Raw genomic sequence first — 71,067 nt, forward strand, 5'->3', positions numbered from 1 at the left:
TCATTAAAATTGTTGCATGGACGGGTGACTTAATCCTAAATTTTTCCTCCTAAAGAAAAAAATGAAATTTGCACGTCACTTTTGATAGTTTCCCTACCATTCGAGAGCCCCTTTCAACCATTTGTTAGTTGAATTGAAAGAACATATGTACTAATTAATGTCTATCAATAATGGGGCTGAGAGCAATATCCTATGTGGGTCTAGCTCTCGTAATGTGTCCCTTATGTTTACATTTAGTGGCCGAACTGAAAGAGATTTTATAGTGGTCATTACTTTTCGTGATGATAAGGATACGTTTATTTACCAAGAATTAGTACGAGGTGAAATTGAGGTATTTTAATTTTTACCTTTCCCATGTTTATTGATGCATAAGGTCTTCTACAATGCTTCAGGCGAGTTTCATATTTTTATATATAATGTTGAGTTTGATTTCTATAACACAATTGTTGAAGACTAATGAAGTGTTTACGTGTTAGTAATTGAAATTAATTTACAGAGTTAGATTCTAATTATAAGATACTTCTTTGTTTACCTAACTTTGGAGAATCAAGATGTACATTCACCGCACAGACCTCAACAGACTTTGAATTCTGTAAAGTTTTCAACCAATCTAGAATATAAATATACGAATTTGAAATTTCATGAAAAGGATTATCAGGAGCTAGGCACCAGACATCTTTAGCATACTTGCAACTAAGGAAATGATTTTGTTCTTCTTCAATCACACCACGGAAAGGACACTTGTTATCTATATCCTTGATGAATCTACTTAAACATTTTCTTGTTTGAAGTCTGCTTTTAATTAAAAGCCAAATAAACATTTTAACTTCAGGAGGAATGGTAGTTTCCGCTCCTTATTTTGTCTTACTAAATTTTGCTAAATATCATGCTGGATCCAGGTTGTAGACTTAAGTGAGAACATACCATTAGTATTAGCACCCAGACAAATATGTCTTGAGTTCTCTGTAAAAGAATAGGGATGCTGCAAATCTTCCTAGTAACATCAAAGTCTACAACCTGATTTAGTTTGTTTTTATCCCAGCAGTTATTTAAAAACCAATTTAGAGGTCCTAATTTAGAGAAGACCTATGGTTTCCAGGGATCAAGTAAAAAAGTGGGTAAGGAAAAACTCATTGATGGGTCCGGAACAAAATGTCACTACTGCCATCACCCACAATCCATCTCATCTGAAAGGCCTAATATCTTCGTTGCCCGCACCATTAGCTGGTGGCACAACTTCCAATCTGTCTTTATCACGGTACGTCATGCCTAGCAATCTGGGGCTGTCTCCAAGTGGTTCAGAATCGCCAATGGGTTTCCTCAAGATTAACGTGGATGGGGCTTGGAGTGAATCTCACAGAGTTGGGGGCAAGGTTATTATCCAGGATGGGGATGGGTGTTTTGTTGTTGCCTTCTCCAAGTCATTTAAGCATGTCTCGTCACCCATTCACATTGAAGCTCTTGCAGCTCGCGAAGAGTTATTGTTGGCTTTGCATTTGGGACTTCAAAATTTGATACTTGAGAGTGATTCCCTCCAGATCGCAATTGCCTTGCAATCGAGTTCTCCCAATTCGCCCTTTATTGGTCACATCGGGGAAGACTCGAAGGCTTTGCTTCATGAGATCACTGGAGCTACTGATGCCCACACGCGTCGCCACGCCAACGAGGTTGCTTATCGCCTTGCTCAATATGCCATTTTCCTCCCCATGTGAGTGTGAAATTAGTACCAGATGAAATATTTACAAATAAAAATTTAACTTTGCACAGTAGACTAGTCAATTGAGCTAGTCAACTAGTTACAGTTTATCAATGATAGAAAGTGCAGTTGCAAGAACAAATCCTAATTGACTAGTATGTCCAACTATTCAATGTATGCCCATATCAACAACAAATCTTAAACTTGAACACATTCACATATCAGTTCATTATGCAAACAACAATGACAAAGCAATTATGAAGTAAGGTATTCAAGCTCATCATTCAACTAAGTATAGATTAGTTAGTTAATCAAACGCAAATCTATGAATCAAAATTAGTTCACTACAAGTTATCCTAGTCAACGACAGTTCAATTCATTGCTCATAAGGTAAACTTAGTCGCAAACACATATCAAATAACAACTCATAGGATGCATGAAATATATGTTAGTAAATAAGATATGCAAACAAGTTTAAGAGACAAAGAACATAAGAAGTTTTTGGCTGGAAAACAAAATCCACCTAGACCGGATATTCTGTACTGAGTCTAATTCACTAGTGTAAACAAGATTCATACAAATATCCACAAAAGCTCAATTCGTAGATCTTAATCTACAGAGAAGCTTATACCTTTGTGCCACATTGCCTTATACAAGAAGAGGATTCCTTCGGTCTTCACAAAGTGGCAGCTCCTCTTGAGCTCTTCACCTTATGGCACCAAAATGGAGTCGCCTCTAGTCTTCATAAGATGGCAACTCCTCCTGAACTCTTCACCTTGTGGCACTGAGACCAACACCAATAAATGCATATGATATGATAATGATGATAATGTGCAATTTGGATTCAATGACTAGTGTGTTTCTTAACAGTTGAAAGAAGAAATTGACAAGAATAAAAAAAAACTAGTCAATAAGCAGATTTGAAACTTGAAAACTTGACCACAATTTTAATGCAAAACCATGATGAACTATGCAACCCTATTACGCAATGATTGAGTATTTAATGCATGAACATGGTTTTATGGTTAAGGTTTCTAATGAGGAACACAAGAGGCAACCCACCAAAACAATTGAGCATATCAGAAGATTTAAACAAGCATTTTCAGAGATAGATTTATAAACATTTAAAGAAGAGTATTACCCAGAAAAATGCTTTGATGCTCCTAGAGAGATCTGAGATTGAAAGAAAAAGAAAAAAAAAAAACCCTCTGAAAATATTATAAACTTTCTCTCCAAGAAGGAAATGAAATCATCTAACCCCATTAAAAGAAAACCTTTGATTACTGCAAACAAATTACAAAGAGACACTTGTCAAATGTAAAAGCAATCTGAGTATGTCAATGGTGAAAAGCTCAATCCCGTATAAAAGGTGTCAGTCAACCCATGTGGGTTGTCTTAAATTGCATGCCCAGCTAGTTGGACAACAGTGAGAAATTCTGACAAGACAAGGTCACTAGTTGAAGTGCATCAGTAAGTTAAACTTGAAATGCATATGCATGAACATACCCTTGAGGTGATGTGCCACAACTTGAACACTTATTCCCAGCAGCAAAAGTCCATAAGGAAATATTCTAAAAGCTAAATGGAACATGTGTGGTACAATTACAATATTGACAAGCAAAGCCAAACACAAAATTCTAGACTTCACAATCTCCTCCTTTGGCTTTCCTTGACAAAATACCCCAAGTCTAAAACTAATTTCACTCGCCCCACACTCAAGAGAAGAACCAAGGAACAAATCCTGCACAACAACTCTTGACAAGAACAAGTGAAATTTATCGTGGGTAAAAAGCTTGTAAGGTATGTAACACAACTAGAATTTCCCCCCCCTTTTTGTCATGGTAAGACAAAAACAAGGTAGAATATCGCACACAAGATCCAAATTTGCAACAAATACACAATACAAGGATAGCAAAAGCATAGCAGATAACAAATAGTAATATATCATATGAGTACGCCCAAGCAAAGTGTAGTAACGATTAGACTAAAAATAAGTAAGCACAAATCATACAAATAATCTCAATTAAAGCACAAGTTATGCAACTTAGCACGAAGTCCTAAAAGAAGAACCACTCCTCCAAAATTAGTGCTCTCATAAGGCAACATGACTCCACCGTAATACCCAGATGTGAAGATGGATCAACACAAAGTGATAGAATGATACATATGTGCAACTACAAGAAAATGAATTATTAGAGGCAATTTTATTTGCCTCTATTTGCTATTATTAGGGGCATTTATTATCAAATTCTGCCTCTTAAAACAAGGAGGGGCGGATAAATGATTCGCCCCTAAAAAATGTGTAATACCCCGTATTTAAAAAAAATGATTATATATGTGTGGGTGTGTGGATGGTTATTTTAAGTAATGATTTTATTAGATTTTTTTTTTTACAAGAATCTTCTTTCAATATATAAAATAGTCTCAACGTAAAATCCTTTATGCTACAAAATTATTTCAAAAACTAGCTAGCATCACTACAACAAAAATGGACTATGGATACAAAATTGAGGACACAGATGAGCAGTTTGTGTCCCTTTGAACACTAATAGGGTGGAACAATGCACATTTTATAAAGGGCACCAAGTATTGTGCCCAAATGTAAAAAAAGTTGACACAAACACATTATTGGGCACGAAAACCGAGACTTTTGTGCCCAAATGTCCTCCAACTTTCACGTGACCCTTTAATGTTAGAAATGAAAATTTAATATTAATTTACAAAGACACGATAGCAGTTTTCGTGCCCTCTAATTTAATATATTTAAATAAAAAGTATGTTCTTTGTGTCCTCTACATATTTACTTTTTCCTATTCCACAATAATAAGATTGTTTATTAATTTCAAACTGACACAATAATACTTTCGTGCTCTCTTTAGACCAAAAAAAAAATACCACACTCTCTCTCTTGTCAGTCTTCACTCCTCACTCTTCTCAATTCCTTCCTTCCGCCTCTCCTCTCTCTTTCCCTTCCTTTTCAACCCCAGCATTTCCTTTCAATTCCTCTCGCCTCTCCTCTGTCTCTCACTTTCCCAATCAACCCAAGCCTCTCACCAACCCTGGGCTCTCCTCGTCAACCACAGCCTCACTTAAACTATCCTCCATTTCCTCCTTAATCATCTTCCTCCCTCTCGTATCCTCTCTCTTCCTCTTCTCTTTCACACAACAACGTCGCCATCCACTAGTGACCAACGGCCGCCAAATTATACCTCCAGAATTATCTTCCAGTCCTCTTTCCAACCCCTAAGTTTGTTTCTACAAATTTGTAACCGATTTTTCTCAATTTCAGATCTAAGAAACGGTGGCCGTGGGTTTTCCGGCCAATTTCTGGCCAAGCCTGCAGGAATTGGACCTCGACCTAAGAGGTAAAAATGATCCTCTCCTCGTGGGCTATCCTCTAATGTAAGTGCTTTTCCAAAATAGAAATTTCAGTTTTGGGATCAATTCTAGATTTCAAATTTTAATTCCATTATAGATGTCAATTAGTATTGTATCCCATATCTAAAATGTTGTAAATTGCTTCTGTTGATCCCAGATTCAATAATCTGTGATTTTTTTTTAATAAGATATATGTATAAGATTTGCTAGTGTGAACAAGAAACTTAAAGTCCGTTTAAAAAAAAAAAAACAAAGCACGAGAATAACGAATGGAGTATTGGTAGTCCATCCTGAGGGAATGGTTTTGCATTCAACTATATTTGTCTTGGTTTCTGATGAGTGATGGCAATATAATCCATGTGTACCGATGAATATTGTAGTCTGTTAGCCGAGTGGGTCTTTTAGTCACTAAGATCAAGCATGAAATGATTGATTGCGTTTGAAAATTTGTATGAAATGAATGGTGGGTTTTGGAATTGTTGATGGAATAAGTCATGGGTTTATGAATTTGGGGTTTATATGTTGTCAATCTCTGGTGTATTTTGATTTTGTATGCATTGGTATTAATGGTGGGAACTGGAATACCCATTTCTCCAGTCCAGATGAGCTACTAGACAATAACAGAGTTGCAAGGAGGACAACTTCTCACTCCTCTCTTCCTCTTAGACTTAGATATAGTGGCAAGGCTCTTCATTTTTTCATTATAATCACCCATTCCACTTCCAAATAAGTCATATTTTTGGGTATTGTGTTTATTCATCGGATTATTTATTAGCTTTTAGCTCATTTGTTTCTAATATAGGAACTGGGATATAGTTGGACTTAATTTCAAGTCTATTTTGTTTTAAATTTCGAGGTTGAATTTGGGGCTTGTGTTTAAGAACTGTGATTTAATATGTTGTCAAATTAGATTTGGGAGTTTATGTTGTGGCTTCGAAGTTCAAAGTTCTTCTTGGAGATGTATTAGTAACTGTTAAAAACTGAGACTTTTCATTAAAAAAGAAAAGGTTGTGATCTGTTATTTGGGTGTTTTAACTTTCTCTTTGCTGGTGGGGAATTGTTCAGCTGATGGAAAAAGTGCAAAATGCTTTGTGTTATGTTTTTTATGAAAATGGGATTTTTTATTTATTTATTTTATTCTGGATTTGATGGGCTCTTTTCTTGCTTTGGTTTTCAGTGGGAATAGTTGTGGTTCACGTTTGTCTTTTAGCAACAATGGAATTTTCATTTTTGTTGTTGATTATTTTCTTTCAACCAGTTCTGTTGATGTTCCTTGATCTAGTTTTTTTTTTTTTTTTTTTTTTTTTTAGTACTTTACCAATTTTCAGACCGTTAGTGGTCTGGCTCTTTGTTTAATTATGCTAGATTTTATGATTGTTAGTGAGTCAAGGAGTGAAGCTGAGATGCTGAGAAAGATCAATGCACTATTTGAGTATTTTTTTGTGGAAACTTGGAGAATTTACTTCGAAACATATGAACTTTTTGTAGATCAGATCATACATGTGGTAATGTAAAGTCAAAATGAAGATGATAAGATTTATCTATGACGAATTTGAACCTTGAGCAATTAGCCATGTAACCTTATGCAAGGTCTTATGGGACTGAACAACGTAGTAATGCATTTTTAAGTTTTTTGTTTGAAAGTTTTGGTCGTTGAACATCACTGGAAATATGTGGTAGTTTCCCCTCTTGTTAGTTGTGTGAGCTGCTTTATTTGTTTGTTTTTTTTATCTTGAACACTCGTAAACTAATTTTTTTATGAGGAGCGCTTATATACTTTCATTATTAATCTTCCGCTTCCTTTGTTGGCTGTTTTGGAGGGTTGAGTTGTGATATAAGAATCATCTTTAAGCAAGTGGTGGAAAGGCCCCTGAAGCAAATAAGAGTCCTCCCATAGGTATTTCTTTCTTTATCCCTTCATTTTCTTTGCTCTTGTAAATTGTGTGGTTTTTCTTTATCTTTGAATTTGATATTTATTCATGACTTTTGTGAGAGGTTCAAATATTGCACATGTTATCTTCATTAATTCGTTTCTGGAGCAACAAAGGTTTGATGAAGTGCAAGGCTTGTTGGGGAAGATGCATCTTTCCGAAAATGTTTGTTTTCAATTCTTTTTGTATTAGAGATAAAATATGTAACATTATAATATATGTTTGTGAGATTGGAAAGTGAAAGTTGGTTTCATGGTTGTAGGCTGTTTTCATTTTATGAAAATTTAATTTTTTGCATTTCCTCAATTCAGTTTGAGTTTTTTAAAATTTGATTTTTTTTTTTTTGGTATTTAATTCCTGTTGGCACAATTATAATATAAGTGTCAATATGGCTGGAAAAAGTCTTCTGATAAAGTTGTCAAAAACAGGCACAAATAGTGGTCCATTTGTGCCTGCCTTTTTCAGCACCAAACGGTGTATTGTGCCCTTTTGGAAATGGTGACGCCCATAGAGGGCACAGACACAAAGATAGCAGCTGCATTGTTGCTATTGGTCTATGAGCACAATTGTTGGTGCTTTTTGGCCTCAAAGGGCACATATAATTTATTGTGTGCATATTTGTTGTAGTGTATTATTTTATGTTCATATGTAATTAGAGATATTATTTAGTTTGAATTGGAGAAGGGAATTATAATGAGTTTGGCTTGATTTTGCTCACAAGGGCAAGGTGTCATTTTGACAATCATTAGAGACTAAAGAGTAGGTATTATTCATCACTCTAAAATAAGAGGTGGAAGTCAACATAAGGGTGAGTTAGGCAAAGTTGATAATCAGGAGGATGATATTCACCATTCTAAATAGAGGAAGATGACAACTTATTGTGGTTAGAACATTTCACGTGGCCTTTGATGCAAGAAACATCTTGCATGATATTCATTAGTTCATGATTAACTTAACACTTCTTGTTTTTCCATTGGAACACATATCATTCTTAATTATTAGGTTAACATTTGGTGTGTTTCTATTGGAACACGTATTAGGGCTAATGATTAGCTTAACATTTGTTGTTTTTCTTTTGGACCACATTTCATTCTTAATGATTAGGACAACAATTGTTGCTTTGTTATTGGAACACATTGTATGGTAATGATTGGCATCACACTTGGTTTCTTTCTATTGGCACACTTGGAAGATTTTTTTTTTTTGGAGATGAAGATGTCATGCAATCTTTATAAAGGAATGAGCAATAAACAACAGAAGGGACATGGAGAAAAAGAGAGAGGAAGAAGAAGAAAAAAAAAATGAAGAAAGAACCACTCCAAAAAGAAAGCCATTCTCCCTTTCATATTACCTCCTTATCTTTCTTTTACATGTTCTTAGGGCTTTAAGCCATCTTTCATTGTATTTGTAAGTCCCTTATATATATAGTGAAATACAATGAAAGCGAACCCTAGTGGATGTAGTCGATTTGGCGAACCACTTAAATCTTGTGTTGCTTATGCATTTACATTTGGAGATCATTGCCATAAGATGCACTTCCAACAAACTATTGAAAATCTCTATTTATTTCCCTTGAGAATGATGTACAAAAAGTGTGAGACAAATCCCAGAAAAATATATGAGACCTTACCCAACAAATCTCCACCAAACTCACCGTCATTTTCATCTGTCAAAAGAAAGATATCTAAAAAACTATAAATTTGTCCAACCTATTTAATAGACCAAAACACCATCATCCATAGATTATATCATAGTACTTTCTTCATGAGAGTTGTTTGTCTGTCTCTCTACCGTGATATATCCAAATTTCAGGAAAATCCAACGATGCAATCGTCCAATATGTTTAAAATACCAACTCAGTCTCTAATCCTGCAGAAAACTGGACAGCCATGTTATGAGCACCGAAACCCCATTTTTTATAGCTCTGATCAAAACGCCTCCTTCACATTGTTCCCTATCATCTCATCTTTAATATATCCAAAAACCACAACAATCCAATCTATGTGCTGACTTGTACCCCAGTTCGAACAGCTGATGTTCGGTTGAGTTAGCCTTCTTTGCCAACCTCTTTGCATGGCCAACATCTCCAGTTTCTTCCTCTCGCTTTCATGGAAGTTTTTCAACAATCCGACTCCTATTACATATGTAGAATTTCAGCTATATTAAAGAAGAGGAAGGGAAAGTGGTGAAGGAAGAAAGAGAACAAGAGGGAGGAAATGAAATTGAAACAATAAAAAAAGGAGGAAATGGTAACATATTGCTTATCATTTACATTAAAGAGTATTATTTTGTTAATATTATGATTATATTACTCTTGTTACTAATCAATGTTGAAGCTTGCAAGCTTGTTAGATAAAATGTGAGTATTGATATCTATGTGCACATGACATATACATATGCATTGCAAAGCAAGAAAAAGAGTTGTGTTGTGTCTAGTACTCACTTGTGTAAAGTGTTTGAGTTGTGAGAATATTCAAAGGATGAAGTTTGCCTTGAATATAAAAATAATGAACCTTATATATGTCACGCGTAGGGTGCAGGGCTTGAGTATACAAATTGATGGATTATAAAAATAATGAATCTTGTATATGCCAAGTATCAAGGGAAGGGCTTGAATATACAATTGGGCGTCGGGGGAAGTGCCTGTATAATAAAGTGGAAACTGAGAATTTAATTACAAAAACTGGGTTTAAGGGATGAACGGGAGTTAATTCATATTCTAAGGTATTCAGAGCCAAGTGGTACAAGCATGGTATAGGATGTGCAAGCTTGGGTGTTTTAGGTATGTGTTGACGGGATTAGAAGGGAGTGAATATATTCATGCATCTCACTTAGGGGTGGGTTCAAAAAACCGAAAACCGAAAAAAACCGAAAACCAAACCGAACCGAGGCCGAAAAAAACGAACCAAAAAAAAAACCGAATCGAAACTACAAAACCGAACCGAACCGAATTTGGTTGGTTCGGTTTCGGTTTTTGAGGTTTGGAAACCGAACCGAATTGAACCGAACCGAAAAAAAAATCATATATAAATACTAAAAAATACATGTTGCCATCGGGGTTTGAACCCTTTCCCTACGGGTTGGGGTTGGTTGTTGCAAGCCAACTTGACTGTAGGCTTTATGTTGTTATAATTGTACCAGTAATTTATTTATAGGTTTCTTATGTTTAATGCTTTATAAAATTTCTTAACTTTACAAACCCTAACTGTCTCACTCCCATTTCATTTCAGATCTCAAACACCTCTCTGTTCCGTCCGCTGCTTCCTCTTTGCCTTTGCTTCCTCTCTTTCTCTCTCTCTCTCTCCCTCCCTCTCCCTCTCCTTCCTCTCTTCCTCCAAATCACTCTCTCTCCAATCTTCTCCTGTCCTCCTCACGGATTCCTTCTTCCAAACCATGATTTTCCCTCGCCCTTTTCGAGATCCGACAAAAAGAGGAATTGAAAGAGCTTGTGACGATCATGGCTATATCGCTGCAACAAAGGTTGTGGTTTTATTTATTTGTCAGTTCATAGGTTTTTAATTGTATGGTTACCCATTTGAAATTTATGTAATTTAAGGTGAAAAAGTTTGTATTTTTCCCTAAATATGTTTTGGAATTTTCTAGATTTATTGTGGACTTGACTATGAATTTGAATGTGGGCACTGGGCATGCGCTATTGAAGTCCGATTATGGTATTTAGAAGAACCCAATTGAAAAGTGGAAAATCAAACAAAGGTGCTACGTTGCCGCCTAGGCCGCCTAAGCATTGAGCTTGAGGACTTGGAAGATTTTATTTGTCCCAAGACATGAAATGATGAAACGTTGAAGGTTTATTTGACTTGTGTGATGTTTATTTTAAATTTGGACTTTTTGAAGACTTAAACTTTGATGTTTATTGAAGTTTGGACTTTGGAAATTGGAAGACTTGATTGATGATTCTAGTTGGAACTTAGAAGACTTAAACTTTGGATTCTCATTGTGGTTTTGTTGTTGAATATGGTCTCTAAGGTTATGATAGTCGTAACCACTTCTCAAATGGCATATCTTTCCTTTTATGTCAAATGTAGATGTGTAAAATTGATTTCATACTTGTAGGTTTTCATGTGGATGACTTTGAAGAAGTGGCTTTGAATGTGAACTTTCATATTTCCTTTTTTTTTTTTTTTAATAATTTTGGAGGGAGAAAAAAAAAAAAAAAAAAAAAACCGAAAAAAACCGAAACCGAACCGAACTGAAATTTCGGTTCGGTTTCGGTTTTGAGAAAAAACCGAACCCAGCCCTAATCTCACTTGCATATATTTTATGCATTTGAAAGAATTGTTAAAATTTAATTATTTTTAATTGGTAATTCTTTTTGTGAATTAATTTGTGCACCATAGTTATTCCGCTACGTATTTGATAAATTGTATGTAAGATTTTGTTACACGATGTATTGTGTAATCGTTATAATTTAATTTAATTTTTTCATCATATCTTGGTTGTAGAATTTATTTCTATAGCTAAAATATGAATCACACCTTAATTCGTGAATAGTCTTTATTCGCGGGTCACGGCGTGACAAAAGGCGTTGCTAATAGAATTAGAGGCAAATATTTTCTTAAATCCGCCCCTATTGTTTTTACATAGGCATATAATGTTTTTCATGACACGCTGGAAATTAGCACTTTAAAGGCAGAATGTTCCGTCCCTACTTAATATTTTATAATTATAATATAAAAGTACCATTTATTAGCCAATATTGCATTTTGAGAAATTGTTTCAATCGGAAAAGGTTTTCTTTCCACAATTAATAACCTACAAGAACTTGATAAACAAAACCCAGAAGAAGCTATTGCCAGCAAATATGGGGAAAAAAATTCCGATTTCATTTCATTAGATACAAAACATACATGAACATGATAGATTGATATTTGAACTACAAATCCAGTAGTGTACATAAGGCTTTGAACAAAATTTAAAACTAAATCTAATGAAGACACATTCTCTAATCCGAACACAAAACTGATGTAGATTAAATGTCTGTCTTTCATCATCCCGAGTCAAAGCACAAAAAGTTACAAATTTTCAATACATTTTGGAGAGATGTTATTCATATTATGTTTTTATACCATATTTCTATATCATCTTAGGTGGCATCTGATGTGGACAACCACATCATTTGAAAAATTTGCAAAACCTACCACAATCATTATTTAATTTACTTTTTTTTATTAGGTTAATAAATAACGAACTAAATTTAAAAATCTAATTAATTCAAATGATGTAATATTAAATAACAATATGTAAAGTACTCACCAATATGAAATGAGCAACCACTCTTAGTACTGGTTTGGTACTGCTTTTATAAAAAGTGGGCATAAAAAAAGTTGAACTTTGGTAAATACTTAAAAATAGCTTATTTTCACAGTTTTAGGTGAAAAAAAACTGAAAACATGAAGCAGCCAAAAAAAGCTTATTCAACCTGGGTTTGATCGTTTTCATTAGTAACAAACAAAATATATACAAATATAAGTTTTATAAAATAATAACAAATAAATAAAGGAAAATAATGGGAATTGTTACCTTCATGAACACGAGGAAAGAAACAGGGAACTCAGAAAATAAAATATCAAATTTTTAGAAACCCTGAATCATCTCCTAGTCTTCGATTCGATCAAGTAGCTTGGACCAGGAAAAAAAGAATTAAGGAAGAAAGAAGGAAGAACGAAAGGAAAGTTGGTGAGAAGAAAGAAAGTGGTGGAGAAAGTGAAGGAACGTGGTTGAGAAAGTGAAGAAATGGGAATGTAAACGGCGATTTAGGGTTTTTAAAAGTTAGAAGTTGGATTACGTGCTAACTCTACATTTAATAATATAAAATTTTGAATTACAACAGAAAATAAACATTTTTTTTCAATAAAAACACAAAAATAAATAGTTGTGGCCAATATTTTCGGATTTGGATTCTCTCCGGATCTCCTTTCTGGGATCTCGGGGATCAAGATACAAGTATCATTCATTAAAGATCGTGCAGTCATAATTAAATGTTTTTACTCAAAATGAGATTGTTTTACTTTTAAACATATAAAAAACATTTAATTATGGCCGCACGATTTTTGATGAACAATCCTTGTGCCTTGATTCCCGAAATCCCCAGGAAAGGGATCCAGAGAGGATCCAAATCCAATATTTTCACCCCTAATGTCCCTAAATTAATGCAGGCAATTTAATTCGCCTCAAGTTTGCATGTAATCCGCCCCTAATGCATTTTCACTAAATCCGCATCTAATGTTAATTAATAGGGGCAATTATTTTTTTCCGCCCCTAGTATTCTGCCCCTAATATTCACTTTTCGTGTAGTGATTTAATGGTGTCAGCATAAGTGATGATAATGTAGTCATATGGTAAAAACCCGAGAGATGTGACTGAGATGATTTCATATCAAAAACAGATAAGAGCATTTCTTGCAAATTGACAATCTCAAATGACCTAAGGAGCCTAAAAATTTTCACTTTTGACAAAAACCAATTACTCGACAGACAAGAAAACATGTCCGTTTAAAAATCATTTTGTGCAAGAGCACACAACAATTTTAAATACTTACAATTGAACTTGTATTCAATCAGGATTTTAAGATAGTTTATTAAAATCCTTAGAAATCCGGGTGGTGGGATTTTAAAGAAGTTTATAACATTCTAGATGTATTCAATTAGAATTTGTTTTAAAGAATTTAAAACATTGAGGAATTTGAGGGAATTAAAGAGATTTTGGAGTGTATTTTAAGTATTCACAAATCTCACATCTTCTTTTGAGATTTCTAAAGAATTGAATTAAAATTTTACATAGAATCTTTACAAATCAATTAAAGTCTATCAAAATCTATGAATTTATAAACCCATTAAAATCCCTTAAAGGCTCCATTGAATACGCAAAAGTTGAGGAAGTTGATGGAGTTAAAGGAATTGAAGAAATTTTGTAGTGTATTTTAAGGATTCACAAATCTCACGTCTTCTCTTGAGATTTTAAGAAAATATAAATCCATTAAAATCCCTTAAAATCTCAATTTACACGCTTAAAATCTCAATCGAATACATCCTAAATTTTCCAATTGCTTTGCTTCTCTCATTTCCTTACCTGCTAAGTGTACATACCAAGTAGACCTGGCAATTTCTGACACGACCCGATAACCCGACACGACACGACACGAAATTAACAGGTGTTTGGGTCGACACGATAACGAATCGGGTCTTATCGGGTAACCCGATAAGCACCTGTTAAGATAACGGGTTGGGTCGGGTATACACGTGGGTAAACACGATACACGATAAGCAGAATATTATTTTTATAATTTTATAACCCTCAAAAAATACTGTAATAATTATATACATTAATTTTACAATTTTATACCCCTAAAAATTATAATAAATATATATATATATATATATTAAATTAACTATAAAATTTATAATAATTATAATAATTATATATACTATAATAATTATACCCCCAAAATATTAAGTCTATCTATACTAATTATATATATATATATATATATATTAAATTTTATAAAAACTATAATAATTATTAATTAATAATTTAATATGCATGATCATGCATTGCATATTTGCATGATTTTGCATCCATTGAAATTTGATGCGTCAGGACTCATATGTGATTTGTTTCCATTCTCAAATTTCAATAATCAATTTCTTGCCATTGCCATTTGCCAACTTGCCGCCCTTTTTGAAAAAAAAAATAGAGGGAAAATGAAAATGTTAAGAAAAGTTGAAAATAAAACAAAAAAGTGAGGGAATTCAATTAGGGAAAGATGTTGGAGGGAAAAGTGAAAATGATAAGAAAAAGTTGAAAAGGAAACAAAAAAGAGAGGGAAAAATGAAAATTAATAGAAGTGGTGAATCTAAGTATAAATAAACTCTAAGTATTAGTCAATCTATCGTTTTACGAATTCTCCAAAACTAATTTCAACGATCCAAACCGTCAAAATTGTTTGTATATGCTTGGAGATCACATCAGCAAAAAATCACAAAAAAAAAACATTCAGAGATCAAGTAACGGGACAAAGCTTTTCAACGGTTATAAATGAAAAATCACGATTTAACGGTTATTTTAACTCCGATTTTGATGATTTTTTATAACTACACTCCTTGACCCTATATGAATACAATGAATGAATTCGATCTTCAATTTAAAATACTTACACAAGTGGATACCACAAAATCTTATGTTATACTTAATAAAAGTATAAATAAACTCTAAGTGTTAGTCAATCTATCGTTTTACGAATTCTCCAAAACTAATTTCAACGATCCAAACCGTCAAAATTGTTTGTATATGCTTGGAGATCACATCAGCAAAAAATCACAAAAAAAAAACATTCAGAGATCAAGTAACGGGACAAAGCTTTTCAACGGTTATAAATGAAAAATCACGATTTAACGGTTATTTTAACTCCGATTTTGATGATTTTTTATAACTACACTCCTTGACCCTATATGAATACAATGAATGAATTCGATCTTCAATTTAAAATATTTACACAAGTGGATACCACAAAATCTTATGTTATACTTAATAAAAGTATAAATAAACTCTAAGTGTTAGTCAATCTATCGTTTTACGAATTCTCCAAAACTAATTTCAACGATCCAAACCGTCAAAATTGTTTGTATATGCTTGGAGATCACATCAGCAAAAAATCACAAAAAAAAAACATTCAGAGATCAAGTAACGGGACAAAGCTTTTCAACGGTTATAAATGAAAAATCACGATTTAACGGTTATTTTAACTCCGATTTTGATGATTTTTTATAACTACACTCCTTGACCCTATATGAATACAATGAATGAATTCGATCTTCAATTTAAAATATTTACACAAGTGGATACCACAAAATCTTAAGTTATACTTAATAAAAGTATAAATAAACTCTAAGTGTTAGTCAATCTATCGTTTTACGAATTCTCCAAAACTAATTTCAACGATCCAAACCGTCAAAATTGTTTGTATATGCTTGGAGATCACATCAGCAAAAAAACACAAAAAAAAAACATTCAGAGATCAAGTAACGGGACAAAGCTTTTCAACGGTTATAAATGAAAAATCACGATTTAACGGTTATTTTAACTCCGATTTTGATGATTTTTTATAACTACACTCCTTGACCCTATATGAATACAATGAATGAATTTGATCTTCAATTTAAAATATTTACACAAGTGGATACCACAAAATCTTATGTTATACTTAATAAAAGTATAAATAAACTCTAAGTGTTAGTCAATCTATCGTTTTACGAATTCTCCAAAACTAATTTCAACGATCCAAACCGTCAAAATTGTTTGTATAGCTTGGAGATCACATCACCAAAAAATCACAAAAAAAAAACATTCAGAGATCAAGTAACGGGACAAAGCTTTTCAACGGTTATAAACGAAAAATCACGATTTAACGGTTATTTTAACTCCGATTTTGATGATTTTTTATAACTACACTCCTTGACCCTATATGAATACAATGAATGAATTCGATCTTCAATTTAAAATATTTACACAAGTGGATACCACAAAATCTTATGTTATACTTAATAAAAGTATAAATAAACTCTAAGCGTTAGTCAATCTATCGTTTTACGAATTCTCCAAAACTAATTTCAACGATCCAAACCGTCAAAATTGTTTGTATATGCTTGGAGATCACATCAGCAAAAAAATCACAAAAAAAAAACATTCAGAGATCAAGCAACGGGACAAAGCTTTTCAACGGTTATAAACGAAAAATCACGATTTAACGGTTATTTTAACTCCGATTTTGATGATTTTTTATAACTACACTCCTTGACCCTATATGAATACAATGAATGAATTCGATCTTCAATTTAAAATATTTACACAAGTGGATACCACAAAATCTTATGTTATACTTAATAAAAGTATAAATAAACTCTAAGTGTTAGTCAATCTATCGTTTTACGAATTCTCCAAAACTAATTTCAACGATCCAAACCGTCAAAATTGTTTGTATATGCTTGGAGATCACATCAGCAAAAAATCACAAAAAAAAAACATTCAGAGATCAAGTAACGGGACAAAGCTTTTCAACGGTTATAAACGAAAAATCACGATTTAACGGTTATTTTAACTCCGATTTTGATGATTTTTTATAACTACACTCCTTGACCCTATATGAATACAATGAATGAATTTGATCTTCAATTTAAAATATTTACACAAGTGGATACCACAAAATCTTATGTTATACTTAATAAAAGTATAAATAAACTCTAAGCGTTAGTCAATCTATCGTTTTACGAATTCTCCAAAACTAATTTCAACGATCCAAACCGTCAAAATTGTTTGTATATGCTTGGAGATCACATCAGCAAAAAATCACAAAAAAAAAACATTCAGAGATCAAGTAACGGGACAAAGCTTTTCAACGGTTATAAATGAAAAATCACGATTTAACGGTTATTTTAACTCCGATTTTAATGATTTTTTTATAACTACACTCCTTGACCCTATATGAATACAATGAATGAATTCGATCTTCAATTTAAAATATTTACACAAGTGGATACCACAAAATCTTATGTTATACTTAATAAAAGCATAAATAAACTCTAAGTGTTAGTCAATCTATCGTTTTACGAATTCTCCAAAACTAATTTCAACGATCCAAACCGTCAAAATTGTTTGTATATACTTGGAGATCACATCACCAAAAAATCACAAAAAAAAAACATTCAGAGATCAAGTAACGGGACAAAGCTTTTCAACGGTTATAAACGAAAAATCACGATTTAACGGTTATTTTAACTCCGATTTTGATGATTTTTTATAACTACACTCCTTGACCCTATATGAATACAATGAATGAATTCGATCTTCAATTTAAAATATTTACACAAGTGGATACCACAAAATCTTATGTTATACTTAATAAAAGTATAAATAAACTCTAAGTGTTAGTCAATCTTAAAAACAAAAACTCTTTATCCTTGCACATTTAATATTTGTAATAGATTAGTAGTGTATGTATTATTTTTTTTATTAGGCTTTCATTTTCGAGTGTAGATATAGTACTTGAACGAGAAATGTTTTAATGCTTTCAAGTAATATTTATGTCGCAATGTGTGGTATGTGCAAATTTAAAAAAAAAAATATATTTTTCTTAACGGGTCATAACGGGTCATAACGGGTCGGGTCACTTTACCCGTTGGGTAAAGTGACACGACCTGTTAAGGACCCGTTAAGATAACGGGTGTGACACGACACGACCCGTTAAGATAACAGGTGTTACACGAAAACGACACGAACACGACAGACACGACCCGTTTGCCAGGTCTAATACCAAGTCTCACTTTCTGTCCGTCCAAACACTTTTGATTGCAATTTGATCATGTTATTGGAAAAGATGAAAGCACACGTTACCCATTCATCAAAGTGCAGTTATTTCCATCGTTCATTAAAAATAGGGAAGGGTGTAGAGTGGTGTTGGTATACGGGAAGTTGCAGAACTACAGGCAGGATGCATGTGAAGTTACTTCTAACCATTAATTCATCCATCACCCCTCCCATCTTACTCACCTACTTGACGAGGCGAAAGTGTTATCAAAGAAAATGATTTTCGTTTTTTTAATTTCTCACACGATTTTCTTATTTTTGTCCGGAATAAATAATACAAAAAGCATTTGCTTCTTTTAATATAAATAATACCGTTTGTTAAAAAAAAAATCAAATAAAAAAAATTGTCATAATTAAACAAGATTATTTAGTCAATCAATTGTAGCAAATAAATAGACGTTTCATAATATTTTTATCGAATTCGTCCATCTGTTTTTATAAAGAATGATGACGACATAGGTGAATAAAATTGAAGTTTCACCATACAACCAATTGACAATATAAAAAATAATCCTACTACTTATAAGCCCAAACAATATACCTTATTACCTGATGTTGTACTCTCAACAATCGAAATCATCTGCTAGGCAGTACAGATCCGATCGAAACTCTGTTAGCAAAATGTATCTGTTTTATTAAAGAAGATCCTGAATTTAAATTTTACGGACGAAAATAGATACATGCATAAACATTAAATACTTGTCAAATTCTTTGATGGGCAAGACAAAGAAATGAACCGTACATTCACTGTCAAGCGTTGCTATAGCTGTCTGTACACATTTAAGATGCCACCATTGACACTGACTTCCAGTCCTTTGAGGGTCAGTAAAAGTCCATATGGGATTGGACCTGCAAAACAGATTAAACAACAGTGACTGCTATAAATGTATAGAGAATGACTGATAATTTGTCACTATTAGTTGCCCATACCCAAACGGTGAGGAGAAGCACTTGGATGTCGCACAAACACAATAGGAAACCAACATTAATTAGGGTTCGTCTAGTGTATTTTTCTTCACTTATAATTGAATGATATTAGTTTCGAATTTCGTAAATAGAAAGTTTGAAATTAATTTATTCATTCATCCTTTAATGTAAATATATCGTTTGTTACTCTTTCTTCTTCTAAAACCATGAGTTTTCAAGTGCAGTTTTATTATCCAAAAATGTATTTGGTATGTAATTTGAAACTTGAATTTTAATAAAATAAAAATTGGATTCGCACAAACACAATAGGAAACCACAATGAACGACTGCAACCTCTCTTCTCGATTGGTATAATTGCACCTCCACATTTGAAGTCAAATATAACTTTGTAACTTTTAACTTTGTTTTTTAGATTGGAGATAGCTTAAGTAAAATTATTTGAACTCATAACCTCATCTTACATTTAAAATTTCTCTTTATACCCATATTACTTTCTCTTCAAACCCAAATTCAATGTATAAATGTACCATTACACCCTTCCAAAATATAAAATATAAAAACCAAAAATTAGTGTTTTGCAACTCATATATATTCTAATTACTCACTTGTCTGCTGATTTTTCTTAATCACATATAGATGAATAAAAAAGTTAAAACATTAAAAATTATATATGTTTCTGCTAGTAACTATGCTTTGGAAAAAGCACTGCTTTTGTTACTAAACCTTAAAAGATTGAAATCCAACAGAAAAAAAACTTTCATAGAGCAATTTATGCTTAAGTTGGAGGATTCAAAACTTCAAAAGCATCATCCGTTGGTCATAAAGAACTTGTTTTTCTTTATGAAAGCGTCTTATAATTTTAGCTAGATGAACATAAGATAAAAATTGCATGATGATAGAGTTTGATGTGATAATATGGTTTGATTATTGGGTTTAGATTTATTGATAAATTTTAATTTTATTATTAATTACGTCGTATACTAATTAGTAATTATACAATAGGATAAAAACGATAATCCACTTGAACGTAAAGAACGTTATATGGAGTCGCATAAAATTTCTCTCAATATTGCGTAGTTTTAGAAGATCATTTTTGTTTCTGATTGTCTCGTTTTGTACTTGGATAGCTTTTTGTGCTATCATATGTACTGTTAACTAGTTTTTGAATAAAATATTTTTCCTACAAAAAAAAAAACGTATTAAATATTTTTATTATATTACAATACGACAAGAGAGGCAATTGGTTCGGTCTTGTAGGCAACGAAAGTTAACTGAGTTGATAAGAATTATTCTCTTTACTAAACTAAAGTCTAAGTTTGAGTCTCATTATCGATAATCCATTTTAATAGGTGATCTATTTAAAAAATAAAAAAATAAAATAAAAAAAATAAAAAAAAATAAAAAAAAGGGGGCTAAAACCTCCTTTGCAAGTCCTCAAAGAGGTTTGTTGTCTGTCCTATCAATAGCATTGGGGGTAGCCTCCCCTCCCCTAAATTTCTAGAATTAAAATAAAAATTAAAAAAAAAAAAACATAAGTACACCATTTTATAAGGTATTTGGTATATTCTGTATGGGTTAATTCAGTTAAATTAACGACTTAAAAAAATTTGGATTGGTTTTGATTGCACTGATTCAGTTACAAAACCAACTAAAGGTATTCAGTTAGCGATTATAGAACGAACCGAGTTGTTCGATTCGTCAAAATTTCGGTAATAATTTCCAAATGAAATCATAGTTGTTGAAATTTGTTTTTGCCTAAAAAATAAAAATATCATCATAAATACAAGACACATGTGATGCTACATTAATTTTGACAACAAAATCATTGAATGTTGAATGAAATGATGATGACTATTTCATCGATTTACCTTAGGTGAAAATCAAATTTACCTATTCATCATGATTTCTTTGGATAGCGATAGTTGCTTTGAATTATTTGAAGAGCGGTCTGATTAATCTTAGGTGAAAATCAAGCTCATCGATTCGTCATGATTTCTTTGATTAGTGATAGTTGCTTTGAATTATTTGAAGAGCGGTCTGATTTAATCATTCACTTGCACCATGGATTAGAAGAAAGAAAAATAAAAAATCGAACTCACACAAAGTACGTTAAGCAACCAATTGGGTAACTCGACAAAAACAAAAAACCAATTCAGTAACTTTTGTTGTTGAAGACAAATTTGGTAAAGTTCTTTATTTCTAAATTCATTAAAAATAAATAAATAAAACAGAAAGTAAAACAAATTCACCGCACGTGCCACCCTTGCGATATGATGGAGATCCGTGTGTCAAACTGTAACACACAGAGAGACAGGAGCGGTGGAGTCTGTTAGTTTTTAATCTTCCCTTTTTATTATAAAATGAAAACTAACGAAAAATTCTAAAACTTTTAGATTTTAATAAAAAGAATAAAATAAAAATGTAAATAAATAGTATTATAAGTGATTTTTTAAGTAAAAAATATCCTTAACCATAAAAATAAACTGTAACAAAAGTGTTTCATTAAGGTTACTATAAAAACGTGTGACGTTGTCGGTGAGATTCCCTAAAAACGGGAAGTATCGTTAACTCGGTTAAAACTTCTGTCTAAATCAATCACGTGCGTATCACGTGGGACTGATTTAAAGGGCATAGCAATTTTTTGATCCGAATTTTCGTACACTCCGATTAGATCGGACTTAGAGAAAAAATGGCGGCGTCTCGTCGGCTCCGGGACCTGCAATCGCAGCCGGGGAACAAGATCTGCGTGGACTGCTCCCAGAAGAACCCGCAATGGGCCTCGGTATCCTACGGTGTCTTCATGTGCTTAGAGTGCTCCGGCAAACACCGCGGGCTCGGCGTCCACATCTCGTTCGTCCGATCCGTGACAATGGACTCGTGGTCCGAGATCCAGATCAAGAAGATGGAGGCCGGCGGCAACGAGCAGCTCAACGCCTTCCTAGCCAGCTACGGCGTTCCTAAGGAGACGGATATCGTCAACAAGTACAATACCAACGCTGCCAGCGTGTACCGGGATCGGATTCAAGCCCTAGCCGAGGGGCGTCCCTGGAGGGACCCACCTGTTGTGCAGGAGACCATAGGGTTTGGGAAAAAGAAGCCACCTTTGGCCCAAGGCGGCGGCGGTGGAAGTGGCAGGGGAGGTGGTTCTGGGAACAATGGTGGGTGGGATAGTTGGGATGACGACGGTTTTACATCGTCGACCGATTTGAGGAGGAATCAGTCGACCGGTAACTTTAGAGGCGGTGGTGCTCATGGTGGTAGTGGTGCTGGTGGATATGGAGGTGGGATGCCGGCCAAGTCGAGGTCTACGGAGGACATCACGAGATCACAATTGGAGGCTTCTGCGGCGAACAAGGAGAGCTTTTTCGCCAGGAAAATGGCGGAGAATGATTCGCGGCCTGACGGGCTACCGCCCTCACAGGGCGGGAAGTATGTCGGGTTTGGATCGAGCCCCGCCCCTTCGCAGAATCATAATGTGAATGCGCAAGGCGATGTGTTGTCCGTTGTATCTCAGGTTGCATTATTTTTTACTTATTATTATGTTTATCGTTGATTCGTGATTGTAGATGGAAATGCTGATAGTTTTCCGTTTATTTAATTTGAATAGGGTTTTGGAAAGTTATCTTTGGTTGCTGCATCGGCTGCTCAGTCGGCTGCAAGTGTAGTACAGGCAGGCACTAAAGATATCACTACTAAGGTATTTCTCTATTCATTCTTAATATTGTCAGATGCTAGACGATCGCTCTGCTACTGGCAGGCATTTGTATTTGGAAATTATTGAAATGCCATGTACTGAACAGCATGTTTAATACTTCCCTTGAATGCCGTCAATGGCATCACTTTGTATGCGTACTGTGTTTCTTTTGGCTATGGTGGTATATGTTTGGCACCCTTTGTTCTATTACTTGTGTTTTTTTCCTTTTCAAAATTCTCACATTCAATATTGTACAACTTCATGATTCTTGACTGTAATGTGTGCTTTTACTGGTATTCTTGGTTTCTGACCGTTTTGGTACCTGACATTTGGGGCGATGTTGTTTAACTGTGATATAATTTGTGCAATCATCACTTTTGAGTTAGGAAACTCTAGCTTAACTCATCACCATCACCGCCGCCACCACTACCACACTCATCACCATTCATCACCCCAATTAACACATAGCCAACACTCACAGTGCTGAAATGGATTCCCATTGGCCATCCCTATTTCCATTGTAATTGGTCAAGCGACCACTAAACATCACTTAAAAGCTCCGTTCCAGACATGTTTTATCAAAGTTTCCATGAAATTGTTCTAGTTGCATCTGTGTTATGTGATACACAACATTTTCACATAGATTAATATTGACCATTATTTTTACAATAGACAGATAGACTGAAAGCTATATTTCTTCAATCACTGGTAATAATTTATATAGACCTAAAGGTTAGCTAAATTTCTGAAATTTGACAATGAAGTTGTATGATCAAACTTTTATAACAGGTGAAAGAAGGCGGCTATGATTACAATGTGAATGAAACTGTTAATGTTGTCACTGCAAAGACTTCAGAGATTGGACAAAGGACTTGGGGGATTATGAAAGGGGTCATGGCATTAGCATCACAGAAGGTTGAAGAGTACACTAAAGATGGAACAAACGGGAAAGCTGAGAATAACTGGCAACGAAATGGTAGTGAGCAGAATGGATACTATCAAGAGTTTAAAAAGGAGAACAAAGAATGGAATTCTTCTTCCGTAGGGGGGCAATCATCAAGTGGGAATCTTAATTCTTACGGCTCTAGTTCTTGGGATGATTGGGACCAAAAAGACACAAGGAAGCAAGAGACTACTAAAGGAACGGGATCCAACAGCAATGATGGTTGGGCTGGATGGGATGATGGCAAAGATGATGGATATGATAATGCTTACCGGAGTGCATCTATTTCAAAGGCTGGTCACAATGGGAAATCTGACTCAGCGTGGACTGGGGGAGGCTTTAACTAAGGTTAGTGTAATACGGGGAACTTATTTTCTGGTTATCTATAAGACTAGAACCTTTTCCATATCTTACCTTTTTACCATGTTCCACCAGTATAAGAAGGTGCGTGTTATTTGTGTCTTGAATTGAATTTGGCTGAGATAGGTACCAATTTAGTTCGGGGTTCTTATACCTGTTTTGCGTTGTGTATATCATCCAAGTAGGAATCTCACGTGGTCTCAGCAAATACTGGTTGACTCATGTCGGACACAAATTAGAACTCAAACGGATGGATGCCAAGGGTGATACCTAGGACCTAGCTGATGGATATGGAATTTGATGGAGGCGGAAATTGTTAGCAGCTGGTGCTGACTGATTGATTGGTGATATATTGGAATTTAGATCCATTTCCATGGAAAAGACACTTGTTGAGGTTAGTTTATTTGCAGAAATTTTTTCTTCTCTTTTTCTTTCATCTTGAAAAGATTTTTATGTAACTTATTTGGGATTTTCGTTGTTTTCCAAAAGTTGTTTATATATGTACAACTATCAACAAGGAGGGTTATTTACCCGATTCAAATGAGGTTCAAATTTGTTTGTGAGATTTGAGGAATGAAAATTTCCATTTGATTTGCATCTGTTTTTGTTTGTTATCCTTCTTTCGTGTTCTGATATGTGCTCGCCTTTTGAAATATCAGTCATTAGCAATCATCTGAACAATATTTTTTTTCTGGTTAAATTATTGGTCGGGTAAAATTCTCACTCCATTAATGTCTGGTTTACACGAGTAATCTACCTCTACGAAAAGCACCATGCTGATCCCCACACTGCTCGATTCTGTTCGTTCTGTTCTACCGCTTATTTAACCATTTAACTCGAACACTACTTATCGCATGAATTTACGACCCCGAACCCTACTTATTCAAGGCTAATGACAAACTAAATTACATAGCGACAGTAAAACACCCTAGAACCCAGATTATTATTTCCAAATAGCTGATTCATCGTTTTTGGTCGTTGAATCCCGCCGTTGTCCAACTGCTTTTTACACAGTACAACAGCATCCTTCATGTGCGGGTTCTTGGTGTTTGTATCACAAGAACAGAGGACGAAATCCCAGGTGATGATGCTAATGTGTCTCCAATTTGTCCCAGTTCAGCATGCTCCAGCTGATGGCCGGCCAATTCAGAATTCTGCTGCTCCTTCCCCACGATAACCAGGTCGTATTCCCCACTCAGCCCTATGCTCAGCGCTGTCCCCGCGATGCCGCCTGTCACCACCTTCTCTATGTATTCCACTGATTCATTACACCTCCTCAACTCTGCAACTGCTGCCTCATCTAGTTCCTTCTCATGATTTTGCTCCAAGCTGTCCCTAATGCATTTTACAACTGTTAACATAACGCTTGAATGTGCCAATCTTCCACCAAATTCCAGAGCCTCGCGGTCGTCAGGTCCACCCAAGAACAAAATGCACACCCTCTTGGGAGTGGCGGCACCCCTCTCACGTCTGCTGCCAAATCCACGATCCACGAACAATGCCACTGAGCAATTTGCAGTGCTTAAGACCCTCTGATTGACCCTTTTCCAGTCATCCCCCAGATCCTCCATTTCCTTCTCTTCCTCTCTTCTCCATTGTTTGTTAAAAGGCAAGATGACGAGGGAAACCGTCTTCGCCTCTGCAACATGGAGAATATCCTCTTGCATTGTGGACAACGCGGAGATGGCCGTCGTGTGGCGGATGGTGACTTGACCGACTTGACCATAGGCCTCAAACGCCGCAGGGATTTGGTCCTGTGAGACCCCTCGACATAAGCGGTTGATGAAGGGAAAACCATTTTTCCGAGCTCGATGTACCATCATAATGGATGATGAACGGTCAGTGAGCTCAACAAGATGCATCACGTAAACTTTGAGCGGCGATGAGTGTTGTGAGGCAGGTGCGACTGACTCGATGAGGTTGATGAGGGAAGGTACACTTCCAGGTCCATGAACGCAAGCAAGGATTCGAAGGTCCTTTCGTCTGTGGGCGGGTTTGGTCGGAGAATGTTGTCCCTGTAAGAGACGGGGAGTTTGAGAAGCAATGACATCCCATGAGGGTTTGTAAATGGCCATCACTGCTGGAGTTGTCATGAAGGTGGTAAAAACTGCCATCAGGGTCAAAATAGCAAACATCTCATCGTTTAGAATCTGCAAAGCAAAACCAAAAGTTAATCCACCAAAGTCGAGTTTTCATTAAACAGTTAATCACACTTAGGAAGTGGATCTTATATCATATATAGTGGGTTGGTATAGATTCTGTGCACCAATACTCCATGTCTATTAAAACGCCTGAAATCTGTACGAAGGGATGACCTTTTTTTTCTAAAGAGGAAAGTCTTTCTTCCTCGTAATCGGAACATCATTTTACTTTACAAATATTATAATTAGAATAATTTAATATTTTTATCAATTATCTAAAGATTATTTCTAAAAGAATTCTTGTGATTTGGATATTATTAAGTCATTCATATGAAAAGAAGAAATTGATTGTTTGTCGTAAGGTTGTTATTTGTTACCATAATCGTCGATTTGTTCTGAACATAAGAATTACTAAACGGCCTCCAACTCGAATGGATGTTTCTAGAGACGATGTTATAAATTGTAGATTAATAATATCACGTAACGGTGTTACAATCACACTCAAAATTACCTTTTTTTCCTTCCCAATGTTGAGAACAATGAGCTCCACCAAGCCTTTAGTATTCATGAGGACTCCCAGTGCTAATGACTCTCTTACTGGTATCATAAATAACATGGCCACCAGAAAAGTACCCAAAATCTTGCCAGTGCAGGACACAGATATGACCAAAGCCACCAACCCCCATGCCCTGAGCCCTTGAATTTTAGCAACATCAGTTTTTAAACCACTTGAAGCAAAATATAGAGGAAGAAGCAAGCCAGACACAAAATCCTCTATCCTTTTGGTCAGTCTGGCTGCAAACTCTCCCCCCTTTGGAATCGTTAACCCGAAAACAAAAGCGCCGAATATGGCATGGATGCCGATCATGTCTGTCATAAACCCGGATAACAGTACCCCGGCTAGGGTTAAGCAGATGTATGCCTCATCCACTAGGTCATGATCGGATGAGCACCGTTTGGCAACCCAGTTCATGAAAGGTCGGACCAAAGTTAGCTGAAAAACAACAAAACCAACGCCGGAAATGAGAACCCAAATGGACACTAAGGGGCTTTTGTGGCTCCCGCCGGCTAAGGCCACCGCCAATGCCAGCAGGATCCATGCAGCTATATCGTTGACGGCTGCTGCTGCCATCGCAGTTTCACCGACACGAGTTGTGAGAAGTTTGAGCTCCGCTAAGATGCGAGCGAGGACAGGGAAAGCGGTGATGGAGAGGGCTACCCCTGTGAACACGAGAAGCTGAGGGTAACCGACCTTGTTCTCTCCGTGGATGACTTTTCGGGTAAAGAATGCGAGACCAGCTCCGAAGAAGAAAGGGAGGGAAATGCCTGAGATCAAAGTACTAAATATTGGTGTTAGTTTTACACACTTTTTTTAACTTCTCACACATTTTTCTTTATTTATGATCATCAAAATGAATAAATCAAACGAAAACAGTTGACATGATTAAATATGGGTGTGTAAGACGAGAAAATATTGAAAAAGTTAAACCATGCCTGCGAGTGCTATGCTGATGGCTCTTCTGCCACTGCGGCGAATGGAGATCAGATCAAGCTCGAGGCCGACGAGAAATAGGTAAAAGAGAAGGCCAATGCTTGCAACGGATTCTAGTATGGGAGAGCTCCATGAAGGGAATAAGATCTCCAAGAAATCTTTATTCCTGCCAAGTGCGGATGGTCCCAACAAAATCCCACCCTGAAATACACAAACAAATTGAAAGTATAGCGCACACTCATCTCAGTTATATACAAATGACGTAGTTTTAGACATAAACACAGATGGGTGCACGACAACCAATGGATCGAGGATATGAACGTACTAATATCTCAGCAATGACTTTAGGTTGGCGGAGTGGCTTGAGAAGGAAGGCGAGGAAGCGGCTAACGAAGAGGATGAGAAGGGTTTGAACTATTAATAATGGGAAGGCATGGTGAAGAGGATTATCACCTTGCCAAGCTCCATCAGATGAAGTTCTCATGTTGGTAAAATTGAGTACCATTTTGGTGGTGGCAATGTGAGACAATGTTGAAGTGAAGTGAACTGAAATGAGCAGCTATGATTTTATAGAGAATATAAGAAAGTAGTAAGTGCTCTTAAGTCAAACCCACCACCTGATCACTAAATATAAATAAAATTGGCTCCAATGAGAAAAATGACAATTGGTTCTCCCACTAGTTAATCCAGATTTGTTTGTTTATTGAGTTTATCCAAAAAGAGGGAATGCAAGAACCCTCCGGTAGTGGTGGTGCCCCAAAAATAAAAGGAGGGAATATGATCTGCAAATAGGCAAGGGAATGTGATCTGTGGGGCAATGGAATTGAGCATGTTTCAATTGAAATTATTCGCAACGAATATGATTTGCAAATAGGCAAGGGATACAGAAAGTTTTATTTTCTCTGGAGGTATCACGGTACTTTAACTAGATGTTTTCGAATGGTTTACATCAACTTTTGTAAGGCATACGGGAATTAGTTGTGGCAAATGGCCCGTTTTGCCGTATTTGTGTCAAATCCATTATTTTAACAAGTTGTGTCACAACACCTTAATTATTTTAACGGATATATACTTTACTAAATAATCAAATATAAATTTCCTACAAATTACTCAATATTAACATCTGAATTAAAATTTTTTTTTTGCTTATTTATAGTATACCGCTGTATTTTCAATTTTATGAACTATAATAACTGTTGTTGCTTTATTTTTTGCCCAAAATGCCAATTTTATAAGGGAGTTTTAATGAAACACTCCCGATAGTGTTCACTTTTAACGAAAATGGCATTTTTACTCTAAAAAATCACTTCTGGTACTATTCATTTACAACACCTTTTTGTCATTTTAATTAAAACTTACCCTTTTCATTAGTTTATAAACTATAATTACTACTGTTGCTTTATTTATAGTATGCTGCGGTATTTTCAATTTTATGAACTATTTATATCTTTTTGTATTTCTTTTAGTAAAAAAATTCAGAGCTTGAAATATGCACTAAATTAATTGAGATTTTAAAAATCTATGGACCGACCCTGCTCATGTTCGAAGAGAATAACAAAGTAGCTTCGTATAATTTCATACACTGATTCTTAACTATGTGGCTCTGCCGATGAATTCAGAGAATGAAGAAATCCTCGTAAGATAGTTTTCTTGAGCTACAAATCTCAGGAAACCCACTCTCATTCAAAAGGAAACTTATTCGACCAAAAAAAAAAAAAAAAAGAAAAGGAAACTTGTAACCACTTATTTGTACTTGTTAATCAGTGAATTAGGTCACACAGATTCCTTAGACATCTCAAGCACAGTACTGGAGGACTCATCTGCGACGAACCTTTGGTAATCACCATGCACTACCTTTAACACCGGAGCCTCCACGGAATGAGCTACGTCATGTTGTTGAATCACAAGCACTGATGAGACCACATCATGGCCTGATGAAGCCAATATGTCTCCAATGGGGCCTAACTCTGCATGCTCTGCATGGCGGTCGGCCAGTTCTGCTATCATGCGTGACGGGAATCGTCCTTTGCCTACAATTAACAGATCATGATCTCCACTACTTCCCATTGCCAAAACCCCCTCCACAATATTATTGGCTGCCACCTTCTCTACGCACTCTACTTTCCCATCCCACTTGCTTCTGAACTCAGCCACTGCTTCCTCATCCAGTTCCTGATTAGAAAAATTTACAAATGATTAATACATACTTAAATAGTGTAACATACTATACTTGTGTGTTGTGTGCTCCCAGTCTTGTAAATTGTACGGACTTGTGTTGATTTGACTGATCTTTTAGGGTATCACACCCATGCAACAAGGGTGAATTATTGTGAATAATCAAATGGACTAGGATTCAAATAGATCTCTGCAACTGTTTGATACCCCTCAGAGCTCAGACTACTATCTCGCACGTCACGTCGTAGAAAGGGTATTGAACTGACGAGAGGTAAAGTATTTTCAAATTGTTGGAACATCATGCAATATGCATACCTTTTCTTTCTTTCGGTCCATTTTAGCTGTGGAGAAACTATAGCTATTCTCGGTAGACTCGGAGGGAGAAGGCTTTAACATGAGACCATTACTCTCCAAACCCTCTTTCTCAACAAATTTCACAACCGTCACTTTAACTGTCGGGTGTTCGGCCATCCTACCGCCTAACTCCAAGGCCTCCCGATCATCGGGCCCACCAAAAAACACAATGCAAATCCGCTGGGTTCCGGTGTTACCAAATCCACGATCCACGAGCACTGCAACTGAGCACGGTGCAGTTTGAAGCACCCTCTGGTTGACCCCTCGCCTGGCCTGGCTCACAATCTCCGTCACTTCATGATTATCGCCGTCACGCCTCCATTGTTTGTGGAATGGCAAGATGATCATCGCAACCATCTGGTCTTCCGCCGTATGGCAAACATCCTCGTACATTGTGGACATGGGTGATATTGCAGTTGTGGGTCGGACCGAGACTCGCCCCAGTTGGCTATAGGACTGGAAGGCGGAAACAACGCCGTCGCTCCAGGCGCCTCGGCCGAATCTATTAAAGAAGGGAAAGCCGTTCTTTCGAGCCTGTTGGACCATGATGATGGAAGAAGATCGCTCAGTGAGCTCCACAAGGTGCATGAGGAAGAGTTTGAGTTGCGCTTTCTTGGCACTTCGGATGGACTCAATGAGGCTAATGAGTGAGGGCACATTGGCAGGCCCATGCACACACGCCAGGACTCGAAGTTCGTCCTTGAAGGATACAGTGGTTGACAGATCACGGAGCCTGCGATGAGTGCGAACTGAGATGCCACGTGCAGGCTTGTAAATGGCCATCACTAGTGGACTTGTGATAAAGGTGGTGAAGAGTGCCATCAGGACTAGAATAGCAAATGTCTCATCGTTAAGCACCTGAGATTAAATTTAAAATAATTCATTAACAGAAGGTTGCAAAAGGTACCCTTTTTGTAGAAAATTTCATATTAATTCTTGGTATAGATGACTTTTAGAGTAAAATCATGAATAAGATCAAAATCTAATTTTAGTCCCTTGATACATTAATAACCTCATTTATTAATTACATTTTGATTTTTTAATTATTCCTCTTTTTCTTCCTAATTTTCATTTTCATTTCATTTATCGTAATATATTTTGTTGTAAACATTTAAATAAACTAATTTTTTTTTTATACAATACATTTCGATGTACTTTGTCTTCTTCATTTAGGTACATTAAAGTCATTATAATACATTTCAATGCATAGATTTAGGCACACACATTTTGGTACATACATTTCGATACAAACATTTAGGTACATTAATTCAATATAATACATTTCGGTTCATACATTTTGATACACACATTTAGGTACATTAATTTAATATAATACATTTCGGTGCATGTATTTCAGTACTAACATTTAAATACATTAGTTCAATATAATACATTTCTATACACGCATTTAGGTTCATTAATTGAGTCTTTCAAGTTTGAAGAATGTTAAATAAAATTAATAAATTAAAAAACTCTTTTTTGGTCAAAAAATAAATTAAATTTTTATATTAATAAATTTAAATATTGGGTAAATCTCTGTTTACTACTCTCATGTTTCGTGGTTTTCAACATTTAGTACATCAAGTTTTTTTCGTCCTAGAGTTATACCTAAAGTGTAAATTTTGGGACAGTCTCATACATCCGTTAGTCAAACTGTTAAGTCTCCCGTTAACTGTAACGTGGCACCCATGTGGACAATAACTAGGCGCCGCATGTCATCCATGTGAAAATTAAAAATAAATTATTTATAAAATAAATAAATAAATATAATAAAATAAAAATAAAAATAAAAAATAAAAAACCTTCATCACTCACCTGTTCGTCTCCCCCCTCACCCCCTGCAACCTCACCCCCTCACCCCCTGTTCGTCTCCCCCTTCATCTTCACCAAATCCCACACGTGCCCACCCTTCAATCACCCACCTATTCGTCTCCCTCCCCACCCCCTGCAACCTCACCCCCTCACCCCCTGTTCGTCTCCCCCTTCATCTTCACCAAATCCCACATGTGCCCACCCTTCAATCACCCACCTATTCGTCTCCCTCCCCACCCCCTGCAACCCAAGGAGGAAAACAAAAAACAAAAAAAACCCCCAACTTCGTCTCCCCCCCCCCACCCCCATCGGGAGACCCGATCTGAACCGAAGTCGTGACAGAAGCCGTCGAAGAGGATCCATCGGCGTCGTTAAGGGTGTCGCAAAGGGAGCTGAGTGGGGTTGGTCGGGGGTGTCGCAGTCGATTTCGCGGGAGCGATGGGATGAGTGGTGCAAGAGAAAAAATGTTGAGAGGGGGTGGGAGAAGGGGTGGGTGATGGAAGGGTGGGCATGGGTGGGATTTGGGGAAGATGAAGGATTTTTTTTTTCAAATTTTTTTTATTATATTTATTTTATAAATAATTTATTTTTAATTTCCATGTGGATGACACGTGGCACCCAGTCATTGTCCACATGGGCGCCACGTCACAGTTAATGGGAGACTTAACAGTTTGACTAACAGATGTATGAAACTGTCCCAAAATTTACACTTTAGGTATGACTCTGAGACGAAAAAAATTTGATGTATTAAATGTTGAAAACCACAAAACATAAGGATAGTAAACAGAGATTTACCCTTAAATATTTAATAGGAGACATTAAATAAAATGCACATTAATTATTTTGAATTAAGGACACATCAAGGAATTATAATCAATATGTAATCTAACACCAAATTTATTTTAAATTTCAATCTACTTGAAGGATTAAAGTTAAAAAATCCCTATATTTCAAAAACAACAAATATTTTATTGGATGAGGGAATGCCCAATACACATTACAACAATGAACAAACAACCGAATACAAATTGGGGATAGCCAAAAACTCATTCAACAAAAAGATAGAAAACGAAAATGAGACCCAAAATCCTTATCCTACAAAGGCAGAATGCAACTAATGCCCTACAGCCGCCACTACCACCTTGCTAGCAACCACAAAGGTAGTTGCTCTAAGAAATTCAACTCCGCGTTGGATTCAATGAAGGCATTGCAACACAAAAAAATTCAATCCACAACAAAAAAGATGCCCCAACCAAATTTTGCCACCAAAAACGCTGCATCGAAAGAGAACCACTCAATTCAAAGCACCTTCACAGACCCCATGCCAGCAAGTGAGGGGAGGATTTAGATCTAGCGTCCAAATTAGGTTAACGCTTGTAGTTTTGAGCAAAGGTTGTGGGAGGAATGGTGTGTGAGGAGGGGGAACTTATGAAGGAGATGGAAGATGATGGGTGTTGGGTGTTGGCGGTTAAAGAATGGCAATTGTAGGATAGGGATTAGTCTACAAAAGACAAAATACGGTGAAAAACACTGTAGTCAAACTAAGATTTTAAAGGATTTTAAAGGATTTTAAAAGTGATAGATTTGATAGGATTTAAGAAGATTAAGGACTCTTACAAAATTGATATGGATTTTTAAAGAATTTGAATGGATTGTGGTGAATTGTGGTGGAAGGATTTGAAATCCTACGGGATGAGGTTGGATTCTTTTTAGTCTTGGTTATATATACTTTTGGCTCTCAAATCCCACAAAATCCACAACTTATTGAAATCCTTCAAAATCTTAATTTTTTTTCATACACTTGGATTTGGATGGATTTTAAAATCCTTTAAAATCTTTTAATTGACTACACCTAGATTTTAAAGGATTCTAAAATCCTTTAATTGACTACCCCTAGATTTGAATGGATTTCAAAATCCTTTAAAATCTTTTAATTGACTATACTAGGATTTTAAAGTCTTTTAAAATCCTCTCAAATCCTAGTTTGACTACACTTTGACAAAGAACGATGGGATAACGGCGAAGCATGTCGGGAAAACAAGCCATCCACGAAGGGCATGGCCTGAGATTCTAGAAAGGAAGGGGAAAAGGAAATTGTGAAGAAGAAAGGTTGCAACCAACCCCAAACTAAGAAAGGGGTCGGCAGCGAAATTGTCTTTTTGTTGCTCGCGAGAGCGAAGGAGAGGAAGCCGCGCTGCTAGGTTATTTTTTTTTTCAAAAAGTAATTTGTTAAGAGTAAACTGCAGAAGTGAAAAGTAATTATATACGTTGTTGCATTATATATTATGCAACCAACAGTTTTGATTCGTAATCATACGTACTATATTCTCTTGTCTAATATGATATTATGTCATGCTCACACGTAATAGCCAACAAATATCACAAAAATATAGAAAATATAATAAGTGGCAGATACAAAGTTTGAAGATTTCAAAATATTATGGTAAATCCGAATTATGTTTCGGAAATTCCGAGACAAAACCGACTTCAAAATTACTAATAAATTCCAATAACCCATAAAAAAACAAAAATAAAATTAACATTTGATTTCAAAACTTTTTTGAATTAGCATTAAAATATTTATTTCAACCCGATCCGATCCGAGAAAATCACCCCATCCTCCCCTGAATAACCTTAACCTTTAAGAACGATGCGTTCATTTTCTGGAAAGGTCATGCTCCAACTTAAAGGACAAGGCTCTGCTACATACAATTACTATAAAGTATATAAAACATCCTCATATAGAAAGTTATTGCCCGATAATTGATTATACAAACCCAACTTTTTTTCTCGTGGATTGACAATAAAAGCCAAGGCAGACGGGACAAACTATACCCAGTATTCATGTTTTTAATCATTTCTAAACCTGTGTATGTCTCCAAAGGACAAACTATACCCAGTATTCATGTTTTTAATCATTTCTAAACCTGTGTATGTCTCCAAACGAGGCTTTAAATCAAGATCCAAATCGTGAGGATTTTAAGAATTCTCACATCTTAATCATTCATCGTGTATTATGTGGTTACAAATTATTTATTTATTTTAATTTAAATTTAAACACAAATGGTATTTGACAAAATCTGATCGCATAATATATGATAAACGGTTAAGATGTGAAGATCCTAAGAAGATCCTCACAAAGTAAATCCAAGTAAAATCCTCTTCTTTAAATCAGGATTCCCACAAAGTGAACCGGATAGAATCGTCTTCCTAAAATCAATCCTTTAGTGACTGTATGTTTGTGATTTAAAAAAAAAAAAAAAAAAAAAAAAAAACACCATTTAAAAAAAGACGAGTGTGAGTGTGAGTGTGAGTATAATCATTAAAGGATGCTCAATAACAAAGAAATGAAATGATGATATTAAGTTTTCACACTTGCATTACCTTTGAATATGCTGTTGTTGTTGTTGATCCTGATCTTATTAATAAATTAACAGATAATTGAAGCGTAAACGAGTGATCGCAAAGAGAGGAGGATAAAAGCTGACTTCTTGTATTCAAATGATTCCCTAGCATGGCCCCCTACCCTATGCCACCAATACCTTAATTACCACGCTAATTTATCTGATACGATTACATAAAAACATTCATCTAAACTACGTACTAATAAAACTCTCTTTGTCAATCAAAAGAAAATGAAAAAATTATTTAATATTCTATCATAATGAAAAAAAATTAAAGACAGTAATGTAATTTCACAAAACAAAATTTTAATATTTTGTATTTACACCTCACCTACAAATGATTTTTAACACTTCTAATTTGAAAAACTTAAAATAAATAAATAACTAATGAAAAGGGGCTTGAAAATTTTGAGTTTTAACGATAATAACAAAATATAGGGTAAAGCAAATAGTACCATGATTGACTTTTTAATGTAAAAATATGGTTTTTTTTTTTTTTTTTTTGTCAAAGTAAACAGTACTATGAGCTTTTCGTAAAAGTTCCCAAAAAAAAATTAAAAATTAAACCTCTTTCACACTCTCTCTCTCTCTCTCTCTCTCTCTCGATTCCTCTGCCTCTCTCCTTCAATTTTAAAAACAAAAATAAAAAAAATTTCACACTTTGTGTGTGGGTATATACTAATATCTATGAGATCAACTTCAATGGTTGGGTTAAAACTCAAAGTTTAAGTTTTAAACTCATCCAAGACTTGTCTAATCATTGAGCTAAAAAAAGGTTTTGGGTTTAAACTTATTTTTGGGCCAAAGTTAACCAGAAAACAAGCCAAGATTAATGGATGGGACCCACTTGCTGAAGTTGTCAACCACTTACGAAAAGACCAACGATTATTTTTTATTATCGGACGGCCCACGTGGTTGAACCAACGATCTAGATTCAATTTTCTTAATTCAAATTTATGAATATGTAAACTCTAACGGTTGAGATCGAATATGAGCAAATCTAACAGTATAAAGAAGATCTAACAACCCAAAATTAAATCCAATTGCTAAAATAATTAAAAAAATTATCTAAATCAAAATTTACCCAAAAACTCTATAAATACTTATGTATTTGTTCAAACATCCACACAAAATCCACTTTCGTCAAACAATTCTTTCTTTTTATCTTTCTACAATCTAAGTATTTGTGTTTAAGAATGGGGTAGGTTGTGTGATTTTCCATGTTCTTTCATGTGGTACATATGTGTAAGAATGAGGTAGGTTTAGTGATTTTTCATTATTTAATAGAATTTTAACATTTTTTATGTTAAAATATTTATAAAAATAAATTAGAATAATCTATATAGATTTTATTTTTTAAAAAGTTACCAAAAAATTAGCTAAAATCATTCTTTAATAATTTCGGGCTAAAATATTAAGCTAAAATTATTGGAGAAGAAAAACTGTTTCTAAGTTAAAACTTATATTTCATGGACTAAAAATTTAAGTTTTAACTCCAACCGTTGGAGCTGGTCTCAGAATATTTGTTCTTATATACATGAAAACTATGAATAGTGACATTAATAGAACTTATAGATTCATGATGTTGAGTCCAAAATTCATATGTAACATCTCACATTGTCCAGGAGAGTGCCCATTGTAAGTCTTATATGTATATTCTCATCTCTACCTAGCACAAGGCCTTTTGGGAGCTCACTGGCTTTGGAGTTCATAGTTAAGCGAGACTGGACTAGAGCAATCCCATGATGGGTGACCCATTGGGAAGTTGCTCATGAGTTCCCAGAAACAAAACCGTGAGGACGTGGTCGGGACCCAAAGCGGAGAAATTATTATTAATTTGCAAATTAGGTGTGATAGGACAAGAAAAAAGAACTTTTGTGAGGCTACTAAATTTCACTGCCATAATCAATATTTATTTGAAATATTGTGGTAAAAATTAAACCAATAATAATTAGCTGACCTTTTTCTCCTTGCCAACGTTGAGAACAATGAGCTCCACCAACCCTTTGGTATTCATGAGCACACCGAGCGTCAACGATTCTGTAGCCGGAATCATAAATAGCATTGCCACCGCAAACGTCCCCAATATCTTCCCGGCACAAGCGATCGATATAACTAGCACCAACAGCCCCCACGCCCCTCCTCCGTGTATTTTCGCTACATCGGTCTTCAACCCACTTGATGCAAAGTAAAGAGGAAGCAACAAGCCGGACACAAAGTCCTCAATCCTCTCTATCAATCTTTCCGCAAACTGTCCTCCTTTGGGAATTGTTAGACCAAAGACGAAGGCTCCAAATATAGAATGGATACCAATTAGGTCAGTAATGAATCCGGATACCATGACTCCGGCTAGGGTTAAGCATATATAGGCTTCGTCTATTGCATTTTGCTCTGGAGAGCTCAGGCGGGCCACCCAGTTCATGGCCGGTCGGATCACCACCATCATGAAAGCAACAAATGCAACACCTGATATTCACCAGGCAGTAAATGTCAATGTTACCAAGGTCTAAAAATACAGAATATTAAAGAAATGATAAGTGATTGCATTGTATACTATCTCTAATAAAAGTAATATTTACTTATGGGAAACCCAATATAAAGGGAGATTTTGTATTACATATTAAATTATTTAGTTTAAGTTGAGAAATAGGCTTTATGTGTACTATAAAAATTTATCACCATTATACTATTTCATGTGTTAGAATATAAGCGAACGACTGAATTAGTATGTTTCACTTCTAAGAAAGATAAATTACTCAAAGTTACATATACGTGAGTGAAATAGTTTCATGCACATGACTATGTCTATTTTAGGGTCTCCACTAGGCCTGACAATTCCTAACACGACCCTATAACCCGACACGACACGACACGAAATTAACAGGTGTTCGGGTCGACACGATAACGAATCGGGTCGTTATCGGGTAACCCGATAAGCACCTGTTAAGATAACGGGTTGATTCAGGTATACACGTGGGTAACACAATATACAATAAGCAGAATATTATTTTTATAATTTTATAACCCTAAAAAAATACTGTAATAATTATATACATTAATTTAACAATTTTATACCCCTAAAAACTATAGTAAATATATATATATATATATTAAATTAACTATAAAGTCTATAATAATTATATATATATTATAATAATTATACCCCCAAAATATTAACTATCTATAATAATTATATAATTATATATATATATATATATTAAATTTTGAATTAAATTTTATAAAAACTATAATAATTATTAATTCATATGCATGATGCATGATGCATCCATTGATTTGATTCCATTCCATTCCTGCCGCCCTTTTTGAAGAAAAATGGAGGGAAATGAAAGTGACAAGAAAAGTTGAAAATGAAACAAAAAAGTGAGGGAATTAGGGAAAGATGCTGGAGGGAAAAGTGAAAATTATAAGAAAAGTTGAAAAGGAAACAAAAAAGAGAGGGAAAAATGAAAATTAATAGAAGTGGTGAGAAATTTTTTTTTTTTTTTTTTTTTAAGTTATTAACTTTTTATCACACGTATGACATATCTCACTATTTTTATAATGACACACGTGATGTACTACTCCGTGTACCAGTCAATTATACGTACAAAATAAATAGATTTAAATCTACTTAATAAATATATATATGTGTGTATATATATATCTATATACACCATTGGAACTTGATGGGATACGAATTCTCCGAAACTAATTTGAACGATCCCAACCGTCAAACTTGTTTGTATATGCATTGAGATCACATCACCAAAAAAATCGCAAAAAACAAACATTCAGAGATCAAGTAATGTGACAAAGCTTTTCGAAGGTTATAAACGAAAAATCACGATTGAACGGTTATTTTAACTTCGATTTTGATAATTTTTTATAGCTACACTCATTGACCCTATATGAATACAATGAATGAATTCGATCTTCAATTTAAAATATTTACACAAGTGGATACCACAAAATCTTATGTTATACTTGATGAAAGTATAAATAAACTCTAAGTGTTAGTTAATCTATTGTTTTTATGGGATACGAATTCTCTTAAACTAATTTCAACGATCCCAACCATCAAACTTGTTTGTATATGCTTTGAGATCACATCAGCAAAAAATCACAAAAAATAAACATTCAGAGATCAAGTAACGGGACAAAGCTTTTCGACGGTTATAAACGAAAAATCACGATCTAACGGTTATTTTAACTCCGATTTTGATGATTTTTTACAACTACACTCCTTGATCCTATATGAATACAATGAATGAATTCGATCTTCAATTTAAAATATTTACACAAGTGGATACAACAAAATCTTATGTTATACTTAATGAAAGTATAAATAAACTCCAAGTGTTAGTCAATCTATCGTTTTGATGGGATACGAATTCTCCAAAACTAATTTCAACGATCCAAACCGTCAAACTTGTTTGTATATGCTTCGAGATCACATCAGCAAAAAATCACAAAAAACAAACATTCAGAGATCAAGTAACGGGACAAAATTTTTCGACGGTTATAAACGAAAAATCACGATTTAACGGTTATTTTGACTCTGATTTTGATCATTTTTTACAGCTACACTCCTTGACCCTATATGAATACAATGAATGAATTTGATCTTCAATTTAAAATATTTACACAAGTGGATACCACAAAATCTTATGTTATACTTAATGAAAGTATAAATAAACTCTAAGTGTTAGTCAATCTATCGTTTTGATGGGATACGAATTCTTTAAAACTAATTTCAACGATCCAAACCGTTAAACTTGTTTGTGTATGCTTGGAGATCACATCAACAAAAAATCACAAAAAACAAACATTCAGAGATCAAGTAACAGGACAAAACTTTTCAACAGTTATATACGAAAAATCACGATTTAACAGTTATTTTAATATATTTTTATATGGTATAGTATTATTATTTTATTTCTTTTCATAATTATTTTGGTAAACTTCTCATAATTTGAATGATTTTTAATGTTTGGTTTTTCTATGCTTAGTTTATGCGGAAGAGAGTTCTGACGTGGAAAACCTTACTGAAAACATCTTCAACATAACTCTTCAAGGCAATAGATCAAGCCAAAGTTTCAATACAATTTCATGATGATCGATGTAAATTGAAGATTTTGTAGATAGAGGTGTAAACTTTTGAGAAAGACTTACAATCTTGAAAACAAAAACTCTTTCATTTTGCATATCCTTGCACATTTAATATTTGTAATAGATTAGTAGTGTATGTATTATTTTTTTTTTATTAGGCTCTAATTTTCGAGTATAGATATAGTACTTAAACTACAAATGTTTTAATGTTTTGAATAATATTTATGTGGCAATGTGTGGTATGTGCAAATTTTTTTTAAAAAAATATTTTTTTCTTAACGGGTCATAACGGGTCGGGTCACTTTACCCGTTGGGTAAAGTGACCCGACCTGTTAAGGACCCGTTAAGATAATGGGTGTGACATGACACGACCCGTTAAGATAATAGGTGTTATACGAAAACGACACGAACACGACAGACACGACCCGTTTGCCAGACCTAGTCTCCACCACCACTCCTGAGAACTCTTTTAGGGGCTTCAAGAGAATATTGTGGTCCTTAAAGAAATATTGTCTCCAATAAGAAGTTCTTATAGTAGAATCCTTAAATTTAGGAATTAAAAGATTTTAAAAAAATATTGTTAATTTCGTTAGAGTATGATGATCGTTGATAAAACAAGAAAAAAATCAAAAGGCTATCTAGACTGTTGGGAAAAAAAAGTCACAAGTGCGGCGTGCGGCCCTCGCCTGATGCTACAGCAGCAATTGCTCGGCGAGCAAGCCTACCAGTGAGTGAAGGGAGAGTGAGAGGCGTTGTTGTGCAACATTCACGTGGGTGGGGTTTGTTTCCCACTTAAAATCAATATCGGGGCTCACTATTTATGTCCGTATTCTGTCCTAACATTTGGGGATGGGGATTTTCTTAAGGTCTCCGGGGAGTTCCTCTACTATAGGGACTTCAACTCAACTTAGTTGGAAGCCTTCTAAATACTATACATGAGGACATACGGACAAAATTTTGAGCACTAGTGGAGATGCTCTAAGTAAACTAGTACCTAAAATATCTAATTTGCTGGAGTAGGTCAGGAGTACAATTACACGAATTGTTCACTTAAAAGAAATGAAAAATAAAAACGAAACTTGTGAAAAGGAAAAAAAATATGAGAAAATATCGAGGATATTGTCGAAACTGTGGGCCATACAAACCTGATAGGAGGACCCAGATTGATACCAAAGGGCTCTTCTTATGGCCACCATCACCGTCACCGGCCAAGGCCACTGCGACAGCGAGCAAGATCCATGCAGCGACGTCGTTCAGAGCGGCAGCAGCCATGGCAATCTCGCCAACCCTAGTAGTTAAAAGCTTGAGCTCTGCTAAAATGCGGGCGAGAACAGGAAAGGCCGTGATGGAAAGTGACACTCCCATAAACACAACGAACTGACTGAAGCCGGCTTTGTCAGATCCGTCGATCGTTCTCCGGAGGATGACAGCGACGCCGATGCCACATAGGAAGGGCAGCGATATGCCAGCGAGGGCTATGCCAAAAGTGCTTCTTCCACTACGACGTCGGACTGAGCTTAAATCGAGCTCAATGCCTACGAGGAACAAGAAAAAGAGAAGACCAATGCTTGCCACGGTTTCGAGTATTGGAGTGCTCCATGAGGGAAATATTCTGTGTAGGTAATATTTGTTTTTTCCGAAGGCTGACGGCCCAAGCAATATTCCACCCTATACAAATAGACTAATGAGAAAATAGAACTATATAACAAGAATTAACTATATATGAATAACTAAGACACATGCAAAAATATTTTTATCACTACAAATTGAAAAATGTCTCACATTCGAATAAAGCAGGAGAGTAGGACTTACAGCAATCTCGGCGATGACTTTGGGTTGGTGTAGGGGTTTGAGAAAGAAGGCGAGGAAGCGGCTGACGACGATGATTAAGGTGGTTTGGACGATTAAGAGTGGGAAGGCGAAGTGTAGAGGATTATCACCTTGCCATAATCCACTTGATGCCGTTTTGATTGAAGTTATATTCACCGGAGCCATGGTGTTATGCAATAGCTAGTCGCTGTGTACTATGAAATCATGGAAAATTAAGCAATATATAGAGAGGCGTTTATAAATATGTAAAAGTTAGAGAGAGATAACCTTTACTGGTGACAGGAGTGAAGCAGGTGTAAAATATCACATTGAAACTATAGCACAAGAGGATGACAAATAAAAGAGGGAGGAATAGATACTAAGGTTATTAATCTTTCTTTCTTCTCTGTATCCTCTCTATATCATTTAATTGCAGTCAGAGCGCTCTATTTATAGAGCGGCTCCATACAAACAGATTCTTACAAATTGAAATTTACATCGCATGTTTTGAAAAACAATCTTTTTGTTTCCAAAGTCTATTTCAATTTGCAAGGGCATTGACAATGAGTGTATGGGCATTCATAATAATGCCAATGTTTTCAACAAGAGGGAGAGCGAGTGTTGGTTTTTGCCGTTCTGGGTAAGGGTCATTAAAGTGAGTTCACGTGATGAAGGGCAACAAAAGTGTAATTTGTCATTTGATTACGAATACATCGTTTTTGTTTTATTAAGCAAAAGGAAGATCTGAACTTAGTGAATACTTTCGGCATCAGAAAGAAGTACATCACGAAACTAATAGTTAGTTGGTATTTTAAACTTAATTGTATATTTCACGCATTACAGACCATGTTAGTTTCATTCATTTTAACCCCAGTTGGTTAATTCAAGTAAGTAATTAAGCTCAAATAGTTAAAAGTATTTACTCATACACTCAAAATCCTTTATTATATCCTATACTCATTAAAAAGAAAATGATGGATCATATGACCTAATTTGCATCCATGCCGATTCATCTTTCCATGTTACCAACCAAAGTGAACCCAAAATCCAAACACTTCACGTGGATAAATAATTTATTTTCCAAGTTTGATTAAACGAATATCACGAGATTCTTGTACATAGGATCGCGAATTTTGTTCATTTACGACTCCATATTGAACCTGACCCGTGGCACCTGTACACTTAGATAATTAATGATCACAATCAATTTTGGACCAGGCAGAATGGGACTAATACCAAACCAGTATAATAATTCATAATACTCATCAAATACATGGCCCTCCATGTTTTTCTTGACAAGACCTTAAAAATTAAGGGAGCCTGAAGATTGAAGAGAGTGGATTTTCCAACCGTTTGATCGTGGGTGAGCAATTTGTATAAAATTAGTTCATAACTGTGATATTTTAGTCCAATAATGTAATACTATTATATTATGAGACCGAAAGTCTACAATAAAGATAAAGCCATTCTGTATGTCATTATCTCACCCTCAAAACGTTTGAATTTAGGTACCATTAATTATTACTCCATCTGATCACTCTCAAGATGGTGCTTCTGTGTATAACAAAAGAGTACAAACTCTCTTTTAAGCCTGCATATGAGTGGAACCCTTTTGTTTGGCACTTTAGAGAGAGAGGGAGATGAGAATCACGATGCATATGATGCATGGTGCATAAGCTTTAATGTTTGTTGTGCTTCACACAAATCCTTTGTTAAGTTACTTTCTTGTTCCCTTCTTTGCAAGTGGTACATGGGGTGGTCAATCAGATATAGGGTTTTAGAGATTCATGTCCACAAGTATAAATAAGTTGCTAGTTTCACATGGCATGCATCATCTCGTTCATTCGTCGCTAGGAGGATCATGTACCTTGCATTTTGTGCCCCCAAATATTCAACAATCTACACCAAACTAGGGGAGAAAAATACTAGCGGCGTTCTAACATGTAAGGAATTATTTTTCATCGTAGACAAACTAGCTAGCTAGATTTTGATATGCGGGCATAAATTTTGTTATCTAGTGTTAATGAGATGTTCGTATCAAATTCTAACAAGACGCTAAAAGAAATTGTTAACAGAACTACGAATCTCTAAAGAACACAAAGATTAAATGGAAAGAGCGAAAATGGAAGAGTAAAGTATTCTCAGATTTATTAGTAATGAAGAATTCTTACAAAGCTTTCTTACTGAATGTGGAAGATCAAATGGCTATATGTACTAACAAATCACAAACCACAATTACAATATTACCCTCTAACCTCCTTACTCAATTACCATCTTATCCTCCTTAACAACCTCAATTCCCAACTGCCTTTCTTTTAACTAACTTGACTCAGCCATGTGTCATTGGTTAATACTCCCCCCCCCCCTCAAACGTAGTTGGGGAAGTCCCAAGCTATGGTTGTGAGTTGCTGTGATCACGTGATGTAGTTGCATTTGAAAACTCTAACAGTGCTTGATGACTCTCCTGCACCTTTGACTTGGAAGCGTCCAAAGTAAGATTAATACAGTGTTTTACAAAGATTGGACTGTGAAGACCCTTAGTAAATACATTTGCAACATGCGCTTCAGTTGGTATATAATGCACAGTGATATCACCTTTTTGTACTTTCTCTCGAACAAAATGAAAATTAGTATCCAGATGTTTGATCCGAGAATAAAACACTGGATTGGAGCACAATGCTAAAGCAGAAAGATTATCACAATGAAGTTTAGGTGGTATTGGAATAAATTGATGCACGTCTTTGAGCAATGACCGTATCCAATATACATCAACGGCACAGTGAGCTAAAGCTTTGAATTCAGCTTCAGTTGAACTTCGGGAGACTGTAGCTTGTTTCTTTGACTGTCATGAGACAGGATTAGATCCAAGAAACACAACAAATCCAGTAATAGACCTCTGTGTATTTATATCGGCTACGCAATCAGAATCAGAATACGCAGCAATGTTAAAATCAGATGTTTTGATATACTTTAAACCGCAGTCTAAAGTTCCCTGCAAATATCTCTTGATTCGTTTCACTAGATGCATGTGCATATCTGTTGGATGAGTCATATACTAATAAACAACATTAATTGAATGAGCAATATCTAGGTGAGTGAAGGTGAGGTACTGAAGGGCTCCCACAAGACTGCGATAATGAGTAGGATCAGCTAAAAGATTGCCTTCATTTACAAGTAACTGAGAGTGAGGCTTAGATGGTGTTAATGTGGATTTACAATTCTCCATCCCTGCTTTCTTGAGTAGCTCTTTGGCATATTTTGACTATGTTACCAGTAATGAACCATCGGAGTTATAGTGAATTTGGAATCCCAAGAAATATGTTAATATGCCCATATCCTTTAAATCAAACACTTTAGCAAGATTAGTGATAACAGATTGAAGCTTGTGTGAAGATGAACCTGTGAGGATAATGTCATCAACATAGAGAAGAAGTAGAATAACGTCCCCATCATCAACCTTTATAAACAAACTAGAATCTGATAATGCAGTTTGGAAACCAAGTGCAGGGAGAAAGCTTGTAAATTTTGAATTCCAGGGTTGTGGTGCTTGTTTAAGACCATACAAGGACTTAACTAATCGGCAAACATGATTTGGATATGTAGGATCAACAAACCCCTATGGCTGCTTCATGTATACTTCTTCCTCAAGATCACCATGAAGGAAAGCATTCTTGACATCTAATTGTCTCAAGTTCCAATTCAATTGTGCTGCCAAAGCAAGAATTATCCTGACTGTAGTATGCCTGACCACTGGACTGAATGTCTGAGAGTAATCCAAGCCATCCTTTTGACTGAATCCTTGTGCCACCAATCGTGCTTTATACCTGGAAATAGTGCCATCTGAATTCCTTTTGATTTTGTAAACCCATTTACTCCCAATAACTTCTATATTTGATGGAAGAGGAACTAGTCTCCAAGTCCCTTGAGCCTTTAAGGCATCAAACTCCTCCTGCATAGTGTGTTGCCATTGAGGTACAGTTGATGCAGCTCAAAAGTGTTTTGGTTCTTCAATTTCTCCAATGTCAGCAAGGAAAGAGAAACCACAATAATCCATAGTAGTAGCAAAGACTAAAGAAGATTCAAGTTGAAGAGATGACAATTCAAGAAAACTTGCAAAAAAAGAAGAGTAATCCTGTCTTGGTGTAGCCCTTGTTTTAAGCCTTGTTTGAATTCCAATAGTCATATTTGAGACATCACAATTACTTGCCATGTCATTAGAAGAGGATAAGGGAAGAATTACTTGTAGTTGTGCAGGATCTAAGACAGGAAGCAAGGGAACTGTACTAATTGGGGTGGAAAGAGTAGGTGTTAATGCTGATTGTGTTTCAAATTCTTGCATTTCTGAGCCTTGATGTAAATGACTAGATACATGATAAGGAACTACAAAAGATGTTGATGAGGTATTCTCAGGCTGATGCATTGAAGATACAGTGTTCTCAACTTAACTTGGATGATCCATAGTATTATGAACTGAATTTCTCATTGGCATAAGGACAAGAATAAGCAATGGAACTGGTCGAGAACTAGTAGTAGCATATTGGTCTTTTTGTAATGACTTTGAAACTTTCGTAGAAGGAAACATAGTCTCAACAAAAATAACATGTCTTGAAATTATTGACTTGCTATTTATTGGGTTATAACAAATCACCCCTTTGTAGCCCATTGAATAGCCTAAAAAATACACATTTCAGACCTTGACTACAATTTATTGGCATTATATGGTCTTAACCAAGGATACACAGCACAACCAAACACCTTTAAGGACTTGATATCAGGTTGTTTAGTATATAGTCTATAATAAGGAGACTCCATAGAAGTAGACTTGCATGGCATTCTATTGATAAAAAATACAGAATGTGCACATGCATAATACCAGAACTCAATTGGTAAGTGAGCTGTGATCAGTAAAGTTATTGCAGTCTCTACGATATGTCGATGCTTCCTTTCAACCAAACCATTTTGTTGTGGGGTGTATGGACATGAGATCATATGTTCTATTCCTTTTGCACCAAGAAATGTTTTAAATGAGTGACTAACATACTCTCCTCCTCCATCTGATTGTATACATTTTATAGATATTCCAAACTGTGTATGGATGAAATTGTAAAATTTGACAAACACAAAAAAGAAATCTGATTTATTACACAATGGGAAAATCCAAGTGTACCATGTGTATTCATCAAGAAAAGTTACATAATATCTATATCCTTATGAGGACTTTACAGGAGATGGACCCCAAATGTGTGTATGAATTTTCTCAAAAGGTGAAGTACATTTATCAATCCTAGAAGAAAAGGGAAGTCTTGACATTTTACCCTTGACACAATGAGTACACATACTATGTTTATCATCTATATCAATTGATATACCAGACTGTTTCAACATCACAACTATTATTTCATTTGTAGGATGACCCATTCTTTGATGCCAGAGACTGGATTTTACCATTTGTCCAAGAAAACTGGATGACTGCTGAACTGCATATTGCACTCCTTTTGAACATTTGACTACAGGAATTTGAAACAGTTACCTGGGTCTACTCTTTCCGTGGTACAAAATTTCCCATGTCTTCTTGTCCTGCACAAAAAACTCATTTTCATCACAAATGAACCAACTATGGTTATCAACACATAGTTGTTGTACAGATAATAAACTTCTGGAAATATGTGGAACATGCAACACATTATTAAGAACAAGATCACTAGACTTAGTTTTCAGAATTGTGGAACCAGTATTAGCAATAGATAACCCTGTGCCATTGTCAACAGTTATTGTTTCGGAACCTTAGAATGGTGTAACTTGATTGAGAGAGTCAACATCGACAGTGATATGATGAAAAGCTCCAGAGTCAACTATCCAAGCATCATTAGGACTGAATTTTGTTGAATGTTGTGCAGCCATAGCATTGAAGGATGGTGGGGGTGGTTGTGCTTGATAAGCATAGTTACTTCTATGATAACATTCCAGAGCAGAATGACCCCTCTTTCCACATATCTGACACTCAACAATGAAACCTGGAGATGGCATAGTTGTATTCCTTCGAAAACAGTTCACTGCAGTATGACCCCTTTTATTACATATCTGACACTTAACCACCACATTGGATCGAGTATCATTATTCCTAGACCATGCATTAGACCCATTCTGCCTTGTAGTATTAGCTTGAAACCTAAAAGAACTACAAGAGTTAAAAGATTTGCGTTTATACCCACCATTCGACTTGAAATTGTTATTACCCTTGTAGCTCGAACCATTGAATGGCTTATGTCCAAACTGAGTCCTTGGACCAGTATTAGTACTCGTAAAACCAAATCCATAAGATGGTGGATAAAATGTTGAAGGATCAGGAGGAAATGGTTGTGAAAATTGTTGTGGAAATGGCTGCAAGTATGGTTGTGATGCAGGAAGAAATGGTTGTGCAGTTCCAAGATAATGAGACTGAGTTATAGTACCTCCAGTAGTTGATGGAATATGATTATGCCCTGCAGGATGAGATGTGGAACCAGACCCAGAAAAAGATCCAATACCAGAAGAATTCACACCATTAACATATAATGCTGACATATTTTGAGACAACAAGTTTATTTCACCCTCAATTTCCTTCTCAGCACCTAATAACTGTGCCCTGAATTCTTTCAAAGTAATAGATGACTCCCTAGCCAATATCACAATTCTTATAACAGAATACTCCTTAGGCAAACCCGCCAAGCTTGCAATTATAATGTCATTATCAGAAATCAACTCTCCAGCTGCAGTTAATTGATCCCTAATATTCTTCAATCGCAACAGATATTTATCAGCAGTATCTGTACCCTTTTGAATAGTGTGCAATTTAGTTTTAAGATGATTCACTCTAGACTTAGAAACTAATGCATACCTATCCACCAGATTATTCCAGGCCTCGAATGCAGTTCTACACCCCAAAACATACTCTATAGCCTCATCTGTAAGGGTTGCCAGTAACAGACTTAAAAACGCCATATTCATATACTCTCATTCAACATAGCCCGATGTAACCTCAGTTGCTATCCCTGATTCTGTATTAACCACATACTTTGGTGGACACCCTATTGTACCATCAAAATAGCCAAAAAGCTTATATCCTTTAAGAACTGATTGAAATTGGAACGCCCATTTGACAAAATTATCATCCCACAACTTTATAGTTAACATTCCCAGTAAATTCTCTACTTTGATCGATGAAGATGCCATCTTTAGACACCACTTCAGTAAGAATATCACTCAACAAAAAAATTGCACCAAGAAACACTAAAATCTTGATTTCTTAGGAGATTGACACTCCAAGAAAAAACCCAAAACTCAATGATGTAATCACAATCTTGTGAGAATGATACTCCAAGATTCACAAAAAGAAAAAAAAAATAACATTTTCGTCAACGAAAACTTCAATTCTTAGAGAATGATACTCCAAGATATACAGAAAGAATGATACTTTCTGAAATCAACACATCAAGAACGAAAAACTAATCCCAGATCTCATACAATACACAACTATCACAACTTCATAATATCCAACCACTATTGCATTACGAACAGAAACAATTTCACCTAATACACAACGCAAATGTCCCAAAATCTTCGACTTGCACAACTCCAGATCTGCAACCCACTCTGTGATCTCACAAATTCACCCAAAATCTGAAGTCTGTGCGATTCTAAACGCCAGCAACCCAGTCTTCTGACCTCTGAATTTCCAGAACACACACCGAATGACAGCAGAAGATTTCTTCAGGATCAGAAATGGTGACGAGCCAAGACCAGCGATGATACCATGTTAACAGAACTACAAATCTCTAAAGAACACAAAGATTAAATGGAAAGAGCGAAAATGGAAGAGTAAAGTATTCTCAGATTTATTAGTAATGAAGAATTCTTACAAAGCTTTCTTACTGAATGTGGAAGATCAAATGGTTATATGTACTAAAAAATCACAAACCACAATTACAATATTACCCTCTAACCTCCTTACTCAATTACCATATTATCCTCCTTAACAACCTCAATTCCCAACTACCTTTCTTTTAACTAACTTGACTCAGCCATGTGTCATTGGTTAATAGAAATAACTATTTACATGTAATGAACATTATTTATTTGTGAATCTCCACTAAAATATACAGTGATTAGTCATGAGTGGTCGTCCACCATGCGTACCAAGAAACCAAACGTCCCATTTTGAACAATATATATCATTCGTTACCAGATTCTTGAACAATATATGTCCACTCTATTTTCGCATTGGAACAAATATTTCAATTACATGATTATTTACTGTTCTTTGATGCACTTTTTTTTCAAAAAAAGGGTCAATGAAAATGAAATGGATAATGGTAATCTTGAAAGAAAATGAAACAGTTATTAGATAACATTCCAATAGGGTTTTAGCTATGTGAACAAATTAAATCCAATTATTGTTCTTTAGGACATAATACTAGTACTGATTTGCTCTAATTGGCATGCAAGCCCAAATGATCAAATCTTCCAAAAGGGAAAGAACAAAAAGCTGATCGAGTGTGGTGCCACGAAGCCATTTGAACAAATTGAGGATCTTTGCCGGCTATTTCACGTTGTGTGAATCGTGTTCTTTGGTTGAATTAATAGACCCTCACTTTTCATACGTTGTGGTTCAAATAGAAATCAAAAGGGACAAACTCTCATTTGTTTTCACTTTTCATCAAATATACTAAGCTGGTTAGCTAGTAGTACTGTAGTACTTTTGTTTTTTTATTGAAGAACCTGTAGTACTTTACTTCGCTGGCAATTTTATGTGTTAGAGTGCAATCTCAACTTTCAACGAGAAATTTGGTATCATGTTAGACAATTCTAAAACTGAGTTACCAATGTAGTACTCTATCAAATTTAACATAGATAAAAAATAAGGAAAACTAAAGGAAAGTTTAAAAAAACTTTAGTTTTAATGAAAAATGATAAAAATAAAAAAAACATAATCCAATGACGAACCTGAATTTGGTTGGTATTGTTGTGGGGGAGGCTATGGTGGCTGCATAGGCGTTGTATAGAACTGCTCATATGGCTGCCAATATTCTCCTTGTTGAGCCTCCTTGGCTTGGTTTTGTGAGCCCTGCACCAAAGAAATTAATTCATCAAGAATTTGATCATAATCTATTGACGAACCTGAGTTTGATTGGGCATATTGTATATGAGGTTGTGGTGGCTGCATAGGCATTGAATAGAACTCCTCATATGGCTGCCAATATCCTTTGTGTTGAACTTGTTGAGCTTCCCACCACATAGAGTTTGAATGATCACTCCAATCTCTTTGTGGACATTGATTTGCTTGATATTCTTGCCTATAAGAAGCACCAAATTTAGGGACACTTTGCATTGTGGACCCTTCGGCATACTGTGACAACTGAGAAGTAAGATTCGCTATTTGAGCTTGAAGATTAGCAGTTACCATGTCTTGCTTCTCTAGTACCTGAAATCAAAGAAATAAAACTAAATTAAATATCAAAAGAAAAATAAGCAAACAAAGGAATTAGCAATTTTACTAATCTCCAGCAACGGCGCCAAAATTTGGTGTGAAATATTCTAACACTCAAATTAAAACCCTATGATTGTAGTATGTGTAAGGAGGGATCGTTCTAGGCCGGGGATTAGAAGGGATGCTAATCTACTCAAATTAAACTCTAAAACACTAAACTAGGCTCAAAAACAGAAAAATAGACTCTAACAACTCAAAACAAACTAAAAAGACTTAAAACAGCACAAAATAATCAAATAGATTCAAACTAGACACTAAAGGATGATTTGGACGAAAATTACTTTTAACTTGACTCAAAACACTTAAAAACACAAGTTTGGACAAATTCTAACTAATTTGACACAACAAAGTAAAGGGGATTGGGTTTTGGACGAAATTAAAGTAAAAACAAACAGATTGTAAAGACTCTAAACCACTTGGACAAAATTGGGTGAAATATGGGTGATAAGCTAGCTAGAGGGTCCTTCTCCACACATGACACACTTGCATACAAATTGATTTCCAGTTGCTTTTCCAATAAACCATGAACCTCAACACCCCAGATTAACCGTGAACAGCACTAATTAACCCTCATATTTTCCTTAAGTCGTTCAATTGGATGGAATGCGCATCGGCAACCAAATTATTCTTCAATAGTTCCCTACATGAATAGCATAATAGAGATACAATCAAATATCATTAAGCTTTGTGAAAATCATAAGTATTGACAAGGCATTCGTGACTATGAACAACATGATACTCCTGCCAAAAATTTACTTAACACGATCGTGACTAGCAACCTCCACTATTTATAAATATAAGCTCATAACGATTAGGTGAAACTCCCTTATATTTTAGCATCAAATTCATGCATGAAAACTAAGCGAGCCCTCTTAATCAACACATAAGAATAAGTTCTTAATCAAACAGTTAAGTAAATTATATTCACGATTTATGAAATCACAACTGAAAGTAATCAATTCATAATGCAAATATAATCATGGTTTCAAAGTCTCCTCTAGCTAAAACAAGTTTAGCTCCTCATGTTCGCAAAACAAAGATAATTAAACTTAAACAATAAAAACAAAGATAGAATACACCTAGAAACACGCAGGTGGCTCCTCTTTCCTTCCTTGCTGCGCACAATGGGGATTAGTTTTAATGAAAAATGATAAAAAAAAAAATTATAATTTTAATGAAAAATGACAAATAAATGTGTAGTAAATAGTATAAAGAAAATGTAAAAATATAATTTTTCACTAAAAGTGAACAGTATCGAAGGTTTCATTAATACTCCCTAAAAAATAATAATTTATAAATTATAATAACAAGGCATACATATTCAAATTTGGATCCTCTTCGGATCCCCTCCCTGGGGATCTCAGGGATCAAGACACAAGGACAGTTCATCAAAAATCGTACGGCCATAATTAAATGCTTTTTACGCAAAACGAGATTATTTTACTTTTAAAAATATAAAAAGCATTTAATTGTAGCCACACAATATTTGATGAACAGTCCTTGTGCCTTGATCCCTGAGAGCCCCAGGGAGGAGATCCGGAGAGGATCCAAATTCATGCATTGATGACTTTTCAAAGACAAACCTGTCAATAAAGGTGCTGATCAGGTTAGGTTTGATTAAGAAATCAAACACGTTTGAAAGCATAAACAGAATCTCATCAAAGTGGAGAAAAAATTGAGTTTCAAGAGAGTTAAGTGGCGAAATTTGAATCTCAAAAGGAAAAGTAAGATTGAAGTTAAGTTTTCAGGGCCAAATAAATATTACTCTACACTTTGAAGCATGAAATTATTGATGAGAATAACCACATAAGATTCATCACCTCCTTGAGTAATTGAATAATAATAGAACTCTCCCGCAAACCCTAATTAGTAGGAGCGTAATTAAACATGAAAATTGATGCCATTAGCATCCACAAGAGAATCCAAGCTAAGTAATTGAAAAGGATTGATTATTGGATCGTATATATAATTATGGAAAGGTGTTACATTGGATTCATCCGACAGATGCTTTGGATAATATATGTTGATGCTGAGACTATATCTACACATGTCTTCATTTCTTTTGTTAAGATCCCAAACTATATGATATGAACTTTACGTGTACAATTTGTTCGTTGTAATGAAAACTAAGTCCTTTAACCTAAATTATGAAGTAGCAAAAATGTATTTATTCTCATAATACAGCAGAAACAGTTTTTTTCAAAAACAGCTCAGACTGTTAAATCCCATCAAAGAAAATAAGTTGTATTTTCTGGCCTTATTAGAAGTGCTTTTCTTTTTGCATCTACTGCTTTAATAATTAGACATGGCCTTGGTTGTTATTACAACTGATACCATGTGGAGCTCACAAGTCAAGTAATTTTGAAGTCATGTAGTCGAGTGGCAATCCAAGGAGCATTTGGGCTCAAATGTCAGTTTCAGGCCTATGACCCAACATTGCCAAGAGAACTTTGCTGTGAAATGAAAATAGATTTATGTTCCATTAAAATCCAAACTAAAAAACATTAAATTCCAGAAATTGGTTAACTAAATCTACCCAACCACCACACCAACCGACCAATTTACATGAATCCCCAATCCGATACCCAACAAACTAACCCCCGAACCCGTACAGAGTCCTGCCCTGCCTCTTGAGCGCATAGACGACGTCCATCGCAGTCACAGTCTTCCTCCGGGCGTGCTCGGTGTAAGTCACGGCATCCCGGATCACATTCTCCAAGAAGATCTTGAGCACTCCACGGGTCTCCTCGTAGATGAGGCCGCTGATACGCTTGACGCCGCCACGGCGAGCCAGACGGCGGATGGCGGGCTTGGTGATACCCTGGATGTTGTCCCTCAGGACCTTTCTGTGCCTCTTGGCTCCTCCCTTGCCTAGCCCCTTGCCTCCCTTGCCGCGTCCAGTCATTGCCGCGGAAATGAAATTAGGGTTTGATTTGGGATCCAATATTCGAATTGAGGGAGAGTTACTGCGTCGGACAGGTCAGGTGGAGGGGGTTTATATAGAGAGGTTTGGGAGCTTTGATACGTGGGTTGTGTTTCTTTACGTGAGATTTGGGGGGAACGTGAGGACTGTTGGATTGGGCGCAATCGACGGTTAAGGGTTGCGATCCGTGCCGTGGGTTTGGGTGATGGGGGACCGTGGATTGTGTTTGGTTCGACGATTGGTGCGGAGTTTGTAGATGCTTTGCGGATTGTGGGTTCACGAGAATCAATGACGTGGCGGGCTTTGTGTGTTTTCGATAATAATGACCGTGAACCGTTGGATATAAGCGTTATCTACGTCCGAGAAATCGGGGCGACTTGGATTGAGTTGATGCTTGAAAATGGTTCAAGTTCAACTGCAAGATTGAAAATCCCTCCAATTGATGTCTGAATACCAAACGAGACCTCAAGGACAAACGACTCATTTCCCTCATTGTTCAAGAAAATTTGTACGTAATTTAACTCTGCGGCAAATCCGTATTTGCCGCAGAGTTCCAAATTTGCAGAGAAGAAATTAGACGAGTGAAGGAAATAAGTCATTATTGTTGAATTGCAATGATTAGTCTACATGGGTTACAAAAGCACTGCAAATAATCACGACAATACAACGATTCACTTAAATCCAATGCGTAGAGTAGAAACGATAGATCCGAGTTCAGGCTGTCTCCTATACATACTCGTGCAGTTTTCCAAAATGGTTATCATCGAGTAGCGGTCAGCTTGACATGAGTTAACAGCCTCTAATCTCTCCCATGCGTGTTGGAATCCCTGCAAAAATAACCGACACGTGCCTCTTTGCCTTTAGTACGCCCCAAACTTCTTGAGATTCTTGTTCCAACCCGTAACCTGTGTTCAGATTCTACAATGACAAAGTCAAACGTTAAACTGGTGATTCTTGTCAACGTAACTTGAATTTTTTTGAGATTGTATTCAGCTCACTTTGGATACCAACAATTCTTACAACAAGGTCGGAAATGAGTCTAAAATCTTGCTAGAAAACCAACCTCTATTATCGTATTCTGCTTTTCTGAGACCCAGATTTGCTGCCTGAAAACATGTGACGCATGCAATAATCGGCATGTATTACAGTAAACCAAACCAAGAAGCAGATTAAATCCACAAAACGGTAGAGGAATCTATAGAGTCAGTAATCAATGAAAGAAACCCGGAAATCACCAAGTTAAAATCAGTATCAAACCCCGAGTTGCAGTTTATTCTATTGATATATCGCCAGCTAGAGAATAGCAGAAGCAGTCAACTGTAAACGCTACTATGTTTAGGAGGGAAAAGAGTTGCCAGCTAAATACGGTTTATAAGGGACAAACCTCTTGATGGTGTTACTACAGGTCGGTCATCCTGAATTCCAGTAATGTTACGATCCTAAAAATAAAACCCAAGAGAGTGTCAATGTGCCTTCAAGCTAATAATTAGTCAGACTACAAAATTATGGAAGTAGACATAAATTATAAAAAGAAATTATGTAGCAAACCCCCCTACATAGTGTGGTACGAGTACGACTCAAAAGAGTTATTTTTCTTTTTGGATAAGTTGGTGTAATTTTGATAAATCAAACCCTACTACATATTTTCCACCTATCCACCAGTGAGTGTGCAGCATACATAGTTGCAGGCGAAAGCTAACATAAAAGGAAAATGAATAAAGCAAGAAAGGAAAGGTAGGGAAAAACCAAGTCATAGACTGCCGCTTGATTCCGCCAGAACTCCATGGTGGGTAGAAGTAGTCTCCCTGCAACATAGAGAAATCACATTTTTATAACTTTCATTGTTTGCTGATACACTGTCACAAACAAAATCAATTAAACAAAGTGATATTGACAAAAAATAATAAATAAATAGAACAGTACAAATTAAAATTCTGTTGTTTTAACAAAATACAAAACTGAAACTACCACAGAGACATGTTTCAAATGCTATGAACCATTCATTTGAACAGAAGTGTGCATCCAAAGTTCCCAAAGTTCCCTCATATATCTAGCCATGGTAACTATAACTGGGCTTGTGTATTTCATTTGGTGATGATATTAACTGACAGACTAAGGATAAATATAGTAAAAGAAAAGTAGAACCGTTGTGTGATTGAATGTGTGTGAAAGGGAGAGAGAGAGAGAGAGAGTCGCACAAACTCACCTGTTCTGGACCGTTTCAAATTCAAAGATTCTGGAGAAATGATAGACACTTTCTGGTTCTCCTCTGGAGTGGGAGATTCCTAAGCAGACGTTAAAAAGTCAACATAAATGTGATAATAACAAGACCATTGGAGATACATGAAAATTAACTTGCTAGCCAGCTTACCAAAGCATCAAAGGTTGTTTTCCTCTTAGCTTTCTTCCTGGGTGTGTTTTCCTTCTTGGCATCAGTTTTTCCTTCTCCAACTGCAATATTTGCAGTTTTTCTCTTACTCTTTTTACTGGATGTGTTTTCTGCTTTGGAGTCAATTTGTCCTTCTCCAACTACAATATTGGTAGTTTTTCTCTTACTCATTTTTCTGGGTGTGTTTTCTGTTTTGGCGTCAATTCGTCCTTCTCCAACTACAATATTGGTAGTTCTTCTCCTAGTTTTCTTCCTGGATGTGTTTTCTGTTATGGCGTCAACTGCCCCTTCTCCAACTGCAATATGAATTTGTCAGTTTGATTAGTTCAAGAGAAGGCCAGAGGGTGAAAAAGCTTATCAAATTGTTCCCAGCATGCACCCTACCTTGAGCTGTTAGTCCCTGTTTTCCAATGCCGGTGGGCTCCAAATCTTCTAGACAGTCAAAATCTAGTCTTTTTATCACGTTCCCGCCGTTTGGTTCTTGAAGCTCTGAATCTGAAGGCTGGGACATACTTCTCCCTCCTACTTCACAACAATCATTTTTTGAAGTGTCGCCCAGAGTTTTAGGGACTGGGGGCACAAAATCCACTATAGTTGGTTCTTGAAGCTCAGGATCTGAAGGACGGGACATACTTCCCCCTCCTACTTCACAATTATCATTTTGTGAAGTGTTGCTTAAAGTTTTAGAGACTGCCGGAACAGAATCCAAAGTAGTTGGTTCTTGAAGTTCAGGATCTGAAGGACAAGACATACTTCTCCCTCCTACTTCACAATTACCATTTTGTGAACAGCTCACAGTTTTAGCAACTGCTGGAACAGAATCCACTGTACTTGGTTCTTGAAGCTCAGAAGCGGAAGGATGGGACATAGTCCTCCCCTTCCCCTTATAATTGTCATTTTCTAAAGTGTTGCTCGCAGTTTTAGAGACTGCTGGAAGTGGAAGAGTATCCACTGTATTTCTCTCACAGTTCAATCCACTTTCCAGCATTTGCTTCTCTTTCCCCTTACTACTTAAAAGATTTGACAAACTTCTGAACAGTTCACCCAAAGAAAGTCTTGGATCTTCCTCTGATATGTCCACTTTCTCTCCAGACTGAGTAGTTGCAACTGATGCTCCACCAAGGTTCTCAATGGCCTCTGACGCCACACTAGTTTTTGTAATCTTCTTCTTCGTAAAGCATCTGGATACGGGTTTCTTCTGATTGCTTTCCAGATTCGTTGGTCTACCAATACCCTGAAAATCTCCTGACCCAAAATTCGCTCTTCCTGTTTGCTCCTCAGCAGCATGCTTGGGCATGTCATCAATCTTTGTGTCATCAACAGCGACATTTATAAACGGCTTAGAAGATTGCTTTGTAACTTCAACATCATGCCTATCTTCAGAAGAGAGCTGCTCATGTGGAGGTTCTTCCAGATCAAAATGCACAGCAGTTGGAGCAGAACTTTCTGTGCCTGCATCCACTCCTGAGAAAGAGAGAAAATATTTAAATGACTAATGTAGAAAATTAGTTTGCAAAGAAAATTTAGGAATGAATAGTACACATTTGGATATTTTAATGTGTTACTTCTTGGAGGAGCAGCTAACTTGCCTGAATGAGAAGTACTTTCAGGACCAGCTCCAGCAATGCTAGAATCTCCTCCAAAGAACTTTACAACACATTGTTCCCAGTCAGGAGGAAAGCCAAAAACAAAATGACTAAAAACCTGTTTAGGATCAGCCGCAAACATCATTTGGCAATGTCCCAAATTTTAATGATATAAGATGGAATCCCAAACTTGTAACTTGTGAGAATATGTTATGCAACAAAAAAAAATTACAGGTCGACCCTTCTACTGGTTAGTAGGGCTCGTAGCACGAACAAGCAAAGCAACGGCTGAATTGGCCAAAGTAAATTTACTAGACTTTGATACAGACACATTGAGTGCTCATCATTCACTTGTGCTTGTAAAACCAAGACAAAGGGTAATTTCACATTCTCCATAATTATACTTAATGCCGATATTCATAGCTAATATTCTAAGTTACCACTAATTGATTGTTCAAAGCATCAATATCCCAATATGTATCCGAATTAATGACGGTTCCCAATACTCAGTAACTACAGCATTTGTGAGTCCCCAACACTCTCAAATGCATATATTTTTCAACATATCCAGTCAAACCCAAAATTCAAAACTAAATTTGTACCAAAAAACATTAAAAAACAATATTCGCAATGTCAAACAAATTCAGTAAAGAAGAGCAATATTAACAACTATCGAGTACTACCTCAGACGGAAACCCATTTTCGATAGTCTTCTGCTCGTTTATGAACCCTTTGATGGCTACACAGATGCCATCCACCGTCTCCAGAGTGAAAATATCGAATCTTTTACTTATTGGTGCAGACGAAAACACTCTCCTGGCTTCGTTCCTGAAATTCAACAGCACAATTAACAATTAAGTCCTTCAAAAACAGAATTATAAAAACTAAGAGCTCAAAATAATCAAATTACAAAAATCAAAATAATAAAACCCTAGAACAGTGAAATGTATCTCACTCTCTAGAAGTCACGCCGGCGACGGCTAGCCCCTTCCCACCGACGTCATTTTCGGCTATAATCAACCACCAATCGTTCAGACATACCTTTAGAAATTCAAAAGCGAAATAGGGTAAAAATATTTTTCAATAGTTATAAATACACACACACATACATACGAAATGACAGAAATTAAGTTGTGGAGAAGTAGATAAAGGAGTTACTGTTTTCTGAAAGTAGGAGCCATCAGCATTGTCGCCGCTGTGGACGGTTGGGTTCGCGGCAGGAGTGGAAGCCATGGCTCATGAGAGTGAAGCTCGGGTAATGTGTCAATCGGGAAAGACGAAAATAGGGCGCGATTGTTATATTTTTTTTTTGGGAATGCCTCATTTTACAATTTTAAAGTTTTTTTGTTTTCAACATTTGGTATATGAAATTTGTTTTGTCCTAGTCTGGTACCTAAAGTTGTAATTTTGCGACACTTTCATACATCCGTTAAGTTTTCCGTTAGAACCTCTGCAACTCACACCCTCCCTTTTCTCCTCTGCAACCCCTACCCACCCACCCTCCCTCCCTTCTCTCCTCTGCAACCTGCACCACCCTCGCTCATCTCCTCTGCAACCCACACCCACCTCTCCTACCTCACCTCACCCCCACTCCCTCCCTTCTTTCTTCTGCCCCCACCCAACGCTCTATACCTAACCTACATCCACCCTCTTCACCTCCCCTCCCTTCTCTTTCCTCCATCCTCTTCACCTTCACCCTTTGCAAAAACCCTAGTCCCCAAAGTCTAAGGAACAAAAATTCGAAATACGATCCGGAGTAGCTACGGTTCGCGAGCCACTTGAGGAGAGAGAAGAACTGAAGCAAGGGAGCCACCACGTGCCATTGTCGGAGTCCAGTGGGGTGGTGGCAGGGGCTAGAAATGCTCAAGAATCGGTTAGTAATTGGGAATTTATCCAAAATTGGGATTTGGGTCAACTGGGTTTTTGATGAATTTCATAAATTGGATAGGTTTCTTGTTGAATTGGAATTCCATTGGGTGGGATTTTGTTGAGTTGGGTGCGTGGGGAGGGTGGGTACGGATTGCAAAGGAGAGAATGGAGGGTGGTGTAGGTTGCAGAAGAGAGAAGGGAGGGAAGGGGTGCAAGTTGCAGAAGAGAGAAGGAAAGGAGAGCGTGTGGGGGGATGAGGTAGGAGATGGATGGGTTTTTTTTATTTTCTTTGTGTTTTTGTATATTTATTTTATTTAATATTCAAGTTGGCTCAAATTAACATGTGATGTCCAGTTGTTGTCCACGTGGGTGCCATATCATCAGTTAAAATAAGTTCTAACGAAAAACTTAACAGATGTATGAAAGTGTCCCAGAATTATAACTTTAGGGTACCAGATTAGGACGAAAAAATTTCATGTACCAAATGTTGAAAACCAAGAAACTTTAGGGTAGTAAACTGAGATAAACCCTATTTTTTAAGAGTAAATTGCAGTAATGGTCCCTTAACTTTAACTCAATTGAAGCAATTGTCATTCAACTAAAAATTCATTACCATTGGTCTCTCCACTCATCAAAATGTGCAGTTATGGTTTCTCAACTAAAAATTCATTACCATTGGTCCCTTAACTTTAATCCAACTGGAGAAATTATCCTTCAACTTGAACCCAATTATATCAATGGTTCTTCCGACATAACTCATTTTGACAAAATTCTAACAACGTTGACAAAAATGACCATAGTCAGACGTTTTGATAAGTTGAGGGACCCCAATTGTAGCAATGGTCCTTCCAACATAACTCATTTTGACAAAATTTTGACGAAATTGACTATAACTACATATTTTGATGAATTGAGGAATCAATAGTAATAGATTTTTAGTTGAAAGATCATTGCTCCGATTTAATTAAAATTTAGAGACCATTGCTACAATTTACTCATTTTTTTATAAAAATAAACAATCGATGCAATTTTAACATGTAAAAAAATTTCTTTACATAATTAATTATATTTATTTCAACATATTATTATATCTTTATCAATGCAATTGTGTGTAGATTTCATGAGAGATGAAAATTTAAAATTACATTGTTGAGAGCATTTTTCCTTACTACCATTCAATTTAGTGGATATTCGTCTTCCTATCAACAGATTGTCATGTATCCTCCCACTAAATTAATAGAATTAACTTTAATATTAAATATTTTTAAAAAGTATTAAAAAAATAAATTAAGCATTTGACCCAGCACTAAGCGTAGATAAGTGTACCGTCCTCCCCTTCCTCTCCCTTCGACCCAACAGCCGCCGCCACACATCTCCCAATCTCAACAACGGAGACTAACACCCATCCACTTTGCTAGCGCAATCGCCGCTGCCACCTTCCATGCCTTATTTATTAAATGGAAAAAAATGCAAAAGTGCATCATATATCTCCTCATGAAGATGCTTTAACCGAACTGCAAATTATTTGTACTATTTTATTAAATTAAAAAAGGAAAAAAATAATTTCGAACAAATACCACTTGAACGGTTTCAACGTAGTCCTCTTTTGTTGTTGTAAATCATGAACATTTACTTCACAAAGAATTATGCCTTAGTGGTAGCTCTTTCTAATGTTGCAGAAGTTCAAAGTTTTTTTATTTTTTTAGCAACGGAGAAGGATAAATAATCATCGTCGATAAATTAAAAAAATGTTCATGTTTCAAGTGAATTCTTTTCAATCTACATGACTAGTGACTACTACACCTAATATTGACTAAGAGTCAAATGTGATAACATCGATAAGTAAGGGCATATGTTTACATACATTTTTACGTATGCAAATGATATTGGATCAATGTACAATGATACCTAATTAATCGAGTATAAGATAGACAAGGCTCATATTATTTGAATCCAAATGAGGAATTCAAAGAAAATTTCATACATGCCTTTCATTTCTCGTTCATTCAAAGTCTGTTTAATACACTTTCAAATCATACAAAAATCTAGAGAATTGGTAGAGTGGTCGAAACTCGAAAGCGATTATAACTTGTACAATTCTAAATAAAGTGTAACGATCATGTGATTGAGATGAAAAAATTTCCTCATCTATTTATTAAAAATATATTTCTTGTGGACATGTAGTCATCCAGTGGCTGTAGTTTAGTGGTAAGAATTCCACGTTGTGGCCGTGGAGACCTGGGCTCGAATCCCAGCAGCCACACTTTATATTTTCTTCATTTTTCCCTTTTTAATTCTCAACGGCTCTGCACAATACGACGTCGTTGCCCAAACTGCTTTATATCAGCACGTTCCTTTTCCTCAATGCACAACACAAACAGCACCTCTTCACTCTCTCGGAAGGCTTCGTCTACCTTCGTCGCTGACCGAGTAATCGACTCCAAAAACTGTTAGATTCTCGATCTCTTTCTCAATTCTTTGAATTATGAACGCTTCGATCGCTAAGATCTCGAAATTCGTTATTCCAATTCGAAATTTTTGTGTTGTTTTGCTAAGCAGATGCGGTTTTGTTTATTTGTTTCGTCGATGTATTTCTGTGCGCAGTCACTTGGAATTTTTTTTGCGCCTCCTGGTTATGGGTTTTGAATTTGAAAGAATCCAGTTTTAATGCAGTGGGGGTTTGGAAATTGGATGCTTAGCTGAATACGGATACGAAATTAAGCATTTTATTTTTTTGCTAGTGCAAGTCTATGGTGAAGAAGGAGGGGTAATTCAAGGGAAGCATAAAATTTTCTAATCGCTGTATGGCGTGGAGAATTTAAGTGTAATGGGTGTTTTATGATTTAGAAAATGTTGCCATAGGAACAAAATTGGGAATGAATATTTGTAGTAATGTGAGTTATTCACATGAAAGGTTTAGTTGGGTTTGATTTTCTGTTTTCTTACAACACTAAGCGTTTCCGACCAATTTACAAGTTATAAACACAACCCGATTTCCTCTATATGCTTTATTTGTTGATTTACACTAGTTTCTGGGATGTGGCTTGTTTTATGGTTGATAGTTTTCCAACTATGGTTTTGAGTTTGAACTTCATTTAGATGTGATCTTTTTGGTGGGTCAACTAGGGCACGTTTGATAATCATTTCGTTTTTGGTTTTGAATTTTCATTTTATGTGCTTTAGATAGAGGAAAAGTATGTGGGAGAAACGAGGAGTGGGGAGGGATGAAGGGAGGTGATGGGAGCGAGGATGGAGAGAAGGGAGAATATATGAAAACAGAAGCTTGAAAGTGAAAACAACTTAAAAATTGTTTACAGTTTTTGGGTTTTAGTTTTCATTTGGTGTGTCATTCCCTACACATTCCTTTCACATTTATTCCCCATCCTTTCTTCACCTTTATTCAATTCTCCCCACATGCTTTTCCTACTCAATTCAATTCCTCCTCGATTCACTTACTCTCAATTTGACTACGGATTAGTAAACGTGCCATTAGTGTTTCTAACAAGTGTGTGTAGGATAACCTATTTAACAAGTATTTCACATGATAGTATGATGCTGAGGAACACTGAATCCATCTGCTGAACCTTCTAGTTTTTCCATTTTGATGTGACAGGTTATGGATGATCAGGACCTGGGCTTCTTTGCCAATTTTCTCGGCATCTTCATATTTCTACTGGTAATAGCGTATCATTTTGTGATGGCCGACCCAAAATATGAAGGCAACTAACGACCTGTTTCTTTTTCATGTATTTGCAATGAATTTTCTCGCGACTCATGGAGTTACGCTATTAATTTTGTAGCGTGAACTATTTCAGAATGGATACAACTTGATTTAGTGAGAAGTTTTGGTATACAATATGACCGTGTGCTGTTATACACAAGATTTTCTTTCTCTAGTTTATCTGTGGCTCATATTTAGTTTTCAACGCCTTTGCATTGTTAAGGGTGTGGACCGTGTTCGGACTATGTTTTGAAGGTTACCATTGGCTGTGGTAGTGAATCAAGTGATCCGTTGTTCGTAGAAAGTGCGAAAAGCACATTTTAGGGTTCATGGAAAAGAACATTCCTTTTGGTGAATATTCAGCAAGATATAGGGAAATTACAATGTGTACTGAGGTCAATGGAATATTGAAAAATCTAATGGCATTTGCCAATCTGTTAGATGTATTGTCAAGGCTAACCATCTCTGATAGGAGCTATGTATGTGCATTAAATTTGACTAGTTTTCTCACATCTTTCTTCATCTCCATTGTTTCTCTCGTAACGCTTTGAATGCAGAATCCCAGGCTAGTTAAACAAAGAACCATTTGGCTCTTGTGTTTCTCTTCACTGTCACTTGCATGTACCTTGTCAGCTACTGCCTGCAAATGTTGAAGAAAATTACTCACAATAGTCTCAACCTCTTCATCATCAGTAACCAAAGTCGCAAATCCCCTTGGTGGGTTGCCCAATTCGCTATCATGGTAATCACTCTCCGACTTTGTCTCAGATACCGGCAGGGGCTTGATCGAAGTGGCCTCCTCAAGGCATCTTAATGGAGAGTTTATTTTTTCCTTTAGTAGCCCTAGATCAACATTCATTTGTTGCCTTAGTTCCTCCCAAACACCTCCAAAGTTCTGCCCAACTTGTGCGAGAAACTCCGTTTTATAGGCCACAAATAGTAAAAGATCAGCAATTTTTGATAAAGATCCTAGGACCTGATTGTAACCGGAACCCTTGAAGGGCAAGAACCAGCAATTAGGCTCTGTTTCAGCTTCTTGGATGAACGTTTCTAGTTCCTTGACGTGGGATTTTAGCTTCCTCTGCTTATCCCTCAATCCGGTAGAAGCCGGTACACACAGATTTATACCTTCGATGCAATCTCGAAGCACCCCCATGGTTTGTGAGAGCTTGTTTTTGGCTAGGGCCGCCGCTCTCATTGGATAAAAGGCAATCTCTACTGTTAGGAAACAAAGCAACCCAATGGAAGCCTCTATGATTCTTGCAATTGCGAATTCACTTGGAGCACCATAGTTGTCCCTACCCAAGATTAGTAGAGCTCCAATGGCTGCTGAGATGCCACCAGCTTGGCCATACATCCTGCTGTACCTAAGAAAATGGCAGATAAAGATCCAAGGTATGAGTGGTAAGAGCCTGAATTTCTCAAGTCCGTGGAAAATAAAAAACCATAAGATCCCGTAGATCGATCCCAGCGCCGTTCCTTGAACTCGGGCATTCGTAACAGTGAATGTTGCTTGCCTTCCTGTTACAAAGCTGATGGCAATGGTGAGGCCTGACCAGTATCCGTTTTCCTTGTTATACAGCAAGCCGAATAACACAGCAAGGCCTAATGCAAGTGAGCACTTGAGAGCAAAAATTAAACTCCTGCGACTCGGGAGTACGTTTCTCCAAACCCCTTTGAAGTTCCACCGCTGTTGATTTTGTGAATCGCTCGGTTCTTGGTTAGGTTTCCTAGTGTTTCCGGGATTTCGGGCAATGGGCTGATTTTCTAGTAGGAGTTCCATGCAGTACAAGAAGAAGAAAGCCGGAAGGTCCTCACGGTTTTTGGTGGTGGGTTTTTTGGTCCAAAGGGGCTTGTCGAAGATTTCTCTGTCCGACTCCGGAGCTAATGTTGCATCAGAAGGCAAAGAGTACTTAGCTTGCAGAAGCCTTAGTCTAACATGTGCTTCTGAACTTTGTAAATTGCCTCTTAGCTCTTCATCAATTAGGTTAACAGGATGTGAAGAGCAACTAGATAAAGCTATCTCCAGCCCCCTAAGTGGAACCTCCATTTCTTGCAACCTTTCACCCAAGTCCATATATTTTGGTTTCAGAAATTTGATATGTGGTCTCTCCCACACCATAGTTTCCTGCTTACAAAGAAACAAAAGCCTTTAATTACTATACTGAACTAATTGGCGCAGCTTAAACTCACATGCCTATCACAATTTGGCATGTGTAAAAATTCTTTCATTTTGTGTTTTTGATGAGTTATTTTTGTATTTGCGTTAAACTGTAATTTGCAGGAAGAAGCAAAGCAATGTCCTTCACGAGTTAACATGAGTTAATAGTAGCTTACCAGATTATTAGTGATGCTATGAAGAAGCTTAGCTGCTTCTTTAGAGAGAGATTGTCCTTGAGAAAGGAGTTCGAGTGCTCTGCTCTTGTCCCGGGAAGCGATGGCCTCGACGAAGCGAGTTAACCTCTGGGAAGCATTTCCGGCATACAGCCGCCACGATTGACAGACCTGCGAACGCATTATTTCTAGTTCAGTTTACATAATCTGCACATAAAAATTATTCCCTACTATTTGCAGTATGTCTAGAGAGTGATCTTAGCTAGGGAATTTAGAATCATTAGTTCTTGTTCTCTCCCAACAAGCTTGTGCTGAACAGAATCAACCAAACCTCAGTGTGGTGTTATATTCGATTTCTACATCTTTAATTAAACAGATCTTTTAGCATATCAAGCGGGAGATATAATAAAAAAATGTTGGAACTATGCTATTCTAAACTACTATAATCAACTGACGTAATTCACATTTTACATGCACACAAATGTTAGATGCTTCATGAATTCTCTTTTTCGTTATTAGTAAAGAAAGGAAACTAAACTTTTAACGTAATCTAATTATAATCTATTTTCTCACTCGTCGTCACCACATGAACTAACCCTAATGACTTACCTAGATCGTTTTCGATGTTGTTCAAGAGACAATTAGACAAGACCAAAGGCCTTCGATTGGACCACGAATCCCAAACTAGGCAACTGTCATGGACTAAGTCATTCCCTTGATTCCTTGCAATTCATATCTAAGATTCTAAATAATCCAATTTTATATTCTGGGTTAATTCTGTTAGACAAATCATGATTATTGTTGGTTGCATTCCGGCAGTCTCGATACCAACAAGCTGCCATCTGTCGTACAACATTTTTTTTTGTAGTCAACTTTGTTTCCAAATTCGCTGGATGCATGTATATTATAATTTCCTTCAATCTGATTGGTCCAGGTGTCAAAGCTCTACACATATACAGTTGAGACATTTAATTAGTAGTTTTTAATGATAAATCTGTACAGGAGCTGTTACGTAATGGTGGCTGTATAGTACTTAAGCGCCCTACCATCAAATAAAAGATTACGTGGAACTGTCGGCCAAGGCTATAGACACATTGGACGCATTGGACACATCGGTTGTAGGCACCGTTACCGCTCCAGTAAGACTGGAAACTGGGAATGAACTTTGCGTTGTTCCATCCGCATCTTAATTACTATGATATTCCTGCTGATAATTTTATTATTTAAAACTATGCTACTAAACGCGGGAAATTAGGTTTTGTTATTGTGTTGTTTGCCAACGTAAGATTCTTAATTGTATTACTAGACTGAAATACGATTGATCAGTGGTCAATTTGTATTTCTTAAATGCATGCTACTCAGATAGACAGTCTAACAACACAAATATTATATGTATACAGGGAGGACTCAGAAATTTAACTCAGAGGAAGCAACACAAAAAACTTGCTTGATTTCTTACAACTTAGTTGATAAAACTTGCCTAATTTTGTCAGTGTTTTAATTTCTTTACCTTTTTATTAATAATTTAATACTCATTCGTATTAACAAAATAGATATACCGAACTCAATAACCTTTTTTAGGTAATGTTAAAGAGACCATCTTTTTAGACCATATATTGTAGTCTACATAATGTGACTGTTGATAGTTGGATCACTTCTTTAAATCATTAAAAAATGAGTTCAACCGTCACACCCAATAATTTACGACATATGGCCTAAAAAGATTATGTCCCTAGCATTTTCCTTTAGACACAAAAGCGAGTAAGGAAATGGAGAAAGAAAGTTGGGAAGTTTAAGAACTCAAAATGTGACGGGGCACGCCCCCCTGAGACACTGTCTGGTTTAACTAGCAATATAAGTCCGACACTGAAAATATTACTCGTAAATTGCATGTGTAAAGATTAAAAGAAAGCAAAGTGAAGAGTTAATTACCTCGTAGTAAGATAGCCGAGGATAAGGAAACAAGACGGCCACAACAGAAGCTAGAGCTCCAAGGGCAGTGCTGGATGCAACACCAAGTGGGTGCATGACAATTCCAGTTTGAGCACCGTGAATCACAGTACCAACATAAACATTCACAAACTGCCCAAATGCAATTCTCTTAGACATCAAGTGCGTGGACTCCGGCAACGCCACCACAAAAGCGCTCAGTGCTACTGCCGCTGCCGCTACCCCCACCGAAAAGTTTTTAGGCTCCACCAACCAAAGCGTCAGCACAGAAGACACCAGTACCTGTGCCGTGGCAAAGATCACATGCCAACAGCTTCTCATGACGTCCCCAACCGTTGCGTCCGGGACTATTAGGATTGTGGTGATGTACGAAAAGGACGAGTAGGTTAAGTACTTTTGAAGTTGTGGAGGTCCATAGAGGGTGGTGCAGCCAACTATGATGCATGCCAAAGCCGTGCGTAGGGCGGAGCCTAGGCGCATCTGCCACAACGATTGCGTTTGGTGATCTCCCATTGTCGTGGAGACCGACAATTTATGTCACGAATTACTTGTGAAACAAGGAAGTAGTGGTGTGCAATGAGATGAAAGGGTTTTCGCCCTTCTCAAGTGTTGGGAAGCTTGTTGGTTTTGGCATACAACCTGATGAGAGGAAATAAGGGTTGGGAGGAAAGGTAAGTTTGGAGGAGAGGAATTACACATTATATATGCTCTCATGGAGCAACTTGTATTATATTTATACAAGAAGCTTGTCCCAACTCAACATTTAATCTGAGGCATATTATTTTTTATTTTATTTTTGTGGGACTCTATTTTTATCTTTTTGCTAATGGAGAAAATAAGAGTTGTCAAATAAATAAATAAAAGAAATAGGCCATCAGAGTGATATTATGTTTTTAATGATCGATTAGCCAAAAGGGCCAAGTGAGTAAAACACACACACACACACACAAACTATTGGGCATTTGACTTTAAACCCATTTAAATAATTATGAAATCATGGTAAATTAATTAAAACTTAAGACTCTTCTTATAAATTTGGTTTTTTTCTTTTCTACTTACATAAAAAATATTGGAAGCATATGTGGGCGTGGACACATCGGCTAGACCATAAGTTTGTTACATGTACTCGAGTTTGATTCTCCTCCTCCATATATACCTACGTTCATTTGAGAAGTATTAAAATTTTGATTAATGTAGATCATTAGCAACTAAAATATCCTAATCAAGATTGAACCTTGTGATATCTTTGTATAGTTTGTTTCTCATTTTTAAGCTACTATTTGGTTAATTGTAGCATAAATCTGCCATTTAGATTTAAGCTACTAGAATCTTATGTCAATTCTGATTTTGTTTTTTGTCAATTTGTCCTCTAGTTTTTGTAATCATCGATCTTGGAGATTTCGTGATCGTGCCCTTTGTACAACCCAACTTTTGGGGAACTACTTATTTAATAATTTTTTTTATTAATTTTTATGAAAAAGATAATTTCAACAGGGATAGGAATATTTTTCATCACAAACGTAAATTTGTTTCCAATCCCTTTAGCGTCGGCACCAGAATACCAAATTTTTGGTCTTTAGGATAAATTCTTGTATATTTTTTTGGACAATTTATTTATTTATTTGGTCAAATTTTGCTGGACAAGTTAAAAACTATGAGAATTGTTGAAGCTGTTTTGTGTAAAAATGGACAGGAATGTGAGAAGCACAAACCAGCATGTAGATTATGAGTAAGTGAACTGTAGTCAGTAAGTGACTAATCACCATAATTTAGTCGGCTGACCGCAACTAAGTGACTAATCATATTCATTAATGATAAACCTCGATAAAAACCTTATCGGAACTTTCAACCCAATCGAAGGGAGGCAAAATAGATAGAGAAATGATTCTCACACATCATTTTCTCTTTTTTAACACCCTTGTATAAATCTGTCTCTTGGTTCTCTTTTAATTTTTTTAGGGAAATTTTATTTAAAACCATATAATCTCACACTACACCCAACTTAAATTTTAAATGTGAATTGTTTTTTATTTTTTATTTTTTAACCCTACTATATAATTACTATTAATTACAAGAAGAAATTAACAATAAAAATAAAATTTATCAATAAACACATACCCTTACTATGTTTCTCTTACTTTATCTTTTGATTAAAATCCTAAAAC

General features: G+C 36.0%; 6 protein-coding genes, 1 non-coding gene and 1 pseudogene across 11 annotated transcripts; 3 read left to right on the forward strand and 5 right to left on the reverse strand.

The window, feature by feature from the left end:
• The first annotated feature begins 21,842 nt into the window (after positions 1-21,842).
• LOC137723497 (putative ADP-ribosylation factor GTPase-activating protein AGD6) lies at positions 21,843-24,905 on the forward strand. 3 transcript variants are annotated; one of them, XM_068462688.2, is made up of 4 exons: positions 21,843-22,825; positions 22,919-23,008; positions 23,795-24,296; positions 24,494-24,905. In XM_068462688.2, the coding sequence occupies exons 1-3, from the start codon at positions 22,001-22,003 to the stop codon at positions 24,293-24,295; spliced, it is 1,416 nt and encodes a 471-aa protein (XP_068318789.2). In that variant the 5' UTR covers positions 21,843-22,000; the 3' UTR covers position 24,296; positions 24,494-24,905. The 3 variants fall into 3 exon arrangements, with proteins under 3 accessions (XP_068318789.2, XP_088548739.1, XP_068318790.2); XM_088692613.1 differs by having other exon boundaries at positions 21,935-22,825; positions 24,435-24,905; XM_068462689.2 differs by having other exon boundaries at positions 21,935-22,825; positions 24,491-24,905.
• A 106-nt stretch (positions 24,906-25,011) lies between these two features.
• Positions 25,012-28,699, reverse strand: LOC137723496 (cation/H(+) antiporter 20). The gene is made up of 4 exons (XM_068462687.2): positions 28,267-28,699; positions 27,944-28,142; positions 26,961-27,775; positions 25,012-26,458 (listed from the first exon to the last, which is right to left on the reverse strand). The coding sequence occupies exons 1-4, from the start codon at positions 28,444-28,446 to the stop codon at positions 25,337-25,339; spliced, it is 2,316 nt and encodes a 771-aa protein (XP_068318788.2). The 5' UTR covers positions 28,447-28,699; the 3' UTR covers positions 25,012-25,336.
• Positions 28,700-29,444: 745 nt separating this feature from the next.
• On the reverse strand, positions 29,445-43,181 carry LOC137722825 (cation/H(+) antiporter 20). 2 transcript variants are annotated; one of them, XM_088692614.1, is made up of 6 exons: positions 42,893-43,181; positions 42,608-42,819; positions 41,941-42,463; positions 37,647-38,152; positions 30,432-31,328; positions 29,445-30,113 (listed from the first exon to the last, which is right to left on the reverse strand). In XM_088692614.1, exons 2-6 carry the CDS (start codon positions 42,788-42,790, stop codon positions 29,715-29,717), a joined length of 2,508 nt encoding a protein of 835 aa, XP_088548740.1. In that variant the 5' UTR covers positions 42,791-42,819; positions 42,893-43,181; the 3' UTR covers positions 29,445-29,714. The 2 variants fall into 2 exon arrangements, with proteins under 2 accessions (XP_088548740.1, XP_068318027.2); XM_068461926.2 differs by having other exon boundaries at positions 42,608-43,152.
• An 11,398-nt stretch (positions 43,182-54,579) lies between these two features.
• Positions 54,580-55,112, reverse strand: LOC137723266 (histone H4). The gene has a single exon (XM_068462420.2). The coding sequence runs from the start codon at positions 55,033-55,035 to the stop codon at positions 54,724-54,726; it is 312 nt and encodes a 103-aa protein (XP_068318521.1). The 5' UTR covers positions 55,036-55,112; the 3' UTR covers positions 54,580-54,723.
• A 523-nt stretch (positions 55,113-55,635) lies between these two features.
• Positions 55,636-60,367, reverse strand: LOC137722789 (dentin sialophosphoprotein-like protein). 2 transcript variants are annotated; one of them, XM_068461878.2, is made up of 11 exons: positions 60,187-60,367; positions 59,984-60,069; positions 59,712-59,856; positions 59,032-59,089; positions 57,827-58,906; positions 57,425-57,738; positions 57,260-57,338; positions 56,800-56,858; positions 56,438-56,492; positions 56,117-56,159; positions 55,636-55,971 (listed from the first exon to the last, which is right to left on the reverse strand). In XM_068461878.2, the coding sequence occupies exons 1-10, from the start codon at positions 60,259-60,261 to the stop codon at positions 56,122-56,124; spliced, it is 1,989 nt and encodes a 662-aa protein (XP_068317979.2). In that variant the 5' UTR covers positions 60,262-60,367; the 3' UTR covers positions 55,636-55,971; positions 56,117-56,121. The 2 variants fall into 2 exon arrangements, with proteins under 2 accessions (XP_068317979.2, XP_068317978.2); XM_068461877.2 differs by having other exon boundaries at positions 59,032-59,146.
• A 2,721-nt stretch (positions 60,368-63,088) lies between these two features.
• TRNAH-GUG (transfer RNA histidin (anticodon GUG)) lies at positions 63,089-63,160 on the forward strand. The gene has a single exon. It is a non-coding gene; the product is annotated as a tRNA-His (tRNA).
• Positions 63,161-64,501: 1,341 nt separating this feature from the next.
• Positions 64,502-64,793, forward strand: LOC148697530 (dolichyl-diphosphooligosaccharide--protein glycosyltransferase subunit 4A pseudogene; annotated as a pseudogene).
• Positions 64,794-65,093: 300 nt separating this feature from the next.
• On the reverse strand, positions 65,094-69,553 carry LOC137722028 (uncharacterized). The gene is made up of 4 exons (XM_088691948.1): positions 68,885-69,553; positions 68,525-68,588; positions 66,956-67,140; positions 65,094-66,746 (listed from the first exon to the last, which is right to left on the reverse strand). Exons 1-4 carry the CDS (start codon positions 69,413-69,415, stop codon positions 65,094-65,096), a joined length of 2,433 nt encoding a protein of 810 aa, XP_088548074.1. The 5' UTR covers positions 69,416-69,553.
• Positions 69,554-71,067: the final 1,514 nt, after the last annotated feature.

Source organism: Pyrus communis, chromosome 4 (assembly GCF_041283825.1).
Source record: "Pyrus communis isolate YQ-2024b chromosome 4, ASM4128382v1, whole genome shotgun sequence".
Lineage (NCBI taxonomy): Eukaryota > Viridiplantae > Streptophyta > Magnoliopsida > Rosales > Rosaceae > Pyrus > Pyrus communis.

What these genes read in the sequence shown, in the direction of transcription:
- LOC137723497 (XM_068462688.2), top strand. Translation starts at nt 22,001, where the DNA reads ATGGCGGCGTCTCGTCGGCTCCGGGACCTGCAATCGCAGCCGGGGAAC. An exon ending in TGTTGTCCGTTGTATCTCAG is followed by an intron (nt 22,826 to 22,918) that starts GTTGCATTATTT and finishes TAATTTGAATAG; the next exon opens with GGTTTTGGAAAGTTATCTTT. An exon ending in CTAAAGATATCACTACTAAG is followed by an intron (nt 23,009 to 23,794) that starts GTATTTCTCTAT and finishes CTTTTATAACAG; the next exon opens with GTGAAAGAAGGCGGCTATGA.
- LOC137723496 (XM_068462687.2), bottom strand. Translation starts at nt 28,446, where the DNA reads ATGGTACTCAATTTTACCAACATGAGAACTTCATCTGATGGAGCTTGG. An exon ending in AAGTCATTGCTGAGATATTA is followed by an intron (nt 28,143 to 28,266) that starts GTACGTTCATAT and finishes TGTGTATTTCAG; the next exon opens with GGTGGGATTTTGTTGGGACC. An exon ending in CATCAGCATAGCACTCGCAG is followed by an intron (nt 27,776 to 27,943) that starts GCATGGTTTAAC and finishes CTTTGATCTCAG; the next exon opens with GCATTTCCCTCCCTTTCTTC.
- LOC137722825 (XM_088692614.1), bottom strand. Translation starts at nt 42,790, where the DNA reads ATGGCTCCGGTGAATATAACTTCAATCAAAACGGCATCAAGTGGATTA. An exon ending in AAGTCATCGCCGAGATTGCT is followed by an intron (nt 42,464 to 42,607) that starts GTAAGTCCTACT and finishes CTATTTGTATAG; the next exon opens with GGTGGAATATTGCTTGGGCC. An exon ending in ACGTTGGCAAGGAGAAAAAG is followed by an intron (nt 31,329 to 37,646) that starts GTCAGCTAATTA and finishes ATTTAATCTCAG; the next exon opens with GTGCTTAACGATGAGACATT.
- LOC137723266 (XM_068462420.2), bottom strand. Translation starts at nt 55,035, where the DNA reads ATGACTGGACGCGGCAAGGGAGGCAAGGGGCTAGGCAAGGGAGGAGCC.
- LOC137722789 (XM_068461877.2), bottom strand. Translation starts at nt 60,261, where the DNA reads ATGGCTTCCACTCCTGCCGCGAACCCAACCGTCCACAGCGGCGACAAT. An exon ending in GCTCCTACTTTCAGAAAACA is followed by an intron (nt 60,070 to 60,186) that starts GTAACTCCTTTA and finishes GAATTTCTAAAG; the next exon opens with GTATGTCTGAACGATTGGTG. An exon ending in AAACAACCTTTGATGCTTTG is followed by an intron (nt 57,339 to 57,424) that starts GTAAGCTGGCTA and finishes ACGTCTGCTTAG; the next exon opens with GAATCTCCCACTCCAGAGGA.
- LOC137722028 (XM_088691948.1), bottom strand. Translation starts at nt 69,415, where the DNA reads ATGGGAGATCACCAAACGCAATCGTTGTGGCAGATGCGCCTAGGCTCC. An exon ending in CTCGGCTATCTTACTACGAG is followed by an intron (nt 68,589 to 68,884) that starts GTAATTAACTCT and finishes AACTATCAACAG; the next exon opens with TCACATTATGTAGACTACAA. An exon ending in ATAGCATCACTAATAATCTG is followed by an intron (nt 66,747 to 66,955) that starts GTAAGCTACTAT and finishes CTTTGTAAGCAG; the next exon opens with GAAACTATGGTGTGGGAGAG.